The following is a 68,658-nucleotide window of genomic DNA, read 5'->3' on the forward strand; positions in this document are numbered from 1 at the left end:
CTAATGCCATGCTAGAAAATTCTCAAAAATAAGAGAATTAGGTTTTTGAAGGGAAAGTAGTATATATCAAACTAACAAAGTGGGGAACTGTATCGTGTATTAGGTCAAAATTTCAGGGTCTTTATTAGCTAGGTCCGTAAACAAACAAATTGGCTCAAACAAAAGCATATCTTCTCTCCAGTTTACCAAAGAAGTCCACCATTAATATTCTACTCATATCCAAGATTACACTAGATTAAAAAAAAAAAGTCATAGGGTTGATTTTAGGGTGCCCAATTGTATAAACATTTCTAGGGTTTCTAGCTTATTTATGGCAACAAAAGTGCATGTTTCAAGCTATGCATGCAGCAGCAATTCAGAATTGACAAATAGTCTTGATCACCCGTTGATCATCTCTTGTGCTAAGGCCCGTACTCTCTTCAGGAATATTGCTACATATAGCCAAACGCAACTGACTGATCAAGCTCATGATGATCAGCGTCTTGGAGAGTCCATTCTATGTTGTTCTTGTGCAAGTCAAGAGAAGACATGGAATGCGAAGCCTCTTCATAGCAAGCATTTGAGGCATTTTCTTCAGGGTTGACTGAACTTCCGTAGTTCCCAAAAGAGTTCTCCATGAACACATTCTCGTCGTATGGAATTGTTGAGGCATTATTGGAGATAATGTTTGTACTGAATTGTGGCATCATGTAATTGGTAATTTCTGACTGAAACCAACTTTGGACATCTTGTGGGTGAGAAGGTCTTCCGTAGCACTTTTCATTAGGGTTTGCATTGACAGAACCATCGAGGAAGTTTTGAGCTGCTTGTAATTCCTTAAGAGATGCTAGTTGAGTTTGTAGATTTACAACCTGCAGAAAACAAAGTAGAATGCCATTTATTAATTAGGAGTTAACCCAAATTAGGGTTTCAGTCATTATATATAAAAAGAGAAAGTCAAAGGGTGAAAACCTGCTGCTGAAGAGCAAAAATATGTGAAACACAGCCATAAATAGGATCTTGAAGCCTAGCCTGCGCTTCATACGAGATTGTGACAGCCGCTTCACAACGATTACTCACCGGGAGGTGAGCAAGTAGCTTCGATACATTACTTGCACCGAAAACCTTATGGATGGCGGAGAAATGGGTAGCTCCCTGTTCATGGCAGAAATAAGGAGCAAAAACACATCCCCTAACACATTTCCTTCTCAGGAATTTGCAAGCTCCACAAGGAGAACCTGAACCAGTCATCTTGATCTTTTACAGCGTTTTGGTGCTGGTTGGCTTTCTTGGCTTTGTGCAAAGCTGCATTATCACCATGTTTATAAACACCAGAGGAAGAGAGGGTGGATCATATTATAATGTATACTTAATTAGACTAGGTCCCCTTAATGGGCTGCAGCTTTCATTATTTTTTTCATTTTAAAACTCTAGATCACTCCTCCATACTAAATAAGATTCCATTTAACATCCTTATAAGACAAAAGAGCTAGCATAAACCAACCCCAATTCTCCATTTCTTTATGATTGGATATGGTATAGGCGCTCATTTTCTGAGTATGTTGGGTCCCTATGATAAGTACTACAACTACATTTAGAGATTATATATATGCTAGGATCTGAGAGAATGAGGATTAAAGAAGGAATTTAGGTAAAAAATGTTTGGTTAGATCCACATTGTAACAGCATTAATAGAACAATCATCACTGTCAGTTGTGTTTTAATTCTTCTTCATTAGTTTCAGGTTGAAGGTTATTCTATATACTATGCAAAACCAGGCTTCTCAATAAAAGGATTTAGGTCGTCCCCTCTTTCCACTGAGCAAAAGTTAAGATTCTTCACCATGTTACTTCTTCAAACTTCCTTTTGTCTCTTAACAATTAAATTTAAGCCATGAGTAGCATATTAGATACACTAAACTGAATTTATCATTGAAATACACACACACACTATGACGCACTCAATCCTGCTTATGTTTTAGCAGAATCCATGATGTTGGTGTAACGGACAAAGCAAATCATCCAAAATAATCTCCATGATTCTAGCACTTGTATCTTGTATGGAATGTAATTATACTCTAAAGATCAGCCAGCTTGTTGTATAGCGTAATTATCTCCTTCATTTCTGTCATTGTATAGCATATATATTGTACAAACATGTGATGAAAGTTAAGTGAATAATTCATCTTCCATTCTATGTGTAAACCCTTATATGGTATCAAGAGCCTCCCTCTCCAGCGAGACCAACTATGTTTTCTATGGCTTCCCCTGCAAACACTCCCACACAAACCCCAATCTCCATCAACACCGCAGGACAACTACCTCAGAAATTAACTGGTCCTAACTTTCCCTCATGGAGTGCAACCCTTTCCTCTTTACTTCTCGGCTATGATCTTATGGGATTCTTGGATGGCACTCATCCATGTCCCCTTAAGCTCACTTCTCCTACTGAAAATGCAGCCATTGTTGCCTACTCCAACTGGTTTCGGCAAGACCAACTCCTTCTCAATGGCATACTTGCCTCTGTTGCTGAATCTATCATGCCACTCATCGCTTCAGCCAAGACTTCCCGCGATGCCTGGATTCAACTCAACCGCTTATATGCCAACAAGTCTCGATACCGCGTGATGCAACTCAAGGAGCACCTCACCCTTCTTCAACAATTTGATCGTCCGATTGTTGCTTATCTTCAAGATGTCAATAGCACCATCGATGAACTAGCCACCATCGATACTCTCCTGTCCTCCGACGACATCACCCTTCATGTTCTTCGTGGACTTGGTCCCGACTATCGTGATCTGGTCGCCCCTATCCGCACACATGAGACTCCTCTCACATTTGAGGAATTGCATGATCTTCTAACATCCCATGAAGCCTATCTGCAGCGGCTCAACCAAGCAATTCAACAACTTGTTGCAATTGCAAATCCCACCAGTCGTCAAACCTGGAATAAAACCTCCACCAATGACGGTCATTCTGACCCATCTCGGCCCGCGCAACACAACAAACCCAATGGGTCAAGGTCCAAATACAAAGGCAAATGTCAATTATGTGGTGAAGTTGGTCACTCAGCTCGATTCTGCCCCAAACACTCTGTTCAACCCAAGACTGTTGTTGCCAATTGTGTTGGCACAAATCAAACTCAGTCCTCCAAATGGCTTGTTGACTCTAGAGCGTCTCATCACATCACCTCGGATTTTTCCAACTTAACCATCAACTCTGAGTATGATGGAACTAATGAAGTTGTTATTGGCGATGGTATAGGTTTACCGATTATGCACATCGGCTCGTTCACTTTTAAATCGCCTCATCGTATTTTTCAAATGCATGATACTTTATGTGTTCCTACCATACATAAAAATTTGGTTTCTGTGCATTATTTTACAAAATAAAATAATGTGTGCTTGAATTTCACCTAAATTTTTATCTTGTGAAGGATCAGACAACATGGGCGATACTTCTTCGAGGACGATGTGAAAACGGGGTCTATCCACTTCCTCCACCATCCGCCACCTCCCAATCCATTGTTGCCAATATTGGTGAGCATACAACTGGATCTATTTGGCACAGTCGACTTGGCCATCCTAGCAATAAAATTGTCTCTCATGTTATTTCCAAATTTCATTTACCTGTTTCTACTTTACAACCACTCTCAGTTTGTTCTTCTTGTCATTCTAATAAAAGCCACCAATTTCCTTTTGGTACTAGCACTATTAATAGCAAATCACCTCTTGAATATATTTTTTTCTGATGTTTGGGGTCCCACGCAAATTTCATCAATTGAAAGCCATTGATACAATGTCATTTTTATCGACCATTTCACAAGAAATTGTTGGTTCTTTCACATGCATAACAAATCTGATGTGTTGACTATTTTTCCCCAACTTCGCTCTCTTTTAGAAAAACAATTTAGTTGTCCCATAAAAAATATATACACGAACAATGGAGGTGAATATGTTAAACTTCGTTCATATCTCGCCTCCAATGGCATCGACCATCTTACCATTCCTCCTCACACTCCACAATTAAATGACATCTCCGAACGATGACACTGTCAAATAGAAGAAACAGGCATGACTTTACTCACTCAATCACATATGCCCACAAAATATTGGCATCTTGCATTTCAAATAGCCGTATACCTTATGAATCGGCTCCCCACTCCTATTTTATAAAATAAATCTCCCTTTGAGAGCTTACTTGGCACATCGCCAAATTATCTCAAATTACGCATTTTCGGTTGCTTGTATTTTCCCTGGCTAAAACCATACAATTCTCACAAACTTGAACCAAAATCTTCACCTTGTGTTTTTATTAGGTACTCCACATCTCAAAATGTGTATAAGTGCCTCAATATTAACACTAATAGAACCTATGTGTCTCGCCATGTCCAATTTGCTGAAAATCAATTTCCCTTTCACGCTCAACCTCCAGCTCCACACCTTCCCACCCAGCCCGATACACATACACAGCCCCTTTTACAATTACTCTACCCCACTAGTCCTCTAGACTCACATTCGGAACCTGCGCCTCCATCCGCAAACAATACTCTAAGCCCCATCTCACAAAGTCCTCCAGAAGTTGAACCTGCGCCTCCTCCTTCGGTCATTAGAAGTGAGCACACCATTATTTCTATTGCTCCACTCTCTAACAGGACTCACAGTATGACAACTAGAGCCATGAATGACATTCACAAGCCCAAGCAATTTTACATGGTAACCAAGCATCCACTTCCAGAATCTATTGGGTCTCAAAACATCACTCAGGCTCTCAAGGATCCTCAATGGAGACGGGCCATGAGTGAAGAATTCACAGCTTTGCTCCACCACGGCACATGGGAGTTAGTACCCCCTTCCACTCACATTAAACCTGTTGGATGCAAGTGGATCTTTTGAGTCAAGCGCAAGCCTGATGGTAGTATTGATCGCTACAAAGCCCGCTTGGTAGCTAAAAGTTTTCATCAACAATATGGGCTCGATTATAAAGAGACATTCTCTCTCATGGTCAAACCCGCCAAAATATGAGTAATTCTTTCACATGCTTTAACCAAGGGGTGGTCCCTACTGCAGCTTGATGTTAATAATGTCTTTCTTCACGGCACCCTCACTGAAAATGTTTACATGAAACAACTTGTTGGCTTTGTTGATCCTCAGTTTCCATCACACATTTGCAAGCTCCGTCAATCCTTATATGGGTTAAAACAAGCTCCTCGTGCATGGTACATGACACTCAGCACTTATCTCACTCAGATGGGCTTCTCTCAGTCTAAATTCGACCCCTCTTTATTTATCTACAACAAAGACTCGGTCAAGGCATACTTATTGGTCTATGTTGATGATTTCATATTAACAAGCAACTCTTCTGTGTTTGATCAGCAGGTTATTCATCAACTTGGTCAAAATTTTTCACTCAAGAATCTTGGTTCCCTTCATTATTTTATTGGTGTTGAAGTCATCCCCAATGCAAATGGCTTATTTCTTACTCAATAAAAATACATTTAGGATCTCTTAACCAAGCATCACCTTGATGGAGAAAAAGATGTCCAGACACCACTCTCCACCTCAGAAAATCTCAAACTCAACGTCGGCACTCCATCAGAGGACAACACCCTCTATCAACAAATCATTGGTGCTCTCCAATACCTCTCTCTCACCATATCTGATGTGGCCTATCCAGTGAACAAGTTAGCTCAGTTTATGCATAGACCCACTCAAACACACTGGACTGCCCTCAAACGTCTACTACGCTATTTGAAAGGGACCATCAACTTTGGGTTGCAGTTCCATCGCTCCCCCAACTAGCAAGTCTCTGCATACTCTGATGCCGACTGGGTAAAAAATGCTGATGATCGAACTTCAACTAGTGCCTATGTAGTCTTAGGCAGCAACCCGATCTCCTGGTGCACCAAAAAGCAACATGCAGTTGCCCGATCCTCAACTGAAGCAGAATACCGAGCTCTCGCCACTACCACTTCAGAGATTGCATGGCTTATGGGGTTATTCAAAGAACTGGGCCTTCAACAGACCACTCCTCCAAAGATTTTATGTGACAACATCAAAGCTACACAGCTAAGTGTAAATCCTGTGCACCACAGTCACATGAAACACATTGCTATTGATCTCCATTTTGTCCGAGATTATGTGAACAAAGGGCTTCTTACAATTAATCATGTGTCCACGCATGATCAATTAACAAACGCTCTCACAAAACCCCTCGCACGATCGCAGTTTCAGAATTTACCCTCCAAGATCAGCGTTACTGACAACACCGCCATCTTGCGGGGGCATGTAACAGACAAAGCAAATCATCCAGAATAATCTCCCTGATTCAGGCACTTGTATCTTGTATGGAATGTAATTATACTCTAGAGATCAGCTAGCTTGCTGTATAGCATAATTATCTCCTTCATTTCCGTCATTGTATAGCATATATACTGTACAGACATGTAATGAAAGTTAAGTGAATAATTCATCTTCCATTCTGTGTGTAAACCCTGTTGGCCACACGGATCATATACGTCTCACACAATGTGACAGTAAGTTTGCGCCCACATGCTCAATAATAAGTGTACTTCGAGATTGTTTAAAATTGAAATGATAAAATCTGAGGGAATGTACGTAATGTCGACTTGATCTGATCTATATCACGAGTAAAGTTCATAATTTGATATCACTTACATTTCAGATTGTACTACTCATACTTGCATATTTTTATATAGAGTTATTCAAAAACAAACAACCCTTGGAAGAGAGAGAGAGAGAGAGAGATATTGTATTTTCGAATCGTAAAACTTGGCATTGAATCTGGTAAGTGGTTATTATCATACATGTGCTTCACTTAACTCAACAATTGGTAACAACTAATGGAAGGCTCTGAGATGAAGGATATATATATATATATATATATATATGGTAGATTTTTTAAAATATTTACTAGGTATTAATTATGAGCTTAATACTGTTCATATTTGTCAAGATAATGTTTGTTTTAAAATTTCCTCTGTTCTAGTCAGAAATATGTCTGATAAAGTAATTTTGAAAATCCCTTTTCTTTCCTCTTTATATAATTTTTTGACTGAAAATGACGGTATCACTACTGATCATTTTGGACAAAAAGTTAAATTTAAATTTGCTTCACGATTTAAAATTGATACAGATAAAAGTCTGAAATCTTTGATTTCTGCAAAAACCAAACATTTGAATTTCATTCAACAAGAAATCAAATATAAAAAGGTTTCAGAACAATTATCTAGTTCTTTCCTTCAATCCAATATTGATGATTTTAACAAACGTTTAATCTCTGATATTTGTTCTGATTTACCAAATATTTTTTGGAATAGGAAGAAACATGTTATTATTCTTCATTATATTAAAGATTTTAATGAAAATTATATTCCAACTAAAACTCGACCTATTCAAATGAATAGTGAGACTTTAGAATTTTGAATCACTGATCTACTCAATAAAAATATAATTAGGCATAATAGGTCTCCTTGGTCCTGTGCAGCCTTTTATGTTCAAAAAAATACCGAGATTGAGAGAGGGACCCATCGCCTGGTTATTAATTACAAACTTTTGAACAAAGTCGTAGAGTAGATTAGGTACCCTATCTCCAACAAAAATGACTTGATTCATCGGTTAAGTGATGCTGTTGTCTTTTCCAAATTTGACCTAAAATCAGAATTTTGGTAAATCCAGATAGAAGAGTCAGACCGGTATAAGACTGCTTTTAATACTCCTTTTGGACATTACGAGTGGAATGTGATGCATTTTGGCCTAAAAAATGCCCCTAGTGAATTCTAAAACATCATGAATGACATTTTTAACTTCACCCATTTCACCATTATCTATATTGATGATGTACTTATATTCTCCAAATCTATTGATGAATACTAGAAACATTTAAATTCGTTTCTAGATATCATTAGACTAAATGGACCTGTTATTTCAGGCAAGAAAATCAAATTATTTCAGACCAAGATTCGATTCCTTGGTTATGACATCTCTGAAAGCAAAATTAGACCCATTAATCGGGCCATTGAATTTGCTGACAAAGTCCCAGATGTCATTCTTGACAAAAACCAGTTACAAAGGTTTATTGGTTCTCTTAATTATGTTACTGAATTCTACCAAGATATGAGAAAACAATGTCGTCCTTTATTTCAACGACTATAGAAAAATCCTCCTCCTTGGTCAGAAGTTCATACTAACATTGTTAAACAGATTAAGGCACACGTCAAAACTCTTTCGCTCCTTGGCATTCCTACTACTGATTCTTTTAAAATTGTTGAAACAAACGCCTCTAACATTGGTTATGGTGGCATTCTGAAACAAATTGTTTCGCCAGACTCTTCTGAACAAATAGTTCGCTTCCATTCTGGAGTCTGGAACCCTGCACAAAGTAATTATAGTACTATTAAAAAAGAAATGTTATCTATAGTACTATGTATCTCTAAATTTCAAAGTGATTTACTTAATAAGAAGTTCTTACTAAGAATTGATTGCAAAATTGCTAAGTATGTATTAGAAAAAGATGTTGAAAACATTGCATCAAAACATATTTTTGCACGATGGCAAGCTATTTTAAGTATTTTTTATTTTGATATTGAATATATCAAATGATCTAATAATTTTATCCCTGATTTTCTTACCCGTGAATTCTTGCAGACACCAAACTATGAGCAAGAAAAAAGGAAAAGAAAAACAAACAACTGCTCCACCCCCCCATCCCTGACAGGAAACTCATCAAGAATGAGCCTGCTTCACCTGTTGAAATTGCCAATAGGTTCAATACTGTTGGCAAAGTAATTCAACCTACTTCTTTTGCTTCAACTGTTTCTACCCCATATGATCCATACACCAAATTCATTGCTTCAGCACCTGTTACTTAATATTTACTTCCCAAGTCTAAAACTGAGTATATACGGAAAATGCATTTAACCAATCTATTTTATATTGAAAAAAATCGGTCTGTATATACAGACCCTTTTAAAATTACTTCATCTTACTTTCCCCTGGATTTCACTGGATCCCTGAAGATTTCACAAAAAATCTTCAATTTTATTCCAGCCTCTTAGTCCAAACTGATTCAATTGTCATAAAACTCATTTATGACAAAACTGATAAAACAAAATTGATCTACCAGAGTGCTTATATTCTTCATGTCATAACAGAAGAAGATTGAGGAACGAACCCCTTTACTTCTAAAAGACTTGCTAATACAGATATTTCCTATTACTATTATGATTACATCAATGCTTAGAACAGATTCATGTTTTTCCAAGTACCTGATATGAGTTATTCCTGGTTTTTCAATTTTGATAAAAAAGTTTAAAGAAAAACTAACCTTCTGGTTTCTCACATGGTGGAGCCAGTTTGGTCCTATTCCTGAAAACTTTCCTGATCAACTACTCAGAGCATTCAAATGTTTTTTCAATGCTGTTTGTTCTAAACTGGACAGAAATATGGCTAAGTTTCCTTACTGTCTCCATTTCTGCAAATGGTACAAGATTCCTTGGATTATGAAATGGAACTATGAGAGAAATGGTGATATCTTAGTCCGTTATGCTTTCACAAAATAGTAGGATAGGTTTCCTTATACCCAAAACATTATTGATTATGTGATCAGAGACTTCCCACAAATTGCACCAGATCTGTAGAATAAAGAAGAATTCTCTGCTATCACACATGGTTCTCTTGTTCTAACTAGATATCCTTAAATCCAGACACCTGCTTCACCAACTACTTCAAAACAAGGGAAAGCAACTAGCGCTTCCTCCACTAAGAAATCCTCAAAATTCAAAAAGAAGACCAATGTTCTTGAAGGATTAAGCAAAAAGGATTTAATTCAACTCTTTAAAAAATCCTTAGAAAATGACAATTCCAAAGAAGATAAAAAATCAGAGGCATCATCAGAAGCCTCCGTGGCAGATCCCTACTCAAATATTTTTGAACATGATTCCGAAGGAACCCCAAGATTATCTGACGATGAATGATCCATTGCTCCATTACCCACACTACCAGACGAAGGAAGATAGTCGTCTCTCAGACTGACTAGTACCTTCTAACAAAGATACCCATTGCTTTATGTCAAAACAGATGCTCCCGCAAGACACGCTGAGAAAGCAATCTAAAGACATCATGATTTTACTTTCACGTGAATGAACAGTCTCAATTACTATTCATTCACAGACTCTATTTTACTGTTTCAATTATTGTAAAAGGCGACCTCTTCATCTATAAAAGGGGCACCTCTGGTTCAAGGAAGGCAGGCTCAATTCTCGTTCTTCTTTGAGAATTCACCTTCCTTCTCTTCTTCCACATACCCTTCTCCACCTATTCTTTTGTAAGTTTAAAATTGTAATTTTAAACTTGTAATTTTACTAAGCTTATATTTCAATGCAAATTATTATTTTTGCATCTATTTATTTTTTGTATTTTTTCATACATGCATATGGTCGATTCTACCGCCTGCTCTTAATTGTGCATACTCTTATCTATTATTCCTTTCATTTTCTATTTTCTATTTTGTTATTTCCAGTTATCTGGTCCTGCGTCCAGTTATTTGGTCCTATTTACTTGATCTATCTCCTTTGTGCTTAATTCCACATCCTTTGTGGTAATATATATATGGCTTTCATGAAATTACGACTACTCTGAAAACAATTAAGTTTTGTTTTGTTAATTTGTGTTTTTTTTTTTTTTTCGGAAGAACGCTTGTTGATGTAGTGTACGTGGGTCGAATAGCGAGAAGCTGAGTTTGTAAATACAACAGTACTACTACTAGATATTAATACAAATTTCTGTAATTTTTTTTAAAAAAAACCAATCTTATATATATATATATATATATAATTCCCTTATAGAAATAAATAACTATATATATAAACTGTTGAAAGCAATTCCTCCTAATTTCTTAATAAATAGATATAATGCATAAATCAAGGGCAGGTTGAGAGAGATTCAGTTTAGCTAGCTTATTAAATAAATATTTGGACCTGAAAGGTAATTATAACTAATATCAAATTAATTAGACGTTCAAAGGTCATATATTGTTGGATTAAGGTTTCTATATAGAAGACATTAATTTTATCTCAGGAGTACCCTAGCTATATATTATATATCAGTAGCAATATCATTTCTACATGAACGCCTAATTATTAAAGACATGCCTAATAAAATTTTCAGCGTCTTAATTTATAATATCATGTAGTATTTGGTGATATATTATCAGATTAATGTCTGTGATTACACCAATTATATATTAGTGAATTTATAATGATATTCAAAATACAAAAGTTCAAAAAAATACAAAGGAAAAAGGAACATGATGATATTCCAAAATTGAATATTGGAACAAAAGATAATGACACTGCAATTAATAGATGATCAAGACTTGAGTAGGGGAAGCACGTGAAGTGGTAGGAGAACCAGACAGAAAGAAGGGGAAGAGGATTTCTATGTTTAGTCTTTGATATGTTTAAGCTTTGAAGGTACAGCTAGCAATTGTCTCTTAGAGTACTACTGTATTATTGTCTTTAATTATTAATCTTTTATGCATCAGTAGTATAATGATCATCAGTACTCACTTTCTTGTGTCACATATACACACCAACATGTAGACCCACACCCAACATCCATGCACTAAAGAAACTGATCAACCTCACCACTCCTAAAACAACTATATGTTAATTTCCTGCAAAATTATAAGTTTTTTGACTGAAATCACTTTCACTATTTAAATTGTATTTTAATTTTCGGTGCTGGGACGGATCATAAAACATTCATTTATATCATTCTTATCATCAAAACGAGAAGCAAAAAAAAAAAAAAAAAAATATGAATGTTAATTTACAGATAATAAAACAAAACCATGCACAATGAAATTAAATTTACTAATTCCCGATCGAGTAATTGCAGCAGTACTGCGAAAATTCAACATTAAGATTAGAATAGGATGATGACCTATGATCACCACTAAAGGACAATACACAGTTGGGCGTATGAAGAGGGGTTTTGCGCGCGCGCAGCATCGACCTCATTGGCAGCCTTTATCCACCACAAATGGAGAATGCCTTTCATGAGTCATGTGTACTTGTTGGCCACTTTAGCAGGAAAGGAAAGAATGATATAGGAGACAAGAAAGCAATGTTTTATATATATAATTAATATTGTGCCGGGGATTATTAAATATATATTAATCAGGAATAGTTAATAATTAAGGGTTCAACTAATCTTTAAAAGGAGGACGACATAAACTCATGTGTCTGAACTTTATTCTAGCAGCATATGACTAAAATAACACTCCTGAAGAGCGCTTTTCGCAATCCAAAGGTGCCTTTCTGTGTTGATCGATCTTTTGGAACCTGCAGAATAAATGCTTCATCTTGATCTATCTTCTTATTATAGCATCTCCCATCAACTACAGTACTACTACATGAATTAAAGGCTAAAGCGCACAACTAATTTGTAATTGATTTGGCCATATGACTGATCATATATATGTACGTATAAGTTCCTTCTAATTCATGTGATAAAACATGCCGTGTTATCACGGCACCCATAAAAATAAAAGGCATATATAAAAGACACAAAAACACAATTAGAGAACCACTTTACGCCTAATTAAACGGCTAAACTGTGTCAAGACTTTGAATCTAGAACGAATATGTTTTGATTTCCAAATTAATATTTAAGCACTAATTAGTTGGATGATTTGATGTCCACCTAATTACTGAAGATGCATGCATGAATTCAAATGATGTTTGATCAGCTACCCAAATTTTATGTGCCTGTTTACCTTAAATTTCTTTTTCCTATAAAACGTTAAAAAGTGAACTCACATGCATGAACCTGATCAGGTAGATAATACATGGCCACCATGTGTTAGAGATCAGTACCACAAATAGTATCATTGATCAAGACGGCCATGTCGTCTCACAGGCCAATTCAAACTTGGACAATCAAAGGTTTCTTCTGCATGACCTTTGGGGGGGGGGGGCTTTCTTGCCGTGGTCTAAAAATAAATGAATTTTGCTCTACCCATATATATTTATATATATATATATATATATATCATAAGATGGTGGCAACAGTAGTACTCACAGCAATATTCATGAAGGTTTTTGCATATATATTCTGCTGTAAACAGTATACCAATTATATTATGTATGAAGTATCATTCCCAAGAAGCAAGAAATGTGGGATATGTAACTTCGTGGACATAACAAAAGCTAGAAAAAATAACCATATTAAATTTTCAGTAGTACTGATAACAGAGTAGGAGGCAAGATCATGCTTGAGAATTTACACGTACAGCATATGCAAATTAAAAGGCCAGGTCTTCCATACTTTAAGCAGACATGAGTACTGAAATAAGTTGATATATATATCGCAAGCGGTTACAGAATATTAATTGTACTAGATATCGAGTTAACACTTAGAAAGGGCCAAAAAAAAAAAAAAGGGCCAAAAATCAACTGAACCAGCCTATTAATTAAGCTTCTTTTCAAGTTGTTATACATATAACCTAATTAATTGTACAGGTACGTACTGCTGCAGATGTGTGTATATATATATATTATATATGTGTAGTTGACACTAATTAATTGCATGCCCCACCTGGCCTCCAATTCGATCTCCAATATTTAATTAATCCGGCCATGATAATATGTAATTGTTCGAACAAATAATTAGTGCCTGGCCGCATGTAACCTTTAAGATCAACGTACGATCGAAGCTGGGATCATATATAGCATTCAAAAAACTAATGAGTTTTCCACAAATCATATACAAATGTTCAAATCTACCTCTTCAAATCAGTTTAAACTTTTAGGATAAGTAGTGATTTTACAAATTTAAATTCAAAAAAATAATCTATTTCTTTGTATTAGTCAAGAGCTAGCTAGCCTTAAATTTCTTTAAGAAAGAAACAAAAATAACTTGGAATTACAAACACTTCAACATCATTAATTAATTGTTGAGTTTTGCAGTTCGTGTGTGTTAGAACCAATGAGAAATCAAATGCTACGGAGGTGTTTGTAAGTATGCATAAGAGAGACCATATAATTGAACAAATGTATTCCTCGTCTATTTTATAATTCCTCAATACAGTAGCACTTCATGTATTTATAGAAGAAATGTAAAGTTTACAAGAGAATCATTTCTAAAAGGACCCACAATATTCTCTATAGAGCAGAGTTGGTTATAGCATGCTGTTGAGATTGAGCAGCAGACGATATGGAGGTGGCATTCTGTTGAGGACATACAGCAGATGCAGTGGACTCAGCTTGGGAGGTGTTATCCTCTAAGGCAGGTACACATGCTCTAATATTCTCCCGCGATTCAGGCGGCACCGATAGGATGGTGAGGCTTGAACGTAGAAGAGCAAATCGTGCCTAGGAGAGCGGGTTAGTGAAAATATATGCAATTTGTTCTTTACTTGAGACAAAGGAGACAGTGAGAGTTTTGTTAGCAACATGATCACGTACAAAATGATAGTCAAGATCCATATGTTTAGTCCGTGAGTGTAAAGCAGGATTAGCCAAAAGATAAGTTGCACCAATATTATCACATAACAAGTGTAGTGCTTCAGAAATAAAAATTCTCAATTCTTTTAACAATGCTTGTATCTACAGAAGTTCACAAGCAGTATTTGCTACTGATTTATATTCTACTTTAGTGAGACCCAAAGTAGACACAAAAACCACCTGTCGATTTTCGATCATCCGGGCAACCAGCCCAATCAGCATCTGAAAATGTTGTTGTTTTAAAGGGAGAGTTAGATGGGAAAAATAAACCAAGAGAGGTGGTGAGTTTGAGATAACGCAATATTTGTTCGACAGCTTGCCAATAAGAGCTACTGGGACAATGCATATACTGACAAACTTTATTGATTGCAAACGAGATATCTGGACGAGTGAAGGAAAGATACTGAAGACTACCAACGACACTTCGATAGAGATGAGGATCCTCAAAGGAGGACCCATCAAGACCTGAAAGTTTATCAGATGTAGACATAGGTGTTGACATAGTTTCTGATTCATGCATATTAGTCTTCTTCAATAGATCAGAGATATAACAAGACTGAGATTAAAAAAAAAGACCTTTAGTCGTGCGATAAATATGAATTCCCAAGAAAAAATGAAGTGAACATAGGTCCTTAACTAGGAAAGATTCAGACAAAGAGGATATAAAATAGTAATGAGAGAAGAATCTGAGGCAGTAACAACTATATCACCGACGTAAATTAGAATATACACAGAGGTAGTAGCAAATGTAAATATAAAAAGGGATGAATCAGAAATGGAAGCATGAAAATCGAGTGCTAATAATTTTGAACTAAGTTTTGCAAACCAAGCCCTAGGGGCTTGTTTCAAGCCATAGATAGATTTTTTTTTCTTAATTTACAAACAAAATGAGGGAAATCAGAATGAACAAATCCAATAGGTTACTGCATAAAGACATCTTCTTCCAAGTCCCTGTGCAAGAATGCGTTCTGTATATCCAACTGATGAAGAGACCATTTTCGAGACACTGCAATAGAGATCAAAAGCCGTATAGTAATAGGCTTAACTATCGAGCTAAAGGTCTCCGAGTAGTCGAGTCTGGCTTGTTGATGGAACCCTTTGGCAACGAGAAGAGCCTTGCGCCGCTCAATGGTTCCATCGACAAGTCACTTGGTCTTAAGGACCCATTTTTAACCAAGAAGATTTTGACAAGGATGGGAGGAATGAAAGTCCATGTCTCGTTTCGAATGAGAGTTTCAAATTCACTAGCCATGGCAGCACGCCAGACAAGAAACTTGGAGCTTCCATGTAGGATGTGGGCTCGTCGGGGATGGAAGAATATGTAGTGAGGAAGGCACTGTGTTTCGGTGGTGGCCATGGAATGGTGCCATCTTGTCGATGAAGGGGACGGGTGATGAGAGCTTTGGACCGAGTAGTCATACGATGATTGTTATGTAGAAGGGGATGGAGGACGAAGGAGCTGCGTGATATAGAGGGGAAGTAGAGTTTGAAGGAGACGGCGCAGGAGAAATGTTTTCGGGAGGATGAGAAGGTTCTGAAGATTGAGTAAGGTTTGTGTTGCTGGGCTCATGGGCTAGAATATTGGAATTGAGTGGGGATGGAGAGATGTGTTCGGCTAGGTTGGGTTGGGCGGAAGGTAGATTAAAGGAAGCCCGAATTGGTAAGGGGGCTCATGGGCTGGAATATCGGAATTGAAAGGAGATGGAGAGATGTGTTCAGCTGGGTGGCGTTGGGCGGAAGGTAGATTAAAGGAAGCCCGAATTGGTAAGGAGGGATAAAACGAATTTAATGGAGTGGGCAGGGCTAAAAAGGGGGCCTGAGTAGAGAAATGTTGAGTAGATACAAATGGAAAAAGATTTTCATCAAAATGAACATCACGTGAAATATAAATTCTACCAGATGAAATATGCAAGCAATTATACCCTTTATGGTCAAGGGTATATCCTAAAAAGATGCAAAGTTGAGATCGCATATCTAATTTGTGATGATTAAAAGGACGAAGAGTGGGCCAACAGGCCGAGCTAAAAACACGTAAAAAAAATTATAATCAGGTGGGGAGTTAAAGAGTGCATGAAAGGGAGAAAAATGATGAAGGATGGGTGTGGGCATTCTATTAATGAGAAAAATAGCTGTTTGGAAAACATGAACCTAATATTTGGTAGGAATTGAAGACTGGGCTAAAAGAGAGAGCCCAGTTTCAATAATATGACGATAACGCCATTCAATGCTACCATTTTGTGCATGAGAATATGGATAAGAGATTCTATAGGAAATGCAAAGATTTTGCAAGATTGCATGAAGGGATGGAACTCACTGCCCCAGTCAGATTGAACAGCTATAATATTTTTAAAAAAAGTATTATGAACAAATTTAACGAAGTTTAGAAAAATTTGAGAAACATCAAATTTTGCATGTAATGGAAAGAGCCAAACATACTTTGTAAAGTCATCAACAATAAAAAAATAAAATCTAAAACCACTGGAGGATAGCATAGGTGCAGGTCCCCAGATATCTAAAAATAACAATAGAAAAGGAAATTTTGATTGAGAAGATGAGAGTGGATGAGGGAGAGCGTGTGATTTGGCTTGAAGACATGCCGACTAGGGAGACGAAATAGATATGGAAGTGACTGGAAGATTGTGATGTCGTATGGTAAATGAGGTGATCAGATGAGAGGGGTGACCAAGACGAGCATGCCATGTTTTTGGTGAGGTCCTTTCTCCAATGTAACCATGACGTGAGGGAAGAGTGACATCCTTATCATTAGTTAGAAAGACGTACAAGTAATTCCTAACGGGACCCTGAAGAAGTACCGCCTGTGAATGTAAATCCTTCACAAAAAAAAACCAGATGAATTAAATTCAAAGAAAACTGAATTATCCAGATAAAATTGTCTAACAGATAATAAATTTCGAGAAATTAAAGGAACATCAAGTAATTGACAGAGAAGAAAATTGCCGGAATGTATCGATAGTAAGCCAGAACCAGAGTTTTGAATAGCAAAGGATGACCCATCTCCAATAGTTACTTGGTCTGGCCCCTGATATGCAGTGGACTCCAGATTAAGTTTAGAAAAATCAGAAGTGAAGTAAGTGTAAGCTGCAGTATCTAGAAACCAATTAGCAGATGAAGTGGATGTGACGCCCCGACTCCCACGTACAAAAGAACGGGAATCGTGATGTCGGGATGATGACAACACGGTCACGCATCCCAACGAAATGTGCTCAAGTGTGTGTGCAACATGCAAAGGTGCACAATAAAAGTCACAGCGGATAATATAAATAAGTCAACTAAGTACCAGAAATTTAAATACAGGTGTCCAAAATAATTTATCTTTAAAAAGTTATACAATCATCCCAAATATATTACAAAAGGTAAATACATAAAAGACTAGGATAATAAATATCGATGCACGAGAGCAATCCCAGATCGCTTTCCCAACGGAGCCAAAGCCTAAGACTCATCATCCTCATCTGCATCAAAATCTGCGATACCATAAAACGGTACCGCAGGTAAGTATAACCCAAATAACCACGTAATATAAATGCATTAAATGCGACTAACATGCATGCATAAAAAGAATATACATTTTTCTCAAAACATCATTTTTCCCGAAAACGATTAATTTCAACACACGCCAAAATCCAATTTTGGCCCAAAATATCCGTAAAATACTTTTCCAAAAAATGGTTTACACAGAACCCAACCATTTATCGGACACTGTAGGCGGGACTCACAGGCGGGACTCTACCACCATCCCTGCTTACCACCATCCCTACCGCGTGCACCGTAGGCGGGAATCATAGGCGGGACACAACCACCATCCCTGCTTACCACCATCCCTACCACGTGCACCGTAGACGGGAATCACAGGCGGGACTCTACCACCGTCCCTGCTTACCACCATCCCTACAGTTCCTTCCCCTTTTTTCTCAAATCAGTCAATCCAAACAAATCCAATTTCTCACACATGAAATCATAACTTTTCCAAATCACACATGCATATGAATGCAATACACGAAAACCCAGTTTTCTTTACAAACAAGATCATGCATGAAATATTGATATGTACATGCACCAACACTGATCCATAACAATCAACAACTAATAACCAATTCAATCAAGCAACCAAACAACTCCAATCACAATTCCATCCGACCCCCGAACTCTTCGGACTCAGTCCGGCATGTCAAACAATACAGTGTAATATGTTAGTGCAAAAATACATTTCAATTACAAAAGTTCGTTGGAGAAATACTTACAGTACAATATAACAATTTTCGAAGGATCACGAAGTTGAAAAAGGCGATGTTTGAGAAATACCACAGTGTAAAATACACTGTGGCCGTGGGTCACAAATACCAACTTTCAAACGGAGGCAAACGAAGACCCAACATTGATAGGGTAGGGCCTAGGGAGGTCGGTGAAGCCAATGGTGATGGTGGTTTGCCGTGGGTGGCGGCGGAATGGGCGGTAGAAGACCAAAATACCCAAATCAGAAATGTAGATGGTTGAGTTTCACCGGTGGCGGATCGGAGCTAGGGTTGGGTCCAATGGGTTGCCTAGAGGTTGGGGATGAAGTGGTGTGAAGATGGTGGCCGGAGGTGGCGCGACGGCGACGCTGGAGCGAAAGTGACACCGCGGCTTGAAAGGTTGGTGGTGGTTAACGGCGGCGTGAATGGAGGTGAGGTTGGTGGGGTAAGGTCGCCGGCGGCAGGGGAACACAATGGGGTGGGCGGTGAAGGCCACCGCTGGCTCACGGCGGCGCTGGCGTTGAAGGCGACGGACAGAAAAGAAGGGAGAGGGCTGGGTCGCGCGCACGGGGAGGGGGGAAAATAAGGAAGAAAAAAGAAAAGAAAGAAAAGAAAATGAGAGGAAAGAAAAATGGAGGGAAAAGAAATGAGGTCCAATCCTCATAACTTGAGTCACAAAAATGATCCAACGGAGATGATTTTAAAACCACAAGTTAAATAAAATAATTTAAACGTAATGATAAAGTCAAATTGAAATAATTAAATTCCACAGTAATTAATTAAATATGAAAAATAATTTAAATGCACAACAATAAATAAATATTAAGAAAGCATATAAAAATTAATTTTCATCAAATTAAAATCATAGAAATAAACTTACTAAAAATCCAACCAATTTTAAAATAAGAGGATAAATTTTTGAACAATCAAAAATAATCCTTCAGTAAAAAATACACTAAAATACAGGGTGTTACATCCTCCCCCCTTAAAATAAAATTTCGTCCTCGAAATTTGTTGGGCAAACATCACTCTAAAGCAGGATACCAAATACAACCAGAACACTCTTAAGAAAATCACACAACCTCTAACACCCAACGGGCATGGGTACAGCTTGCATAACTTTCCAAAACCCAAGAATAAACCACACATGGCATCCATTACGAAAGGTGAGATTAGACCCATACCTGCCATAACTCCAGCGTCCTGAGTCCCTGGAATCTTGTCGCCAGCACTACCAGGAGTCACCGCATACACCCGAGCCTGAACTAGTTGCCTCTGATTAGTCCTACCACCGCGATGACCACCCTGATTTCCTTGGGTCCAATTAGGGCACTCACGAGCAAAGTGCCCAGTCTGACCACACTCAAAGCACTGGTTCCAACCCTGACGACACTCGCCCTCGTGGGCTCTATTACATCTATCACAAACTGGAGCTCGACCCCCAATACGTATACCAGAAGCTGCATGCGCTCGGGCCCCGATCCTTTGCACAAACTTCTGTGGCGACCTGGAGCTACTCCCTTCACCATCAACGTTCAGTCGCTTCTTACCCGGAGGGGAGCCTACCACAGCACCTCACTCTCGCTCAGCAATTGAGGCCACATTGACCAACCTCTGAAAGTTCTGGATTTCCAGGCATGCGACCTGCCTACGGATTTGAGGGGGCAACCCTTCTTGGAAACGTTCAGCCCGCATCTCTTCAGTAGCAATGAGGTGAGGAGCGAACCGTCCAAGCTCCATAAATTTCCTTGCATACTGCTCGACAGTCATGTCCCCTTGAAGCAAATTATTGAAATCCCGAGCCATTTGCCGTCTCACCGAAACAGGAAAGAATCGATCATCAAATTCTTTCTTAAAACGCTGCCAAGACACAGCAGCCAAGGATCCCAACTCCATCTCTAAGAGTGACCGCTTGGTCTCCCCCCAATTTGCCGCTTCACCTTGCAGGATATAGCTCCCATATAATACCCTCTGGGCCTTAGTGCATCCACAGACTTCAAACGTTCTTTCCAGATCTTGAATCCACCTTCTAGCCCGTAATGGATCCTCTTCACCAGAAAAGGCAGGGGTCCTATGCGCTAAGAAGCGCTCATAGGTGCACCCGGCCTGCATCGCCCTGTACTGCTCTCCTTGCTGTGGACGAAAATTCTGCTGAAGAAACTCCGTCATCCTATTCAACGCCCTCGCCATGGCATAATTTCCATCACCCCTCAGTAATTCATCATCGGGCTCATTAGCTTGCCTTCTTGGTCGTACCATTTTCCTGCCATAGCGTAACCCTTAACCCCACTATCAGCTTAAAACAAACTAAAATATAATTATAGTAAAATAAATTAAAATACAACAATATCACATAAAATAAAATAAAATAAAACCAACAAAATAAAATATCATAAGACAAAAGGAATAAAACAAATGAAATAGTACACAAGAAAATAATTGAAACAAATAAAATTGCCTGCCATATAATAAAATAACTAAATAAACTAAAATAACAAAAATAAGATAAATAAACAAACAATTAACGTACAATAAAATAAATAAATAAAAATTAAAATAATATACTCACAACAAAATAATTTCAAATCACAATTTTAAAATTTTCTGGTACTACACCTATGGGACATGTGGTTTTACCCAGAGCCGAACTGCTCTGATACCACCTGTGACGCCCCGACTCCCACATACAAAAGAACGGGAATCGTGACGTCGGGATGATGACAACACGGTCACGCATCCCAACGAAATGTGCTCAAGTATGTGTGCAACATGCAAAGGTGCACAATAAAAGTCACAGCGGATAATATAAATAAGTCAACTAAGTACCAGAAATTTAAATACAGGTGTCCAAAATAATTTATCTTTAAAAAGTTATACAGTCATCCCAAATATATTACAAAAGGTAAATACATAAAAGACTAGGATAATAAATATCGATACACGAGAGCAATCCCAGATCGCTCTCCCAACGGAGCCAAAACCTAAGACTCATCATCCTCATTTGCATCAAAATCTGCGGTACCATAAAACGGTACCGCAAGTAAGTATAACCCAAATAACCACATAATATAAATGCATTAAATGCGACCAACATGCATGCATAAAAAGAATATACATTTCTCTCAAAACATCATTTTTCCCGAAAACGATTAATTTCAACACACGCCAAAATCCAATTTTGGCCCAAAATATCAGTAAAATACTTTTCCAGAAAATGGTTTATACATTATACAGAACCCAACCATTTATCGGACACTGTAGGCGGGACTCACAGGCGGGACTCTACCACCATCCCTGCTTACCACCATCCCTACCGCATGCACCGTAGACGGGAATCACAGGCGGGACTCTACCACTGTCCCTGCTTACCACCATCCCTACAGTTCCTTCCCCTTTTTTCTCAAATCAGTCAATCCAAACAAATCCAATTTCTCACACATGAAATCATAACTTTTTCCAAATCACACATGCACATGAATGCAATACATGAAAACCCAATTTTCTTTACAAACAAGATCATGCATGAAATATTGATATGTACATGCACCAACACTGATCCATAACAATCAACAACTAATAACCAATTCAATCAAGCAACCAAACAACTCCAATCACAATTCCATCCGACCCCCGAACTCCTCAGACTCAGTCCGGCATGTCAAACAATACAGTGTAATATGTTAGTGCAAAAATACATTTCAATTACGAAAGTTCGTTGGAGAAATACTTACAGTACAATATAACAATTTTCGAAGTATCACGAAGTTGAAAAAGGCGACGTTTGAGCAACACCACAGTGTAAAATACATTGTGGTCGTGGGTCACAAATACCAACTTTCAAACGGAGGCAAACGAAGACCCAACATTGATAGGGTAGGGCCTAGGGAGGTCGGTGAAGCCAATGGTGGTGGTGGTTTGCCGTGGGTGGCGGCGGAATGGGCAGTAGAAGACCAAAATTTCCAAATCAGAAATGTAGATGGTGGAGCTTCACCGGTGGCGGATCGGAGCTGGGGTTAGGTCCAATGGGTTGCCTGGAGGTTGGGGATGAAGTGGTGTGAAGATGGTAGCCGAAGGTGGCGCGACGGCGGCGCTGGAGCGAAAGTGACGCCGCGGCTTGAAAGGTTGGTGGTGGTTAACGGCGGCGAGAATGGAGGTGAGGTTGGTGGGGTAAGGTCGCCGGCGGCAGGGGAACACAATGGGGTGGGCGGTGAAGGTCACCGCTGGCTCACGGCGGCGCTGGCGTTGAAGGCGACGGACGGAAGAGAAAGGGAGAGGGCTGGATCGCGCGCACGGGGAGGGGGGAAAATAGGAAAGAAAAAAGAAAAGAAAGAAAAGAAAATGAGAGGAAAGAAAAATGGAGGGAAAAGAAATGAGATCCAATACTCATAACTTGGGTCACAAAAATGATCAAACGGAGATGATTTTAAAACCACAAGTTAAATAAAATAATTTAAACGTAATAATAAAGTCAAATTGAAATAATTAAATCTCACAGTAATTAATTAAATATGAAAAACAATTTAAATGCACAACAATAAATAAATATTAAGAAAGCACATAAAAATTAATTTTCACCAAATTAAAATCATAGAAATAAACTTACTAAAAATCCAACCAATTTTAAAATAAGAGGATAAATTTTTGAACAATAAAAAATAATCCTTCAGTAAAAAATACACTAAAATACGGGGTGTTACAGTGGACATATTTGAAAAATTGGTAAAATTAGTTGAGAGAGAAGGGGGAGGAGGAGACTGATATGCATGATCAAACCGATGATAACAGGAAATAACCATGTGACCAATGCGATTACAGAGCTAACAAGTAGGTCAATTGGTCTAAGAAGAGGAAAAGAAATTAGAAGGAGATGATGAGAAATTGTTGGCAGTGAAAGAATTGTTGGAGAGAAGAGATAGAGTTTGATGTGCAAGACGCGATTTGTGATTAACAAAAAAACTGTAGACCTGAGAAATGGAGAGAGGATAGGGACTCGTAGTGATGGAAGACACTACGGACTCGAAATCAGATCTTAAACCAGTCAAGAAATAAATGATGAACTCGGACTCAGGGAGAGGATGGCCTGCGACATTGAGAGATACAGTGAGTGCCTTGGCTTTGTGAAAATAGGTAGAGATTGAATCAGACCCTTTTTTAGAGTTGCAAGCTGAAATTTCGTAAGCAAGAGGTGGGCTGTGGTCTAGGCAGAGTAAAGGTTGTGAAGAGTTTTTCATATTTGCTGGGAAGTGGTGCAGTCAAGAACGTGGGAGAGAACCGTATCGGTGAGGGAGGAATAAATTGCCAACATTATGAGCTGATATTGAAGGAGCCAAGAGGTATAGTTTGGGTTGAGTGCATTGTTGATGGTGGTGGGAGGCATGGGAGTGGATCCATCGACATGGCCAAACAGTTGCTTGCCGCGGAGGAATGTGGAGATTTGGGCGTGCCAGAGTAGGTAATTTTCTATAGAGAGTTTGATGGTAATGAGATGTGCGGCTGAATTGGTGATGGATGGATTCGGGGAAGTGGGCTTGGGTGTTGCCATGATGATTGCAGAAGGATAGTATGGGCGTTGGCCCTATCAGGCTCTCAATACCATGTTCGAACCAATGAGAAATCAAGTGCTACGGAGGTGTCTGTAAATATGCATAAGAGAGACCATATAATTGAACAAATGTATTCCTCGTCTATTTTATAATTCCTCAATACAATAGCACTTGTATTTATAGAAGAAATGTAAAATTACAAGAGAATCATTTCTAGAAGGATCGACAATATTCTCTATGGAGTAGAGTTGGTAATAGCATGTTGTTGAGAATGAGCAGCAGACGATATGGAGGTGGCATTCTGTTGAGGACATGCAACGGATGCCGTGGACTCAGCTTGTGAGGTGTTATCCTCTAAGAGCACTAGCATTGGCTTGACCAAATGCATCTTTAAAATTTATCCAATATAACACTTTTTTACATTTGCCTATTCCATTTAAATTCAATCCCCACATTGGATTAGTCATTTACTCTCTATAAAATAATAAAATATTATTAAATTAATAATAAAATATTATTAAATTAATAATTTGTTTATTTAATTTATTTGTATCACATTTTATAATTCTATCAATTTAATATTAATAATAATTATATTCTAATTAAATTAATATTAAAAAAATCATATTTTCAATGGTCATTTAATACTAATAACTAAAAATTGAGATTAAACTTATCTAAATTTCTATCTAAATTTCTTATTCACTAACCAAATATCTAATATTCTATCTAAATATTCACTAACCATATTTTCAATGGAGTGAGAAATTATCAGTTTAACTTTTGGTGAATCAATTTGGTTCTTCAAATTTGGCCAATCACTGTAGCAGAAATCTAAATTGTTTTAGAGATGTCAAATCCAATGTGAGGTCTTTTTAGTACAACTTATCTAAATTTTGGCCAACCCTCAACTTTGCCCAAGCCAATGCTAGAGCTTTAAGGCAAGTACACATGCTCTAATAGTGTGTGTATATATATATATATATATATACATACACACACAATATATATATATATATATATATATATATATATATCATGGTCTTTGTTTTCATTCCCTCGCCCAAGTGATCATGATCTGTTCGTGGGCAAGACTCATTTGAAAACAAACTTACAATCAAACCTAAACCTAAACCTGAACAATTAGCTGCAGGTATTTAAGTCATTAGCAAAGTTCATGAATCCCTACAAACGTACATGATTTCCCCGGCCAACATATGGAAATATAGTATTTTTCAACAAACAATCAATTAGCATCCAATTGTTTATGAGGCTAATTTTCACCCTCCAACAAGCTTGATCTTCTGAACATTGCACCAGTACTAGATTAGAACAACTCTTTCTTCGTGCAGAAGAAACAAATTAAAGACAAAAAGAAAATGTTTTGAAGAGGGTTTTGAGCTTTCTGTGTTAGGATCGACAATGAATATATATTAATTAGGCAATCATAGAAACAATTAATACTATCATGTTTCTTAGATTTGCTTCAACCAATCACTGCCAAGCAGTGGTCTCAATGGATTCGCCATTCATGCACGCCTGTCTGCATTAAATTTGAAAATTAAGCACGAGTAGGAGACAGCATATATATATATATAGTGGATGAAACTCGAAGAAAAACAAATAATAAGGTTAATTATTAAAATTTCCAAACAAACCGAAGCTTGGGTCGGTGAAGGGTTTCTTTCTAGTTTCTAGTACTTGAGCTTCTTTCTATATAGGTTTTTCAATCATCAATTATATATATAGTTTTTGCTCATTTAAAAAAATAAAATAAGCATATATATATATATATATATACACATTATAAGCAAGTGTGATTCTTTGAGTATTAATTACATCAACAAGACAAAAACATATAACCTGATGGCATAACACTCAAACTTTCAAAATTGAGGTTTTGGATTACATCAACAAGGGACCTAAAATCTTTTGAATAAATCATTAATGGATAAAAATAAAAAGACAAAACCAACCAAGGCAATCGTCATGAGTTATTCCTCGAGATCTGGGCGCACGTGATTAGGAAATTATTTCGTCAGTAGTGTTTCATCGATTCTAACTTTGACCACCACACGTGTGGTACTATTTTTGTTTTATTGACACTTGCGGGTCCCAAGGAAAGCCACGTCCACGTCACCAGCAGCTTGGAATTCGGGTGTGTTTGGAATACGATAAAATAGGAGTCATACAGCTAAATATCAAACCTTGATTTCAAAAAAATATATCAAAACTTAATCGACTGTAGGTATTTTCATGGACCGACGGACAAATTAAGCCGGAAACGTCAGTAAGAAGTAAAGTAGTCATGAACTAAGAAACCTACAAAATCAATTAAAGAATTCAGTCAAATAATCTTGCGAATAGGTTAAAATAAACCAATAATCTTGCAACTATATATTTAATTTATACATAACAAATATTGCCATTCCATTTATTAATACGAAGAATAGAAAAACTACTGGATCTCGTGCTTAACATCGGTGGTATTAAATTTTACTTTCTACCAAACACAAAATAGATGATCGATCATATATACATACATACATACATATATACATACATATGTATTTATTTTTTACTATATATGGATATTGTTATTATACCTTATACTATATAGCTAGTTCCATTTGAATTAGATCATATTTTATGTGTATCACTACCATATATGCTAAATGATATGATCACTTTGGAATTAAATAAAAGTGCTCCTAATGGTCAGAATATCCAAGGAAAAGAAACACATAATAATTAAATACCAAAAATTAAGAATCTAGAAGTAGAAATCACGCATGCTTTGATAGCCCACTTAATTAAAATCTGAAGACAGGACACGTTTGGTTGTATATATGGACAAAGATGGTGCTGGAAAATGATGGTGACAACAAGTGTTCCACTAAGACCAGTCAAGCCGACATCCAGGTTGCACATGGGGGCCATTGCACGTACGTGTATGGATGATTGCCAGGGGTATCTAGGGTTTCTTTATTCCAGTTTTTGTTCTCAATCTAGAAGAAAGCCAAAGACCTCCATTGTCTACTCCCCAAGTTCCTTGTTATAATCAAACCCCAACAAGATAACACAAAAATTAATATATAAAGTTTGAATACTTAAAAGAATATGATCATGATTAAGTTAAAACATTATTAACTATGTTCGTTCAGAATTTAGATTAGACATCGATCGAGGTCTTGTGTGAAAGCTACATTTCTAATATAAAGCACCATCTTTCTGCAACTTATATAAGTAACCCTAGGTGTTCAACCACCAATTTTGATATCTCAAGGACAACTAACGTGATGAAAATGCTATAATATTGCATGACGATTGAGAAACATGAGCAAAAAACTTCGTTTTTACGAGTATAAATTGTTGGGATAAACCAGTTATCAAAAGCTAATTTGAAGTATAACAGCAGAAGCAAATAAAAGAAAATTCGATAATCATACAAAGAACACCAAGATATAAGTGGTTCGGCTCAATGTGAGCCTACGTCCACTGTCGGGGTCGGTCTCAATGAATTCACTATCAATAAAGGTGGAGTACAAGAGATCAAAATACAAAATCCTCAATCCCCAAGCTCCAATACACCTAATGAACTTTCAGGATTTTTCACAAAATGATTCTCTCTTTCTAGCTACAATGTTCGGCTACTGATAAGTTGAAAAATACATGAGAAAAGCATGTATTTATAGTTCACGGTGCAAGAATCCTCATTTTAGAACATTTGCTCGAGCAGAGTGTCGAGCGAACTGGGTTGGCTTCTCGCTCGAGTGGACTGTCAAGCAAAATGTCGAGCCAGGGTCGAGCTATAGTCAAGCAAAGTCGAGCAACAGCTAAGTTAAGCCAAGCCACTGAAATGACATTTTCAACTGGAAATCAAATCAAATTCAACATAAATAAATGTCTCCCTTTATATATATATATATATAGTTTACGTCATTTAATTAACTTCGTTACACAATTTATATCAACATTACGTACGTGTAGTTTGAATGGGGTGCATTTGTTCAAAGTCCAAACCTTAATATAGGGATTGATATAACGTATTTTTTTGTAAGAACAATAATGACAATGCAGGCTGTCATATCAATAGGGATTGAGAGAAGATTTACATGCAAGAGATAGAGATGGATTTTCTCTCTCTTTTTTTTTTTTTTTTTTTTTTTTTTTGTGAAGGTATTATTGGGGAAGAATTTTCCACAACTTGTAGACTGGATTTAAACTTCGTGTCTAAGAAAACTATCACAGGTGGAGACAAGTTAAGCTTGGAAAAGCTAGCGGATCGTCCAAGGAACAAGTTAACTTCATAATTTGGGGCATCATTTGACCAAGGATTAGCCGGTAGTGGTAATGTGGAAAATGTAGAAAGATACGGTCAAGGATCAGTCACCAGTGATCTAAAACCAGAAAAACATTGTACAATTGTTTTTTTCTATATATATAAGAACATTGTATAATGTAATTAAAAATGAAGTTTCCTCTTTGAACTTATAATTAGGATCCAGCTACTACTTTGTCTCAATGTTTAAAACTATACTTAATATTATATACTTACTGTATCAATCACCACCATTGATATGTGGTGTAAAGACTTTCAAATATAATTATTCATATATCATCTTATTTTTCTAGAATTGCAAAATGGAAAATTGGCCGAGCTCTTTTTTTTCACAATCACTTTCAAGTAATTAGTAAGGTCTTAAAAAAAAAAAAAAATTAGTAAGATCTTATATATTCCAATTAATGATACCCGCCCTTTTATGATATAAAAATTAAATTTAAAAAAATCAAAAAGAAAAACTTTACCTGGTGAAAAGAATCAACCCGGTCGAGATATTGATTAAATGCTTTAATTATTTTTCCAAGTTTGGGCTAGGCTAACCGGATGAACCCTGATTGAGCATATATGTATGTGTATAGGTGCTTTTACTCACTAGGCTCAGGGCCAGCCCAGCCAGGCTTTGTGCTGATTGCAGCCAGCAAGCCCCCAGTTAAACGGACAGAACTACTCGTACTACACTTTTCCCACAAGTTTTAAATTTCCTGTAGAATCAAGCACACCCAAGCAACAACTAATTTTGACGGTAACTTTTGGCTAAAAGTGGCCTTAGGCCTTAGCTCAGGTGGTAATGGGGTCAGTAGGATTGGAATAATTGCAACTTTTTTCTTATCTTATCAACTTGAAAATGATGAGGTTTCAAGTAATTTGTGTTACCCAAAGATACATAATCTACGTGTTTGAGTTTGTAAAGAGGTTCCAGTCTTGATATAAAGTCACAGAACTTCTTACATTCTATGGGAAGAAGAGAAATATATCCATATTCCGCAGAATCAAAAGAGAAATAAATAGTCCCAGGTGTTGATTGCCTTTTGAATTTTATTCTTACTTCACCTTGGATGCCATGCAAGCCTAGGGCTGCCCTAGATGTAGCAATGAGTGCAGCCAGTTCTTGATTAGACACAGCTTTTTTAAGGTAGGTAATGGTGGGAAAGCTCCATTATGAAGTTTAAACAAAAGGCTTATCTTTTACCACCCCTGTCTTCCATCCATCCAGATATAAAGTAACAAATTACCATTTAGAGCTTCATAGTGGGGCAATAACAGTGGTGAGCATAGCACATTGAGTGACTACAAGATCAGATAAGAATAAATACAAGGAACATTTGAGTGTTTGGTGAGTGCCATTCACCAAATGATTAGAGCATTAAGTTCTGTGTGGCTCACTTTTATATATCAAGTGTAACAACCTCTGCCGAATCAGAACTAAGAGCTACTGAAAACCCCAAGCAAGATAGCAGCAGTACATTTTCCACCAAGAGATACAGGGACCCGTGAATGGGATGCGAATTATTTTAATAGATTCAATAGTTTGGAAGACTTTCTTGAGGGTAAAATTGCAAAAATTATATAGGAAGTCTCTTCATTCAAAAACAGGACTGCATAACAGCAATAAGGGAGATTCAAAATGATTGGAGCTACTAATATAGCCTATTATTGAGTAAAATAATTGCTGATATTTCCCCTAAAGATTTTTCAAATCTGAGTCATAGTGACTAAAGAAAACTACAAACAACAGATGTTTAGATGGTTCTAATGGAATAATAAGAGAAAACTACTTAGGCTAGAAACAAAATTTTTGTACAAGTCTCTCACACGAATATAGAGACTTAAGTTTTCATGGACTATATGTGTTTTCAAAAACTAATTTGCTCGCTTGTACATCAAACAACATTCTGTTTGTATTCATCTGAAAATAGCTTCGTCATTAGGACATGGCAAACCTTTTAGAACATCTCTTAAAGCATAGTAATGGCTATCACACTTGTGGTCTGAAATTAAGTTGCTCGAGAGCACTATCCTCAGAAAATGTTCGGCTGGATGCCTCTTCCAGAGTGTGAAAAACTCCCTGCTGATACCAGCCCGGGTGTCCGCATTCCTCTTTAGATAGAAAACGGTCCCGGGTACAAATAACTCTTCAGGAACTGTAGAGGCAGCTACTTCCTTTTCAATGACAATATTCTCTTTTGCGGTGGACACTAAAGTGGATACAGGAGCAGCAGGCAATTCCTCTCTGAAAGAAACATCTGTTCAAGCACCACCACAACATTTGGTGAATGGGAGATCGCAAAATGTGGCAATCCAGTGAGAAGGTCATATTTAGACTTCGTGAAGTAAACTTATGTAAGTTAGCGCATAATTTCCTCTGTAAATGCCCAGAATTGGACACACACACACACATACAGGATCAAACTTGACATATGGAACTAGGGACTCCATACAAGTCCTAAACATTTAAAGCATAGAACTGATCACAGAACCACAAAGCCCAGCACCCACCAATAAGAATAATCACTATGTCATCAGATGGTATATTCTAAAGCTACAGTCGACCTTGGGGCCAATGCAGGCCGAGCTTACCAGAATAAGTTCTTTTGTTCCTAAAGTCTGCATAATCTGCAAGTTTCCGAGCTACATCTTGCACTGAAGACACAACCTGCTTTGCATTTGTAACCAAATTTATTACATTTTTCCAGTCTTCCTTCTCAACCACACTCATCCTGTCAAAATGGAAAGAATTAAAAGTTCGATAAATCATTTTCCATTACCACCCATATAAAAGTGATGCCTGAGACAGAAGCAGCTATCTTCTATATACAGAAGAACCTATAAAATCAATAGGCTACCATAAATAACTGGCCCTTTCGGTAGGGTGATTAATATCTTCTATTTTAAGTTCTTTGATGTAAGCAATCGCTTAAAGTTCTTACCAAATACCTCCCCCAAACATTACCAGATTATTTTAAGGTTAAACTGAGAGGGACATGTAAGGACACTTTCAAATGAATAACTATTTCCTAATAAACAAGTGGATGTTTACGCATTTTGATAATATCTACAGACTTTAGTATTATGATCAAACTTGTAGTTATGACTAACGTAAAATTACAATCAGATTCTTAGAATGCTTAATCCAGTTTGATGATAAGCTAACTATAAAGCTATACACAAGGGTCAGATCATGTAAGGAAATGGAAAGAAAAATATATCTGAAAATATAGTGTTTGTCCAAGGGGGGAAATCTGAAATCAACTTAGCACCTTTAATACCAAATTAGTTACTTTGCCTCCATGATGACAATGAAAACCACAAGGCAGGCCTTGCCCAGGTGGGGTGTATGCATACTTTCATTTCCATGTAAAAATTGAAAAACAAACTCCTGTAAATTTGAAAGAGCATCAATCTCTTGCAAGTTCAAACTCCTGAACATTTGAAATTCAGAAACAGTTTTGAGATTCCATCAGATTTGAGAGACTAGGAGAAAAAGAAATGTACTTAAAATTTACTTGCAACTTGCAAACATGAAGGGGCTCCTTGATATGAATGCTGCATTTGATTTCTAATTCTCTTTGGCATCCAGAATGCCTTTATATGCTTGCTGGATTTAGCATGTCATAAAAGAAAGGAAGCAATAGCTTCTGTATAGGTTAGGTTTTGCTTACCAATCAGTTTGAAGGATTTCATTCCTCAGCCTTGTTAGAGAAGCTATACTTAATCTAGGTATAATATCATCCTGAACAAATGGGTTGGGGGGCAAAACAGTATGAGAATATAAACACGAGAGAAACAAAAAACTTCCCAAAAACAAGAATTTTATAAGAACTCAAAAAGCGTTGCTGCTTCCAAATAACATAACTGATAGACTATCAAATGCATCCACCCACCTGCATAACAATGGTGTTAACGTAATCAGAGCAGCTTTCAGCAAGTTCTCTGGAGACGCAAGGTGGAGAGGCATATCCAACAGCAGAAACAATGTCCGGGCTAAATCCAAGCTCCTCAACTGACTTTCTACGAATCATTATTGCTAGTAAAGAAGCCGTAGCACCACCGAGAGAATGACCCACAAGTCTTAACCTATATCCCTGTTAATGAATTAGGCTCACTGTAATAACCCAGCCCAGCCCAAACCAAAGGCCCAGCCCCTTTCTTTCCTAAGTGTCCACAGAATCATACACCTAAGCTCTGATACCACCTTTGTGACGCCCCAACCTAAAACTATAAACGGACAAAGTTCCATCTATATTTTCAAAACTTTCTCCCTGTTTATAACATATATCATATACACAACCTCCAAAGTATTCACAACTATAATACAATGATCCTAAAAAACCCTTTCACAAGTTCGGTTAGAGCCATTAAATTCTAAATAATTACAAATACAGATACTCCCACAAAAATTGTAAAATAACTAAAATATGACCATAAGAAAACTCTATACAACCAAAACCATCTTCAGGCAACAAAATCATCAAGCCCCAAAACTTCCAACCTCAAGTGACTAAACCAAGTCCACTCTGGAATCTTTGACTCAAAAGCTATCACTTCAAAGGAATGAACTTTCTACAACTCTGAAAAATATATGAAATGAAGTGGTGAGCTGCCACATGCTTAGTAAGTAGCAATTTAATGGGGGTGTGGGAGTTGGCAATTTTCTTGACTATAAGAGAGTGAATAAATTCTCAATAAAATAATGTGAGCAATACAATTTTATCTCAACCAACATATTCATCCAAATATCGTATTCAAAGCCACATGATAATAGGAAAATCACCAATATACCACAAAGATATCATGCCACGAAGACATCATGCCACGAGGGCATCAATATATCACAAAGATATCATGCCATGAAGACATCACGCCGCGAGGGACGTCAAGCATGTCACAAAGACATTCAAATCATGGGCTCAAGAATAAATAGCATACTCACACTTATTTTATTGAGAATTTATTCACTCTCTTATAGTCAAGAAAATTGCCAACTCCCACACCCCCATTAAATTGCTACTTACTGAGCATGTGGTAGCTCACCACTTCATTTCACATATTTTTCAGAGTTGATAAAAGTTCATTCCTTTGAAGTGATAGCTTTTGAGCCAAAGATTCCAGAGTGGACTTCGTTTAGTCACTTGAGGTTGGAAGTTTTGGGGCTTGATATTTTGTTGCCTAAAGATGGTTTTAGTTGTATAGAGAGTTTTCTTATGGTCATATTTTAGTTATTTTATAGTTTTTGTGGTGGTATCTGTATTTGTAATTATTTAGAATTTAATGGCTCTAGCCGAACTTGTGAATGGGCTTTTTAGGATCATTGTATTATAGTTGTGAATACTTTGGAGGTTGTGTATATGATATATATTGTAAACAGGGAAAAAGTTTTGAAAATATAGACAAAACTCTATCTGTTTATAGTTTTGGGTTTGGGACGTTACACTCACTACAATGATATGAAACCCCTGATAATAATACATAACAAAGAAATGGAGGATAGAAAGAAAGAAAAGAAGAAAAAAAGATATCTGAAAACAGATAAAATAAAATCTTCACCACCTTGTATTTCTCCAAGCAGTTCCTAATAGTTCCCATCTCATGAGTAAGAAACCAACGAGCAGCTTCAGCTGTGCCAAAGTGGGTGGAATACCCTTCAAATGTCACTTCTCCATCGCTCGAAGAAACAATATCAGTGATAAGGTCATAGACAGTTTGAGTGCCACGGATTCCAAGGATCACAAGTTTCCTACGGGCATCAACCCCAATGTAATATCCAGGTCTCATCAGACTGGAATTTTTTACAAACTTCAAAACATTGCTTTCTCGAATCATACTGTTCCTTGAAAGACCAGCAGCATCACCCTTATAACAACCTTTCGCTAACTCCAGATGGTAGATGAGGTCTTGCACCTAATATAAGAAACCATAACCCCTTTAGAACTTTGGATTTCTGAAGCAAGATTACCAAAGAAGTATGCAAAATCACAGAACGAAAAAGGAGTGTTTATTGTGTTCATATGAATTTATTATAGAATTTACTATTGAGTCTGATGTGATCTGAACACCCTTAACATCTTCAAATGGATTTGTAGATGCTTGACGAAGATAAATAAGAAATAAGCCAATTGTGAGATCGCTCAGGCTCCAATCCTGGATTCCAATCTTACTCCGTTGAATGCTTGCAATAATTTCTGAAACTGACCGATTGACAGGTGGGGGTTCATTTCTCAATCCATCTCCTGCATATTTCGAATGGTAAATAAGTCTCCACAACCAACACAACCTAAAGATTTCAAATTTCTCACATACAGTTACCCAAATGTAACACCATCTCCACAAGCTATATCATAAGATGAAAAGCACGACAAAAACATAAACAGACCTGTTGGCAGGGCCCACCTACACAATTGCAGAGCTGGTTCAAGAGCTTTTGTGAGCCAAGCAAGCTCCAACCTCCCCTTCGTATCACTCAGATCTTCATCTTTGCAACTGTATTTGCTGAGCCTAGAACCACTGCACATCTTCTTCTCAACTTTAGACTCCACAGAAACTTCTTTCTGCATACCTGCTCCTACCTTATCTGCTTTTGACCGTGTTAGCTGAAACCGATTGAGAACACTATACACATAACTTTGATAACTTCCACATCTCTTCAGACAATTTGTAGTATAATCTGCCAAAAAAAACAGTATTAATCAAAACGTTTTTATATACTGAAACAAGAAAACCCACATTTGCTGTCCATATTCGAGATTACACTCATAGGGTAAATCTCTCCAATTTATATTGGAGTATAATCCTACTGTGAGTTGTTAAGTCCTTATCGAAATTAATCGCCTGAGTGAACACATACATGTGTGTTATTTTAGGTTCAAGAGTGAGTAAATGGTATATCATAGCAGGAATTTAAGCTTTTGCCCAACTAGGGCTGTGATCGACTCAAGTTCGAGCAGGTTATGCCTGGTCAAGCTTTGCTCAATTATACTGTTATTAAGCTCGAGCTTGACTCGAGCTTTTTGGGTTGCTTGGGCTCGACTTGAGTAGAATATTTACAGGTCTAAACTCATGTTGAGGCTCAACTATCATTATTACTTATTAACTATGCATATGCTTACATAAGACAATGGTATATTACTATATATAGTATATATTACTTAATGATTAATATATGTAAGCATAAATACATATATAAGAAATTAGTATATCTATAACATTTATACTTATAAAAGATATATGTATATTTTTTATCGGTACTTATACGAGATAGTTATATCTACAAGTAATATCATAAATTTAGACGAAGTGATGAGCAGTCTTATCCATATAAGGCCTAGTAACCTAGTCCCGACATGTTACGCGTATTTATCTGATGTCTCCCAACAAATTTTAGAGTTCCATCTCAAACCCCACTGATATTTGGACACCAAAATTGCTTAGTATTTCTAGACACATTATCGCCCCCATAACTTTTTTCAAGGCTACGGTTAAAATAAGTGTCAAGGTATTACTTTGACAACAAATGAGGGAAAAATACCCGGAAAGAAAGAACTAATACACAAACCTGGAAATTGTATCGCTCAGTTGTCACTAATATCTTTATAAAAACACATATTGCAGCGAAATAAGAAATCCAAGCCCAAGAATTTGAAACGTACAGCATTACTGCCCAAGAAAATAGCAAAAAATAGAAAATAAAAGAAAGGAGAGGTTTGAACAAGAAGCTGCACTTACGAATATGATGGAAGATACCCTTCACGGGTCGGTAAACCATTTCTTTGGTAGCGTAGTTATTCTTGTAATGGGGGCTCGGGATATATCGCGGTGCTGGTTCTCGGAATCGCTGACGTTGCGTTGGGCGGCGAAAGCTCCGAGCGAAGGAAGGAAGAAGAGTCGGATGCCGTGTTCTAGTTACCAAGCCTTATTGGAAGATTACGGTGAATTTAACATCGTGAGGGCGTTATCTAAGGAGTTGGGCTAAACGACAGTCGTTTATGAAGGCGCATTGTATTCCTAGTATCTACGGTCCTGCCGTTAGGTGCAAAGAGAACGAAAGTAGGACAGCTGGCGCTCTGTCTGGAGCTGGAGTTCTTATGGAGCATTAGACATCATTAACTATTAAGTAGATATGAATAAAGAGATAATCCAATTTTACTATGGGATACCTGTTACTAAAATTACTTGCACGAGTATTTGCAGTCAGAGTGCATAAATGTCTTGTACTTATTTTAAAAAAATAAATAAATATGATATTTAGATAAAAAAAAATTAATTTTTTAATAATAAATCTTAATTTTTTTAAAAAAAATAAGCAACGTTTGCATAACTAATAATTATATTTAACATTACTTTTTTTTTTAATAAAATATTATCTACTTTAAATTTATCTAATAATTAGTTATTTTTTTTAATATTTTTGCATTAATAATAATTTTATACTTTTAAACCTAATTTGAATCTTGTTAGGCTATTTTCATACACTTAAGTGCGCATATATTAGGATTATGCCTAAACATTATTTTCTTCAATCGAAATGTTGGGTGAAATCTTCCACTGCAATGTTAGGATTAGGAAATATTCTTCCAAAATTTTATTATCTTTAATTTTATTTGTTGTGAGTGATTATATATTTAAGTCATTTAAAATACATTACATTAACCAGTGTAATTAATTATACTAAAATTTAAGATAAAGAGCAACATTCCTCTTATAACTAAAGAATGAGAAAAATGTTTCAAATATTTTCTAATTTCATTTAAAATGTTAATATATGCTTTTAGATTCAATTGTAATTAAAATTAGATTCATTAGATGAAGTACATATATTCTTTTGTTGTGTTCTCATGACCCTATATAGGGCTAGCAATTGCAATTCAATTTGTTTGAATCGAACTCAAATTGTTGTGTCAAATTAAAATTAGGTTAATAATAAGCTGATCTTAACGTAATACGTTTAATTAAGCATGTCGAATCCCTTAATTCTAATCTCGCAATTATAGGTCGGATTCATGTGGGTCTTCAAGCTTTAGGAAATGTTTGTATTCGCAATCCATCTTAATTCATCTCACTACTATTTATTACTATTTATCAATTTTAGCTCATAAATCTCACTACTATTCACAATCTATCTTATTATTATTTACAATCCATCTCAACTCATATTTAAATCCAAACGACACTTTAAATAAAAGATGTCAACTTTAAATGTCAAAGGCCAGATTCCGATAGTTTCAAATCAAATTCAGGAATTATATGATTATATTTAATATTTATGGCCAAGAAAGTTTGTAAATTTCCTGAAGATGAAACTTTTAGGGCTTTTCCGAAATTACAGCAACAATCTCCTACAAATCTCCCTATATATACCCCCTTTAGGGTAACGATTTCCACCACAGCCGCTACTAGGGCATAGCCGTCAAATATGCCGTTGCTGTATCTCACCAGTCTCACCTCTCCAGTAGCCCTCCGATTGCCTACCAATCCCATTTTCCGTCCCTCGCCTTTATGGCTGATTGCCATTGGGCTTTCACTTCTCTTCCTACTTATCAAAACCCGTTGTGCTTGTCAAATATATGTATGCATTTATAGGGTCGCAGTTGTATATATGAATTTGTATTGTTTTTTAGAAAAATTGTAAATTTTGAAATAGTTGGGGGAGAATGAGATGATGATTATATTATGTTTCCCTATTGGTTTGATTGCCGATATGATGGCGTCAACGTTGTATTAGCTCTAGCTGATCGTTTTCCTCCCGTTGATACTATTCTTAATTTGCATATTTTTTAAATTTATTTGTCGAATCATTCACTCAAGAAAATTCATGCACATTGCACAGATACGTGTATTCACTTGTTGTTTCTGTAAATGAGTTTTATGTGTGTTTTTCGAATATTTTCGGTCTGCTGGTGTTGGAGAATGACATGATGAATAGAGGATGTTTCCCTATTGGTTTGATTGCCGTGATGATGGCATCTCTAAGTATTAGCTCTATCTGATCATTCTCGTAACGTTAATCAGTATGTTATCGGGAAAACAAAGTTCAAGTTTCCGGCATTGTTGTGCCGATTGTTTGCTAGAGTGATGTGGTCGTTCTGTTTTCTGATGAAATAGATCTTAACTTGTGGTATGACCCATTGGTATGTTATCAGGAAAAGCGGAAAACAATGTTTAATTTTCTAACACTAGTTATTTGCTAGTGTCATATATATGGTCATTTTGTTTTGAATGGAATAGATCTTAACTACAAGTATGCCACATTAAGCAGCTGAGTTTATCTTAATGTAAATTGGAGTTGGTAGAGGAGGGTTCTATCCTCCTTGAACAATAAACAGGGCCTCTAAAGCTCTTGATATCATGATTTAATTTGTTGTTTTCGGAATGGAAGCTAGTTGTATTTTTCCTGTCTTTTATTTGTCAATGACTGAATTTGTGAATTCACTTGGATACTGGAAAATATATTATTTTATTTGTTTAGTTTGGTTTGAGAAAGCATTTCATTACTGTATTTCTCCTGTTTTTGTGTTTGTGTTTTCAAGGAATTGATTTTCAGCGTCTTGTGTCTATTTTAGCATCTGTCTTGTAAACTTGTAATGCATGACCCACGTTTTTCTCTCAAATCTTTTTTGTCTATTAGCAAGCATATCAACTCGGTGTTCTAAATTTGTAATATTCTTGCTCCCTTCTGCCTTCTTATATTGATTGCTTTTGCACCGGAGGATTTGTCCAACTTTGATTGTTGCTCATTGGTTTTTATGAGCATTTGAAGCACTGGCTTTAAGTACAAAAAGATACATTTTGCAAGATTTTGGTTGATTTATACATCTCGCAGCTAAAATGTATATGAATCTTGTTCCGTTTTACTTGAGGCCTAGTGAAGAGATTATTAAAATTGTTATTCCTGCTATTCCAAGTTTTATGCTTTGCTTGTTTGCAAGCCTATAACTATCTAGAAAGTTCAAGGATGAAAGGTGCCTTTCTTCTAGATTCGTTTCCAGTTTCAGCATACGGAGTTAAGATATTGGTCTTGTTGTATTGGCCTCATATATGAGATTTCGACTATAGGGGCATGGTTCTTCTTGGTCAACCTGGAAAATCACTCTTCCAAGTCCCTTTCAGAGGCTCTGCTATGATTCGAGGCCAGAAGGCAGACGAGGTGTTAATTGAACACAAGATGAGGTTGCCAGCGTTCAAACGTCTATGGTGTCTTGACTCCTGCATATTGAACCCAGAAATCAATTAGCTCGTTCGGTTTCATGGTCTGATTTGGGTTTGGAGTTAATGAGTCAGGACTGATTCATGTACAATCTGAATCTGACATATGACTCAGCGTGAGACATATACTCTAAATTTATTTAAAATTTTATTTTAAAATAAATTTAACATTTCATACAAAATTACGTTAATTTATGAATTTATTTTTATTTAATGTTTTAGAAAAAGCCAGCTTGAGCCGCTAACCGGTCACTGCGTACATGTTTTGTTTTTAACCCTGTAAACGGTGCGGTTTATTGCTTTTTCTATTTTGTTGGATCCTTTCGTGGTACATGTTACGTTAGACAAAGTTACAAAGATCCCAAAAAGAATAAATTCCACAAACTGACTTTATATTTTTTCAGACTTTAAATAAAATGTAAAAAATAATAATATTTTTTTTAAAATTTAAAACGTAATATTAAACAATAATTTTATAATTTTTTATTTGACTTTTGTTTCCAAAATTAATAAAATACATAATTCAATTCAATTTACTATCATTCACATAAAACGAGATATTCTAATCCAAACGGGAGTTCAGCCTTACGGAGAGATTTCAAAATCTCCACTGCGACAGTGCCGTCCCAAGATCACGCTTTTGGACAAGAGTAATGATATATCTATAACATTTTGTTTAATGCATTATATAAAATATTATAATGTGTTAAATAATGGATATTTTTATAAAATTATATTATTTTTATAAGATGTTTTATAAAAATATCTCTTATTTAACACATTGTTATATAATATGTTGTATAAAATATTATGGATAAATTATTTTTCTTTGGACAATAATACCTTTAAATCTTGAAGGCCTCGTAAATGAGATAAGTTGAAGTTATAATTAAAAAAGTTTAATAAAATATTATTAAAATATAATTTTTTTAATATTATTATTTTAAAATTTAAAAAAATAGAATTATTTATTTTATTTTATAAAAAAATTTAAAAAAATAGTAAAAATAAGATGAAATGAGTTTAACTGTGAAACAAACGAGGATGTATTTCCTTTCAAATGCCACCTCCCTCTTTCCGGTGTCCTAAAAAACCGAGTGAGAGAGACAGACAGAGGGAGTTCAGTGCTTCACCTAGACGGGACTCCCTTCTGCCTTCTGGGATGGCTTTACGCTTCGTTTTTTGGGAGAGTTCTCTTTGCCTCTATCTTCATACTCTCTGCTTACCCAGAGTTAGTGCATGCAATCACTTTCAGTTTTCTCCCCCTAAAAAAAGATATTATATACTTCCAATGCTCATATTCTTTATCTATTTTATTAATTCTTCAGTGTATATATATTCTTTAGGCAAATGTAGATTCTGGGTTTTGAGTAATTTTCGTTTTACATTTGAAAATCTCTGTTGGATCTGTTGTAAAAGGTTGCAACTCGTTGTTTGACCATTTAAGACGTTATATAGAATATAGATCTGCATTTTCTGTTTTAGCATATGTTTTTGGTAGAAAATTGAATGATGGGTTTGAGTAATTGAGTGTCATTTACCAACCTAGTTTAATTAACCTCACCAATCACTTTGAGTTCTGCTTGTTATGGGTGAGTGATTATTAAGGACAACGTACTGATGAGTCTGCTCTTCAATGGATATCCCTCTGCCCATAGATAGTTCATAGAGTGATATTTTTTATTTTCTCGAGTGGATGAAGTGGACTGCCCTCTGTTCTCCGCTAGTTTCTTCGAAGTTTGTGTTCTTATCTGTTTTGAAATCTTTGGAGATGCCGCCATATTAGATGGATTTTTACTAGGCTGTTAGTGTGATCCGCTGCTAAGTTCCTGATCACTTTTATCACTTTCGTATTAATCTGGTAATTCGTACTGTGAAATTATAATAAGTTTCCTTTCTTTTTCCGAAGCGCCTCTATGGGGGAGGTTCTCATCATAAAAGCAAAAGATCATTTCTTTGGAAAAATATAGCAAGGGAATTTATTTTGCTGAGTCTATCTTTTTCACCCCGAGCGTTAATATTTTTATCTTGTTTATTTTAACAACAAATCTCGTCTTATCTCATGGTTACAATTTGGAGTATAAGATGTTGGCCCGTCTTCCACTTGACAGGTTAAATGAATACGGGGTTGGTGGGGGGATGGCAGCAAAGGCTCTTGGACCAAAGTTTGATGTCTTTTTAAAACATGTTCAGTCCCAGGTTGCCGTGCAACTGCCAGATATCCAAGTGAGAATCTCTATCTCTCTGTTTGCAACTTGTTTTTTTTCTTAGTAAAAATTTAAAATCAAAAAAATTAAAAAATAATAAGATGAAAAAATGAAGAATCTCTCTCTCCAACAACCAAACACAGCTAAAACACTTTTCGTAAGCTGCACTCGGCAGTGCAATACTGCTATTTTCCCTTTTGCTTAACCTACTCACAAATGGGTTTATCACTAGAAATAGATTGTGCTGATACTATGATATACATGGTGAAAACATTAATAGAAGGCTAGATGTAAGAAGCCCATGATAAAAATAACTAAATTAATGTTTTAAATGGTATGTGGCTTTTCTCTTTCATATGATCTGTTCCATCAATTCATGGGGTTGGGCTTGTGAGAAGAAACGGTGATTCAGTGAAGAGAAAGTTTTGGGTTTGTAATAGGAAGGAATTTTTTTTAAGAATTTCTTGTGTACATTAAGAAGAAGATATAAGGAGTGTATCTGTACATTAAGAGTTTTGATTAGATTGATATTAAATATATCTCGCGGTGTATGCTCTTCTCATCAGTAACATCACTTTTGTTGCTATATATTATTGATGTTTTGAGTCTTGACATAGGTGAAACATTTAGTAGCTGCAGCTATAGCACTGAAGGGCATGGGAGGAATCCTCTTTATATTTGGCAGTTCTTTTGGGGCCTATCTTCTGGTTGGCATTTCTACCATGTAGCATGGTTTACTTCCAATCTTTTATTTCTACCTTGGTTTGAGGATGCTTGACTCAGCTGCCACTGCCCAGGCTGCGTCTTGGTGCTGTCTTTTTGGGTTATTCACTAGTGTTGATTTCCTTTGTTTAGCTTTTGCATCAACTGATTACCATTCCCATTTTATATGATTTCTACAACTATGACAAAGAGGCGAAAGAATTTGGTCAACTTTTCATCAAATTTACACAGGTTGCTATGTTGCTTATTCCCTTTCTTTTGCCTGTATGTTTGAAATGTGGCCACTATTATATTAGGTTCAAGATTGTTTGATAAAGTCTCAAGTGTTATGCTTATATCTTTTTATTGCAGAATGTGGCTCTTTTTGGGGCATTGCTGTTTTTCATCGGGATGAAGAACTCGATTCCTAGGAGACAATCCAAGAAGAAGGCTCCTAAAATGAAAACTGTCTAGAAAGGAAGTGTAGCCGGAAGAGACATCGCCATCATGAAGCAACCTATTTGTTCGTTTCCTGTCTTTTCTTTTGAAACTCATAATCTGAATCTTCTAGGATGCATCTTTTAGCGGTTATGTTTTAGGACCAACATTTATTTAAAGTATTTTATTACACCTTTCCCCTTTTATTTCACGAGGTATATTATTTATAATGGACTATGAACCTTTGCTCTTGTGCTCAGGAGCAACTTTCTGACAATGAGCCATGCAAAAGAGGACCATTTTAAGGAAGGTTTTATGTATAAACCTTTTGCATATGAGGTGAAAGGAGAACCATATTATCCGGTCCTAGCCAATTGTGAGAGGTCTATGCAAAAAGAGGAATACTACTCTTCATCTTCCATTTGATCATCCTCACTCACATATGTTGACTTGATACATTTCAAGTGGTTGCCTTTATGAATTATTTAAATGAAAATCACTAAAAATGTGCTACATAGTAGGCATGATAGAGGATGAAAAAAATCTAGAATGAAGAAAAGTATTACTCATGCAAAAACAAACAGTTTTTTTTTTTTTTTTGTCCGGAACTATTCAAAGTGCATAGAGCAGGTGTTGTCTTCCAAGTGCTGTTTTGCTATCAAGCGGTGGACCTTGAGGTAACAGTACCTTATCTAAAGGAGGATAAAGAACAAACTAGAGAATTTTGATGATCTTTGTTACCTGGTGCTTCCCAAAGTAAACATAAAGCTCCTTTTTACCCTCCAAAAAATTTAGATTCCAAGAAGCAAAATTAGCAAATGATAATGCTATTCTATGACCATATATATCAGGTGTTTGGTTCCATTATTTTCCATTGTTATCCATTCTGACCATTTTAGATTTGATTCTTTTCAAAGAAAACTATTTTATTCGCAGAGGAAGGGATATTTTAAAAAAAATTGCCTCACAACTGGAGATAAACCAAGCAAAGAACAAATGAATCACATTTTGAAGGAACTACAACGACTAAAATGTGATTTGATACTGCTATGAACATGCTTTTTTTACTTAAGTAGAACCATCACACGTGGATTGGGAATGAGACTAGAATTAAGGGAACTTTGGATTCTAGTGTCCAGAAGATAAGACTCTAATATCATGGTGGTAACTGTTCATAATAGATGGGTAACCACCATGATATTAGAGTCTTAACTTTTGGACACTAAACTTTTGGGATTAATAATGTTCCACCAACATCATAATTGAACCACAACTATAAAATTATATGTGCTTTTATTTTGTAAAGAAAAATTATATTCTTCATTCAGAATTTTATCATGCTCAATCATACTAGTTGATATGTGGCATTTTAAGTTATTTAAAATATGCTACATCAATCAGTGCAATTGGGAGAATTCGGTATTAAAAGTTTGCATGTTAAATGAAGCAAATAGGGTCAACCTAAATGTATTCATCTGGTGCCACAACCCGTCTTTTGTTTTTTGAGTAGCTCATCACCAAAGATATACAACTTGAGAGAAGTATTGGAGTACGATGATTGCGGAACCTGTACACATCGACCACGACCTCTACTACTAGCCATGCAAACTGACGATAAGTCACCCTAGGAAAACGCTACAACTCTTATGTCAACTGGCGTCGGAACAAAATAAAAAATTATTCTGACAGCTAGTTAAACAACGAAAATTAGAGATTGAGATTGAGAAAATCACAAACAGTTATAAACCCTAAGATGAACTCTGAGATTAAGGTTTTATCATAAGAAAAAAATCCATCACTTCTGAAACCCACAAGCTGGCTTAAATAGCTAACGAAGAATGGTAAAACTGTAATTAAGGCCAAACAATAGAATAAAGAATAAGATAACTATGACTAAAATGTAGTCTAAGAATTCGTAATAAAATTGTTACTAAAGATAAATGTTACCATAAAAGAAAATTAACCAAAAATGAAAGAGTTAACTAAAGTTGACGTTTCGGAGGTAAAAAGACTGATTTTGGGGTCGAAAAAAGGCCCACAGGCACAACATGGTGACCACGATGTGCGCGCCGAAAAGAGCTTTCCGGATTGAGGTCATATGCGCTATTCTGACACCTGTAGTCCAAGTTATAGTTAAAATACGGATGCGCCACTTCTTCTCGCCCAACCAATTAAGAGATAAGTTTCGACGTCTAATTGAGGGATAAGTCTCCTCCTCCAAGTCTTTAACTCTTCCCACTTACTTAAGTCTCATTGCCGAACTCGGACCCCCTGCATCACATTACCCTCCCCTAGTATGTCTATTACTCTCTTAACCTAGGTGTTCTATTACAAGGTCCAGAACGTTGTCGACAGTTGCCAGTACCCCACACCATGCCACCATAACCGTCGTTCGTTGTACACGTTGGGTAAGTGCCAACTAGAAGTTTGAGTTGTTTGCGTTTGTAAATTAGGAAATTGTAGATTAAGTGATTTCATGGTTGGTTGATATTTGAAGGGTTTTTATTTGTATTGTCGTGGACGGAGAGGAGGATGGACGTAAAAACACAGGTTGATGATCTGATATCGCACCCATCTCAACTCATCTCACTACTATTCATCAACTTTAACTCATAAATCTCACTACTATTCATAATACATCTTACTACTATTCACAGTTCATCTCAACTCATCTTTGAATCTAAACGAAGAATGTAATGTTTGTCGAATGAAATTTAAGTGAATCCAAAGAGGTTGGGCTAATATATTGATGGAATAGGGAAGTTTGGATGTTGTGCTTGGGCTATTAAAAAACCGCCACAGTTCGGATTCAAGGTTTAGATGGTACTCTCTAAAAGTCCGGTAGCTCTTCAATGGATATCTCTCTACCCATAGGTAATTTTTAGTGTATGATATTTTTAATTTTCTCTAATGGATCAAGTGGACTATCCTCTGTTAATTTCTTTGAAGTTTGTGTTCAATCCATTTAGAAATCTTTAGAGATGTCGCCAGTGACGGAACCAAAAATGTTTCTAAGGGGTGCCAACTTTTTCAATATATAACACGTTTATGTAAAATAAAAAGAGACAATCTTAATCTTAATTTCAAGAAAAATCATAAAAATCTAACTATATATAAAAGTCAGGTCTCGTTAATTTGCTATATACATACAAAAATAAAATTCTAAAAATACAACTTAACATCTATTTTATATTTCTCATGTTTCATGGAATTATATTCATCCATTATTAATTTTGCAATGAAATATTTAGAATTTTTTTCTTCATAAAAACTATCAAGTGATCTTTTATAAACTTATCTTTTAATATAGTATGTAAGCTAGTTTATCAACTTTAATATAAAATCTAGATATTTTGGTATCACATTAGACATATAATGCTACAATTGAGATCTTAAATAATGTTTTTCTTACTTGATGAAGTCTAGGGTATAAAACTTATCAATATTTTTCATATATATCATCAAACTTAAATAATTTTCTTCAATTTATTTTACTTTGGATCCCATATTAAGAAGCCTAATATTGTATAATAAAAGACTATGATACAAATTAATAAGTTTATTATTTCTTATAAACTTAACTAATTTAATTTTGGAGGAGCCACATCATAGAAAATAGATAATATATAGCAATTATACAAAAAATTGGGGCTATAGGAAAAAAGTTGAAGAGGCATTTATATGTATATAGAAGTTTTAGAAAATTTTGGAGAACATATTAGAATTATAAATTTTTAGGGGCTATAATCTATATATCTTCTATAAATATAGAATTCTGAAAAAAAAAAGATATAATTTGAATTTAAAAAAAAAAATAGGGAGAGGGGGGTCATGGCCGCCACGTTATAAGAAATTTTATTAGAGTTTTGCTACGTATAAACTGTTGTATTAAGACACCACTTATAGTAGCACCCATGTCGCACAAGGGAATTTATTTTGCTGAATCTATCCTCTTTTTTTTTTTTTTTTTTTTTCCTTTTCCCGACCGTTAACATTTTTAATCCTTAAACCTTCTTATAATTTCTTTTGAGTATAAGATGTTAGTTCGTATTCCACTTTTCAGGTTAAATAAATAAAAAATATTATATATATAAAAATTATATAAATTAATTTATAAATTAATGTAATTTCATAAAATTTATTATATTTATTTTAAAATAAAAATAATTTTATAATATAAGATATCAAATTAAATCATATTAATTTATAAATTTAATTCTATCTAATTTAATTATGATTAAAGTATTTGCTTAAATGAATGCGGTGTTGATGGGGAGCGGCAGCAAAGACTGTCGGACTAAAGTTGGATGTCTTTTCAAAACGTGTTCAGTCCCAGGTTGCCCTGCAACTGCCCAATGTCCAACTGAGAATCTCTCTTTACAACATTTTTTTTTTCTTTTTCGGCAAGATAAGAACTATTAATTAAAAAGCAAATAGATATTTTAGGTTTAGTTGGGGTATTCAGATATTTTTAAAATATTTTATTATTATTTAATATTTTATTATTTTTTTTTATTATATTTTTATTACTATTCATAGAACACCTTAGAATACCTTATTACTTAAATGTAACATTCAAATAATTTTTGTACCTCATTTTTCTTATAAAATCTTATATAAATATCTTCAATAAAAACTTAAAAATCGGAAAAAAAAAACTAATAACATGATTTTTTTTTAAAAAAAAAAAGGAAAAAGTGAAAAAAATAACAATTGAAAATTACTTTTTAAAATATTAAAAATAAAAAATAGAATACTTTTCTGACAGAATATGAAAAAAATAGAAAATGGATTTGTCCTTTTGGGTTATTCACAAGTGTTGATTTTCTAGACAAGAAGTCTGTAATATCATTGGAAAGAGATTTATACGTAACTTCGACAAAAACTAACGCGTGTTGCTTGCATGCATTTCACCAAAGAATATGCAGTCTGTATATTCATGTCCACATACTATGTTGTTGTCCTCGTGTGTTGCTAGTGGAGGTTAGAACTCACATTTGTTTTGTCTGTGTATATACTTTTTGCATGTTATAACCACGCAACATGTCAATATGTTGCCAACAGAAGTACCATTACTTCATCTTCATGTGTGCAACGTGTCCGGACAGCAATTATCAAAGATATGTTATAGAAAAACAATCACAATTCGCTTGAAAAACATTTAAAAAGCTGGATGTGAGCAAAAGAGCCAACGTTTTCACATTTTGGCAAGTAGTCACTACATGCCAGCCTAACTAAGCAAGCAAAGACTTTCTTTTTTTGGGTTATTGGGGATCGATCTAAAAGGGACCTGAAAATCTAAGGAAATTAAGATATTTCCTGTTTAATTTACATTTTGTAACGTCTGAAGATCACTATATATACATCATGTCGAGCAAGGTCAGAAGTGGGTGTATCTCGTTATCTTGGCCTCTTCTGCATGCATTTATTAATGTTGCTCACACAACTTTAAAACCACAGGCATCTATTCTACCTGATCTTTCATTCAACATAATTAGCATCTAGTACCCTTTTTTTTTCTTGAATATATATAACCACTTCCAACGCTAGCTCTATAATTTGAGACAGAAATTCCATCTCGATAATTCAGAATCCACCACCTCAGGTATGGAGCTTTCTATTAACGCCGGAATACCCGTTCTTGGATATGGGTTGGGGTATGAGAGAGCCAAGGAAGTGATGGAATTTGATGAAACAAAAGCTGGAGTGAAGGGACTTGTTGACTCTGGTGTGGCCAAGGTTCCAAGGTTCCTCATCCATCCACCAGAGAGCCTACCAAGCTCATCTCCAGCCACTATGCAGTACTTCAAAGTTCCGGTGATTGATCTCCGAGGCTTTGAAAGTTGCCCCCGGACTGAGATTATCGATGAAATACGAGAAGCATCAGAAACATGGGGCTTCTTTCAAATTGTTAATCATGGAGTTCCGGCTCCTATCATAGAAAACATGTTGGACGTTGTGCGAAGATTTCATGAGCAACCAAAGGAAGAGAAGATGGAGTGGTACTCGCGAGATTACAAGCAACGAGTTAGGTACTACTGCAACGGTGACCTCCTCGTGTCAAAAGCAGCAAATTGGAGGGATTCAATTGTATTCGATTTCCAAGATGGACCCCTAAACCCTGAAGCTTTTCCTCCGGTATGCAGGTACTTATAAATCTACAACCGAAAATGAATAATTCAAAGCCACACACATACACACACGTATGTATAGTACTGTCTTTGCAAATTTAACCAAAACACCTGAGAGTGTTGGTTTGTCTTCAGGGAGTCTGTGAGAGAGTATATGAAACACATCATCGAACTAAGCAAAGGGCTGTCAGAATTACTGTCAGAGGCTTTGGAGCTTAGGAGTGACTACCTGGCTAGTATAGAATGCATGAAAAGTGAATCACTGGTTTGTCACTACTACCCAGCTTGTCCGGAGCCACACTTGACCCTTGGCACAACAAAGCATTCAGATCCATCCTGTCTAACTCTACTTTTGCAAGACAGTATTGGAGGCCTCCAAGTCCTCCATCAAAACCACTGGGTCAACGTTCCACCGGTGCAAGGAGCACTAGTTGCCAACATCGGTGACTTTATGCAGGTAGCCTAGTTTCTGTTCACATAAATCTCATGTTTATGGTATTATCCATATCCATTCACAAACTGGTTTTTGTAGCTTATCACAAATGACAAGTTCAGAAGCGTGGAGCACAGGGTGCTGGCTGGACGTGCTGGGCCCAGGGTCTCAATTGCATGCTTTTTCTATCCAAGTCCTACTCACAAATTTAAACCCTATGGGCCAATAAAGGAGTTTCTATCTGACAAGGATCCACCCATATACAGGGAGACTCATATTAGTGAATATCTTGCTTATTACAGATCGAAGGGGCTGGATGGCAACTCAGCCCTTCCCCACTTCAAAGTCTAACCCATGCCATATAGCAGTAGATGAAGGTTGCCATTTATATCAGAGGAAGCCACTAAAAGTCATTTATATTATAGTTTATTTATAACTGTATTTTTATCTGTTTTTGCAACTTGTTTCATTATAATCTAGGGATTCTGGCGGGAAGTAATTTTTTATTGATGTGCCGATTATAGATAAATGAAAGAACCAAAAGAATTGGGTCAAAAAAGGAGTAATGCTACTAGGCCATAAATTTCAGAATATAAAAAAATAAACATTCAATATAAAAGCGCTCTGAAAAACTAAAAACCATAGATTTATTCTATCCTTTTTTTTGTTTAGAGTAGTGGTAGGCACAAGCTCCAAATAGACACGTCCCGCACAAGCCCATTGTTAAAAAGTTGATCCCACTAAAAAAGATGTTTTTTTTATACTTATTCATGGTAGGATCTATTTTTTTTTTTTTTTTTTTTTTTTTAACAAAGGAACTGTGCATGACTCCTCTATTTGAAGCTTGTACAAATCATTATTCTTGTGTTTGTGGTTTTTTTTAATAATCCATGTGCTTGTACCATGTCAAGAGGGTCATTGAATGCTTATAAGCTTCAGATGGCCTAGTAGTATTATTCTTTAAAATACTGGTTCAGGACTTCTCTCTTCTCAATATTAATCCAACTTCCAAACAAATAACAAAAAAACTTTCAAGCAGTAAATAGAGAGAAACAACAAATGCCATCTTTACATGTACACACTGCAAAGTAGAGAGAGAAAAATGCTCTCAAGATAATTGTTGGTTTTGATCTTTCTTTCCATCTTCCTTGGTCTTTCATTTTACCCTTTTTCCTTCTTTTTTTCATGTGTTGGGTTGGGGGGGCGATCTGTTGTTCAAACGAAAGCCTATAAATATCAAATACGACTCACGATATTTTACAGAGAAGCCTACATGAAAATCTCCAAGAGCCGACAAGCCATCATGGTTGCATTGCTGTTTTGGGTTGCAATATTTGGACAAGGGACCACAATATATCCATTCTGTGTATGCTTCTGTTGTTCTGGCCCTGAATAATTAGAACTTCCAAATAGTCAAACACGTCAACACAGTCAATAAGAACCAAATATTCATCATCCATATTTCTGAACCCACCTCAACCACAAAACATATCCAAGTCTTCTCGCCCTCAGCTTCTGTTGCACCTTTTAAGATTGTCAGACCCAAACTTCTGATGGTCTCAGCTATCTCAAGAAAATGGCTGCAATCCTCACACAACATCTGCACATATCAGCTAGTCTAGTGGTAATGGTGGAAATTAGAATTAAAAAATAAATAATGATATGAAGGATAAAATAGAGGAGCATTTTCTTTGGAGAAGTAAATTGGACTGTCATGCATAATCTATTTAGTGGCTTCTCCTTGTCTTCTTTATTCTGCTTCGTTTGGATCCTTAATTCCTCTCAACTCATCTCAATTCATCATTACAACTTTTTCAAATTCCAACACAAAATATAATAAACAATTTAACTTTTTCAAATCCCAAAATAATAATAATATTAAAAAATAATATTCTAACAATATTTTATCATCTCAACTCAACTCAACTCAACTCACTTCAACATCCAAACGCAACTAATCTTACTTCCAGAAACAAAATTAAACCTGTGCAAAGTGCTACCCCTATTAGTTATACATACCTCTACAAGCATCTGGCCACTCTTGTTAAGGTTCTCTACTATTATAGAACAAACTTTCAAATGGCCTCCCACCTCCACTGCCCAGCTTGAACCGTGTTCAGCACCAGAGGATCCTATAATGCCCGCAGTTCCTTTGTCATGCAACTGCCAATTTAGTAGTAATATATAAGAGAGGAGTGGCTTAGTATAAAACAGATATGGCCATGCTGATAGGCCGTAAGACATTAAAATCTCAGTTAGTTCATATCAACTTGGTCTAGCAGTTTATTGCCTGATGGACATGAAGAAGGTATGATTAATGCTTAATTTCTGCTATTAAAAACAGATAGTTTACTAGAGATGGACAATACTACCACCAGATTGACTTGGAGGAGTCCACTCCAAAGGAATTATAAGTAATTATTATCTACAGGCACTGCCACATATAATCGAAATTAAATAGTGCTCAATATTATGCATACTTGATAAAAAAAAACTGATCGTGTAATCAAAATCCACTTTTATGCTTACAAACTTAGGAAGGAGGTCGGTTTTAAGTTCTTTATCCATCAAGCCTGTGCAAGAAGATAGTTGATGGTTGAATGCCTAAGCTTTTACCTTTGAATTGGTACATTTGTTTAGCTTGTCAGCATGCTTAGTTACACTTTGCAGAAAGAGCATGTGTTTGATTGTGCGTTCCAGCAGTGAATCAATACTGCACTGCAAATGATCAGAAAAATTTCAGCAGATATTACATCAATAATGACTGGAACTATGGCTAGACCAAAACTCAGCAGGCAGGACGGATTGCAAGAAAGTTACCTTTGATCCATTGGGCACCAGCTCCCGCAGCTCCTTAATACGGTCTTGGATCAATTGTCTGTCCCTAGGCCTAGGTCTAGAATTTTCACCAGGCCTGGATCTCTTTTTGTTGTTCTTAGCTGGTTCGGAAGATCTCTCCAGATGCTTACTACATGTACTTGTACAATTTGATGAAAAACTTGTTGGGGATATCACACCACATACCCCTGATGAGCTCAAGCAGTGCTGTTTGTCCTCCTCTAAATGAGAGGGCTGTTCAAACGGATAATGTACAGAAGTAATTGCATCCATGGTATGACCAGAAGACTCTGGATTAACCTCGGTTGTGGACAGAGACCGCACCGGTTTACTCAACAGTTTATCACTTTTAACATCACTATCACTTTGGCAAACATTGGACACTACTGCTTCTAGAAGATGATCAGGGTAATAATTGGATGTCAATTGGCTACTGCTCATCCCCTCCAGCATCTCAATAATTACTCCATCTTCAGTCTTTGCTGATTCCCAATTTAAATAATTACCTGTTTTCAGGAAAGCCGGTCCAAGTGCTTCATGAAGCTCATAGCCAGCAGGGAAATGCAAAGATGGGTTCAATATGTCCATGTGACTTGACTCAGCTTGAAATTGCAACTTTTCTGAATCTTCGTCGAATTTCATGTCTGAAGGTTCAGGTATCTGTAACAAACCATTTTTGTAAAAATCTTTACCATCCAGCTTAATTCTGTCACAAACAGCAGATTCAAGGAGGTTCTGGTCAGCTGGAGGTATAACATCACTTAAGTTGACACTAACTGCAGCAGAACTGTGCGACAATGAATGGAAATTGGGTTCTGAACCCCCCTCTGTATCTTTGCAGCCATTAATGTCGCCACCACATGTCCTGCCACCAACTAGTTTCTGGTGCTCCAAATAGATAATGTTACAGTTTGACGAATGCAACTGGGCACTTTCATCACCTACTGAGTTGCATAATTCAAGCCGCTCATGATCATAGACCACTTCCACTGCCTTTCTCTGATAAAAACCATGCGGTAGAAACGCACAAGAATTGCCTCTATCTTTCCCAAAACATGGAAACATGGACAACCAAACATCTGCTCCTTCTTTGTCTATGGCTTTATCAGAATTTCGTAAACAATCAGTAATCATCACTGAAGCCGAACTATTTGCCGGCACATCTTGCTGAGAAAACAGACAGTTGAATATTACTGTGTCACACAATGATAAATTCGCGTTGCTTCATATATGTGCATGAGAGAGTTACCAGATGTAATAAATTCTTCATACTACTTAGTATTGGACTAGGTATATGCTCTATTGAGGAACCTTGGAGATCAAAAAAGACATCTCTAATATGATTCACCAGCTTTACGTCTTCACCGACCTGCTTTTCTCAAAGAAAAAATAAATAGAAAAGTAAATCCAGCATCAAATCACCTCTACGTTGAGTTCAGAAACTTCAGAATTGGAACATTTTGCATAGGAGAATAAAAGTGGGACGAGAGTGTGGTTTGTAGCATTACTATTGCATAAATCCATGCAGAAAAACAACAAGAAATATTGGGGGCATAGTATGGAGCATCCAAGCATGTGAATCATTAATGAGTAGGGACAAACAAATGGGATAAACAAGTGCAAGACAGTAGCAATTCCTACGACACTTGTCAAAAAGGGGAGAATTTTTTTGAAATAAAACAGACACAAGAATACCACTGGCCCAGTTGTCTAGGAGTACACCAATTCCCCTCCTTGGTGATCACCGATCCATTTTACAGATCTCTTTTACGTACTGTAAGGATCTGCACTTAAGGCAGTCATCACATGGGAGTGTGTATCTTACCATTTATATTGAAGACTAAAAGAAACAGGTTCAATTCCACAGTATAAGGAAACTAATTACTCTATTGACATTTTCAAGACATCCCTTAGACCACTCCACTTCATCTCCATTATGGGAAGAACAACTTAAAAACAGATGTCCCAGTTGTTTTTACACAATTACTACCATTCTAATCCTGCAAAGCAAAGTCCTGAGAGAGGAGATTAGGTGAAAGCCCCATCCTTTCACCATTAAAACTGCCCTCATTATTTAGTGTAAAAGCACCAACTGATCATAAACAAAAATGTGCAGTACAAGGAAAAGTTGAACAGTTCATGAATCGCTATTCACTGCAAAGTAAGTTCAGAGACAGAGAAATATATCGTTGTCTGAATTGCTATAATACCAAATTAACAACACAAAACGAAACAAACTGCACAAAAATTAGCTTTTTGAATCGTACTTTATTCAAAGAGCCAAGCTGCACAACTCCATGTGGAGCAACAGGAACAACAGCAATAGTCTACAAGACAAAACAAGAATAATTTTGTTAACATGATATACAAGGGAACTTTAGTAGAAAACGCAAGAGTAAAGCCAAAAAAGATAAGAGTTAATGAGAGTGTTGGACAACGTAGAAACAGTTCTCCAGTGTAGTCATCAATCCATTATCATTACAAAACAAGACCAAGTTAATGACATAATTTGTCTCTTTAGTCATATCCTTATGCATTGCAATTCAGATGATGACAATTCAGCAACACATAAAACGAAAGTGACTGAATTATTCTTGTTTTTTTTTAATAAGGAAAGTGACTGAATTAATATTCACAGTAATGTCCCCAAAGAATTGAAGATAATATAATAAACAAAACCACTGGCAAGTGCATTGCAGAAACAAAAACCTCGCCATCCCAAGCATTCATCAGTTCTTACAACCTTGAAACATAATAATGAAAGTAGGCATACCCTGATCCCTGCCGAAAATTGAGTTTGCCACCCATCACAGTACTGAACACAACAATAGGGGAGAAAAAAAATTAATAACTTTAAGAATGAGTGGCAAGTCAATTAGACATGTGATGAGCTATTCTGGAATCAATATGAATTGTTGTACAATAATTTAAGTTCTATGTAATTTAGTTTCATTGAGTACCAAGGAAGTTCATCACCTCAAATGACAATCGGGAACTTGTAATTTGCTTATCTGCAAAGATCCACTGATGCTTTCCTGTAACTGCCACCTGTCCAACAATCCTGTGAACACGAAGGATTAAGATGAGAAGTGATGATGCAAACCAGAAAGATTGACCACAAGCATAAGCCTATTTAAATGAGATAATTTTAAAGTTTCTAGATTAAACAAAAACGTAAGGGGATCCGAAAAGAAGCAATACGCGGGCAATGTTCACAAAACATCCATCTATATATATATATATATATATATATATATATATATATTGACGAGCAATCTCAGAAAGCAAGTCAAAAGGCCAATCAGTGAGGAGAGTCCTACCCTTCTCCTAGAGAATATACATGATACGACATCTTTGCCACGGCTAAACCTAGGGGATCATGCGAATAATGGCCATCATGCAACTTGTCCGCTGTCTTGCTGCAGCAATTATTCCCCGGAGAATCATGTCGCTCATGGAAGTCATAGTAAGCATCTTCCCATGTCAACACCCTGCAAATGAAACCATAACCAGAATGAAAATCACCAAGGCATCATGCTTTTCTGCATAAATTTTAAACAGACAATGTTCAGCCCAAATTTCCCTCAATACTAAATAAATATTCAGACCTCGAAACTTGAAGAAAAAACAGAGAAAAACTAAAAAAGAAATTATAAACTATTGAAACAAAAAATTTAAGATGCATAGCACGTTCCTTTATGCGCTCAAATCCCGAACTAGCTGATTAAATCGACCATGAAATACCCCTCCTGTCAACTTGAAGAGAGAGAGAGAGAGAACTAAAAGAGCAAAAAAAAAAAAAACATAAAACAAAATATATGGACACAACTAATGAACTAAAGCATCACTATATATCTTAAGTGCCACGAAACTCGCATCTTCTTTGAGCCAAAAGTTCCATACACTTCGTTACCCAGAAAACTACCAGTCCCTTTTCCTGGTAGTTTCCTCAGCTTTCTCAGCATCCAAAAACAACTGTACACACATGATCTAAGAGTGAAAAGCATCCAAAAACTCACATCCGAGAGCGGTGCTTGAGCTTCCAAAACACTGCGTACATCCAGTCCCTATTCAAACAGAGGCTCCTTAGCGCCTGCCGTAACTCAGTGTTACCAATAGCACCAACGCCACCTCCCATCTTTCTCTCACTCTCTCTATCTATCTCACCGTCCTCTAACATACACACTATTCCCCCAAAAACACCAAAAAGCTTAAGTCTTAACTCCCTCTATACGAGCCTCTTCCAGCCTGCTTTCTCCGCAACCCAGCTCGCCGCTTTATCGGCGGTCCCACCGTCGGCAAAAGCAGACGATCCGTACCCATCTCCCTCCCGAACAACCCAACAACCCTTAATCCTCAATTCCTTTCCCAAATCGTTTTAACACCTCACAGACGCTACAAATAAATCGGTCACTCCGTTTCCACAGTTCGCACAATTATCCATACGGAATTCAAATCAAGGTACGATCAGTCGTTCTGACAATTGTGTGCGAAAAATTTCGTTTAGCTTATATCGGACGACATGGGTGGGCTTGCTCTGGAAGATGAAGAATGGAGCTATGCAAAAGGCTTCGTTTTTCGAATTGGATTTGAAGCTCAGAGCTTGGGGTTTGAGTGGGAATTGGAGTGAGATTTCAAAGGTTCGAGCAACGTGTTTGGTGTTGCAGCTATTTTTGGTGACCAAAAAAAAAGCTTAGGACTTTTCAGACCGGTTTAGAGAAGGCAAAAAGATAAAGCGTTGATGGCTTTTCTTTTGAGAGAGTTTTGGTGCAAAAATGGTGGACCGGGGAGTTTTTGTATTGGAGCTATGAGCGCACTGGGTTCACATTAGGCTCACTCACAAACCATTCTCATATGGTACGCATGATGCACAGTGCGCACCACCTATTATCCTATGCATAAGGCGCACTTTAGCACTGTTCTCTTTAGCAGTTTGGTTCTTGAAAGTGTGAATTGTGGAGAAGAAAAAAGGTCAGAGGATGAGGGGACACAGAACCAGGACTAGGAGGAAGACCTATATTTAAGGAATTTTTGAGGTATCCGTATCCAAATCCAAGAATTGGGTTATTGAGTACACTTTCTAGCTAGTGTCCTTTGATGGCCAACAACATGATGCTCAAGTGAGGAAAATGCCCCTTATCCTCCCCTACATTTTTCAATCCCTTTATTGAGACCTTCATGAAAACTTATCTTCCCCCATCTCTCTCTCCCTCCCTCGCCCTCTCCTCTCTAACTCTAAGGTCCTTTTCAACAATCATTTTATTGCCCAAAAGTTATGACACCCTTTATATTGCTTTGTCACCTTCCATTCTCTCATCCTCTTTTCTTACTCTTTCAGTTTGTTTTCGAACTTGTAATACATTAAAATTGATTATAATTACAAATTTCCAACCCACCTCGGTCGACGGTTGCACATCGGTGGACGCGCGGTCACATTCAAGCACGACCATCATGAATTGTTTATCTAGATAGACACATTTTAGTTTTTGGTTTATCTTTTATGATATGTTTATATGGTTTTGTGTGTGGTCGTGTGACATGTTTATCAAGTAATGTTTCATGCATGCACCTCACCTACTCAACATTGTTTTTCGGATCCCATGATTTATGTTTTAACAGTGGGATCTTGAGTGATTATTGGCATTGATTTCTAATCATTTTTATTACTTTTTCTTAATTCAAATTTGCAACAATTAATTGCGTAGTTGGGGGGAATTTACTAGTCATGAAGGACAAAATTACAGGTTGACATCGAAATTATGATCACATTTCTCATCATCAAAAATAATTACCTACCCAACTTTGCTTTTGTTTTAAAGATTCAATTTGTCGGAAGTAATTAGTTGAGAGAGTTCTACATAATTTTGTTCACTGGTAATATATAGGCATAATCATCATATATTCTTCCTTGGATTATATTTAATTTATGGGAAGCTATCTTAATCATTTATGTTTGAGAATTAATGGAATTAAAAAAACACCGGCTATAAATTTAATTATACAAAAAAATATATAATATTACAATTCTTTTATAATCATTAATTATTGCTATCTTAATCACTGATGTTTGAGCATGGAATTAAAAACAAAAACACAGACACACCAGATAGATCTCCTATATATGTTTTTGTTTTCCTTTTCCTCGTCATTAATTGTTAACACAAAATGAAAAAAATAGATAGAATAGGATTCAAGCCAAGAAGAAAATGAGAAGAAACTTTTGTTCTCGTGTATTGAATTGAATGAATCAAATCTATACATATTGAGGAAATTAAATATAGCTTGCTACCTCTACCATAACTGTAAAAATTGAAATAACTAACTATACAGCTCACTAATAAAGACAAAATAGCAAACAGAAAAGAAGAAAAAGAATATTGTAGAATCTTCTGGCATCTCAGCCTTTCTCTCGTGTGTATGATGTAGTGGATGCACAACTTGTAGCTTGAGTTGTAGGCTGCAATACCCTCCAACAAGATGGAAAATGGAGGTTGACAATTCCCATCTTGAGCAAATGAGAATGAAGAAGTGATGATGACAGAGCTTTAGTAAGCAAATCAACTCATTGGAGGTGGCTAGGAACATGAGCTGTGGAAATGGAGCCTTCAAGGATTTTGTCTCTAATCACATGGCAGTCCAATTCAATGTGTTTGGTGCGTTAGTGGAAGACAGGGTTTGCTGCAATATGGAGCAGCTTAGTTATCACAGTAGAGTGTGGCTGCTTGAGGATGTGACACATGCAGATCAGCAAGAATGAATCGAATCCAGGTGAGTTCAGAAGATGTGACAGACATTGCTCTATACTTAGCTTCAGCTGAGAAACAAGACACAACAGTCTGCTTTTTGGACTTCCAAGAGATTAAAGAGTGACCCAAAAACACACAATATCTAGTAACTGACTTGCGGGTGTCAGGCATGATGCCCAATCAGAATCACAATATGCAATCAATTGTAATTCAAAGGAAACAAATAAAAAAAGGCATTAACCAGGTGCAACCTTGATGTATTTTAAGACTTTATGGGCAGCAGTTAAATGAATTGTAGTAGGCTTATCCATAAATTGACTAAGAGTTTGAATTGGATAACTAATGTCTGGGCGAGTGATGGTCAAGTATAATAACCTGCCAATGAGTCTTTGATACATAGAGGGATCAGTGAGAGGCATACCATCATCCTTGCTGAATTTTAAATTTTATTCCATGGGAATCTTGGTAGGTTTTGATCCAAAATTAGCAAGAATATCTAGTGCATATTTTCGTTGGCAGATGTGAATCCCTTTTGGTGATCGAGCCACTTCAATTCCAAGGAAGTATCTCAAAGTCCCGAGATCATTGATTTTAAATTTTTCATGCAAACAATTCTTGATGGCAGTTATAGAATCCATTGAATCACTAGCAACTAAAATGTCATCAACATAAACAAGTAAAAATGTGAAACAAGTGCCACTAGTCATGGTAAAAATGACTATAATCAACATTTGATTGAGTGAAACCAAAATCTAGAAGCCATGAAGTAAGTTTGGCATACCACTGTCGTGAAGCTTGTTTCAAATCATATAAACTTTTGAGAAGTTTGCAAACCTGTTGAGGACCTCATTTTGTGTAGCTTGGTGGCTTGTGCATATATATATATATATATATATATATATATATATATATATATATATCCTCTTCTAAGTCACTATGGAGGAAGGAATTATTTACATCAAATTGATGCAAATGCCAACCTTGAACAACAGTAATGGAAATGAGACATCTCACAATAACCATCTTGGCTACTGGTGAGAATGCCTCATGATAATCAACTCTCTCTTGTTGGGTATATCCTTTTGCAACTAGTCTGGTTTTCAGCCTTTCTATACTCCCATATGAATTTCTCTTAATTTTGTAAACATACATACAACTTATGGCTTCCTTCTCAGGAGGTAGGTCAGTAAGAATCCAAGTCTCATTCTCTTCCAAGGCTGGCAGTTCAGCATCCATGGCCTTGCACCAACTAGGATTTTTAGCTGCTTAAGAATATGAGGTTGGTTAAAAATCGGTAGAAAGGCTAATGGAAAAGGCTTGTAAAGTGGGTGAGAATAAATTATAAGAAAGATAATTTTGCAAAGGAAAGGAGGAATTAGTGTGAGAGGGAGATACCTGGACCAGTTCTTAAGAGTCTGAAGTGATGGCAGCCTGTTGACAATGGAAATCTTAAAGGTAACTAGGGGTTGTTCTAATCCTAGATGACCTATGGAGAGGTGGTTGAGCAGCAGGTGGTGGACTATTATCATTAAGTGAGTTAAGAAATGAGGTAATTTCAGGTTCAAAATTGGTAGGAAAAGGATCAGTATATATAGACTCAGAAGATGATGGTGAACTGTCATGAGCAGATTCTAAAAATGAAGATGGATGGGTCACTGGTTCTGGTGAGGTGAAAAGAAAATCATGTTAAGTGTATTTAGCATATTCAATAGAGGAATGTGATTAAAAAGGAAAAATGGTTTCATAGAAGATGACATCTCTAAAAATGAAGGTAGTGTGAGTGTCAAGGTCCAACAACTTATAACTCTTTACCCCAAAGGGGTAACCCAGGAAAGCACACTTATTGCCCCAAACATCAAATCTATTTCTCCCATGTGAGAGTGTTGATGCAAAACAAAAGTACCCAAAGACTTTAAGATATTCGGTTTGGTGGCAAAGAGGATTTCATAAGGAGTTTGATTCTTTAGTAAGGGAGTAGGTGTTCTATTTATGAGATAAACTACAGTTAAAATGCAGTTATTCCAAAAAGGTCTGACAAGATTGAACAAATAAGGCACAGGCCACATTTAACAGATGTTGATATTTTCTCTCAATAATGTCATTTTGTTGAGGTGTCTCTACACAAGACCTTTGGTGGATAATCCTTTTTTGATTAAAGAAATCAATCATTTTAAACTCCATCCCATTATCACTACGAAGAATTTTAACTTTGGTGTCAAACTGAGTTTCCACCATGTTACAAAATGATTCAATGCACTTTCTTGTTTCTGACTTGGTTTGGAGCAGATAAATCCAACTATGGTTAAAAAAATATCTTGAACCATCATAAGCAGCAGTAGAGCAAAGTCCCCATATGTCACAGTGAATCAACTCAAAAACAACAGAGGATTTATGAGAACTGACAAGAAAGGGAAGCTTATGCTGTTTAGCAAGAGGACAAATGTAACAAGGAGCATCTTTATTAAAAATGTAGCTATCATTTACAGCAAGATCTTTGATTAAACTGAGCTTAGAATCAGAAATGTGACCTAGGCGATAATGTCAAAGGTTACTAACATCAACACTATTTTTAAAAGACATAGAAGCAAAAGAAGAAATACAAGATGACAACTGAGACAAAGTGTCAGCCAAGGCAGTGGGAGAAACAGCAGTAGACAGGAGTTAATACAGGCTGCATTTCACTTTACCCATCTCAATCGTGGTCCAAGTGGAAAAGCCCAATATAAAACATGTATTAGACAGAAAAATCAAGCAACAAGTCAGGTTTTCAGTAAGTCTTTTGACTGAAACTAGATTAAAAGAGAAAGAAGGCACACACAAAACATTGGTAAAGGTAATACTGTCAGTAAGCTTAACAATGTCCGAGTGAGTGACTAGCATACAAGTGTCATTAGGCAATTTGACAGTATATGAAACTTTTGTAGCAACAGAAGTGAAAAATGAGGGACAACAGATCATGTGATCTATAGCTCCAAAATTAATAATCCAAGGAACACTATTTGAATTAAAAGAATTGTAAGCAAAAGAACTGCAGCAAATGGGATTTATACCAGACATTTTAGAAGCTTTTGGTGCTGTGGGATTTGGTTTGAGAAGAATTTGTGCCTGGTGAGGGAAGATTATTAGAAAAATCCTTATGCTAGAGTATACTCATGAGTTGTTGATAGTTCCTTGGTGAAACTGAGCTTGTCCTCATGCACCTTCTCTTGAGACAAATTTGTGGATAAGCTGGTCTGATTTGCAAAAGGGCCTGCTCCCTTATCCTTGTACAGCTTGTGTCCCAAGGGATATCCATGAAGTTTGTAACATTTTTCAATAACATTGTCTGTCATGTTACAGTGAGTACACACATGGACTTGAGCATTACCCACTTTAAAACAATTTTCTAGAGTGTGTCCTTGAACACAACAATGTTTACAATAGGGTTTGTCCCTTTTTTCTAAGCAGTGGAGGTTTTAGGATTGTTTTTTAAAGATGGTTGAAAAGTTTTGGTAGCTAGTGTCATGGTATCGGGAGATGGGAAAAAATTAGTAAGTTGATGGTGTTGTTCTTGCTACTGTATTAGAGAAAAAAACTTTGTTGAGAGTATGGAGTGATTCAATAAGCATGATTTGGTCCCGAACATTAGAATACTAGTCATTCAATCCCATAAGAAATTGTATAACACGGCCTCTTTGGTATCTATCATTTAAAGTGTTCAACTGACCACAGGTGCAGATAGGAATAGGATATTAGATTGCTATTTCATCCTAAAGAGTTTTAAGATTACCAAAATAAGTACTCACAGATCTCCTTCCTATCGAAGACTAGCTAGATTTCTCTTGAGTTGGAAGATACGAGGGCCATTTTGTTGTGTGAAATGGTCTTTGAGTTCTATCCATACCATTTGTACATCATCTACAAAGGCCACGCTAGCTAGATCTGATATCCATGTTGATGGAATTTTGTATCCAAAATACTACCATATCATTACATTTCTCTCATGCATCAAACAGAGGATCATCTTCATTAGTAGGTTTTGAAATGCTTCCATTAATAAACATCGACTTGTTCTTTGCTCTAAGTGCTCGATATATTGCCCGAGACCAAGTAGCATAGTTATCAGTGATGAGGAGGTCAGTAACAAGAACAAGTGCTGTATTGTCACCATTCTCAACTCGATAAGGGTTGTTTGGATTTGTGAAATTGAAGTAAGGAGAGATCTGGTTTGGTTCTTCCATGACTAGATGAAAGAAAAAGGAATCAACAGCAAAAGTTTAGCAGAAAACCTTCTGCTCTGATATCATAACATAAAATGAAAAAAAAAATAGAGAGAATAGGATTCAAGCTAAGAAGGAAATGACAAGAAACTTTTGTTCTTATGTATTGAATTGAATGAATCAAATTTGTACATATTGAGGAAATTAAATATAGCCTGCTACCTCTACCTTAACTGTAAAAACTGAAATAACTAACTATACAGCTCACTGATAAAGACAAAATAGTAAAATAGAAAGAGAAGAAAAAGAAAATTGTAGAATCTTTTGGTATCTCAGCCTTTCTCTCGTGTGCATGTTGTAGTAGATGCACGACTTGTAGCTTGAGTTGTATGCTGCAATACTTGTGGATCAAGAGATTTATGAGAAGTTTTAGACAATTATAATTAATTATTAAAATTAAAAATTAAAAAAAATAAATGGCTTTTAAGCTTTCTTGATTTTCATTGGATAAAGTCATTAATCAAATTATGCACAAGCCAAGTTAGTGAAGCAAATCCTAAGTTGCTTTCCCATGTACAGAGAATGGGTGAGAGAAATGAGTAGGATCATGAATGCAAGGAGACAAAAGGGCAATGAATATCTCTCTTTCTTTTTTGTTTACTACTGTTGTTCCTAACAAAATAATTTGGAATAAATCCACTACATCATGAGCTCATTCTTAGGTAAATATTAGACATGGTATTTTTCATTTTTTTTAATTTGTCTTCTTTATTCACATGATCAGAATAATAATTTTTGTGCTATCTAAACCGAAAAATTACTTAAAATGTACCATATCAATCAATATATACGTAATCATTAAATATTATATTAAAATTCAAGATGAAAATAAAACATTATTTTTTTATTAGATGCTACTAGTATAAATCAAATATATATAAAGAAAGAGGATAGTGTGAAAATCTTATTGACTTTTTCGATTTTGCATTTAGATTCCAAAGGTCCACCTAGTCTTATCATTTCTATCATCTCCTACAACTTTTTATTGCTTTCTCCTTAATTTTCTCTCCTAAATAGAGAGTACTTGGGCATATCGTATTAACCCAAGTACTAGATCTTGTAGCTTATTTGTTTTTCACTAACATGTGATCTTGAGGGGTGCATGCATGGTGACTCCTTAGTCTCCTTAGTCATGAGTAAATGTTTGATCTCTCTCTCTCTCTCTCTCTCTCTCTCTCTCTCTCTCTCTAAGTCAAAATTGACGGGCTTGAAAATGGAAGACCCATTTGAAATCCAGTGTTACACATGATATGTAGTACTACAAGTGATATTAGTGGCCATTACCCTGATAAATTATTCATATTTAGTGATTAATTTGAGATTGATTTTTATTGCTCGATCGTGGCAATATTATTTGTAACAAAAAATGTAGTATAGTATAGTACTCCGTTCTTATTATTTTATTCTGTTGATGCGATCCATACTACTATTCATAGCCACCCTTTATGATCAAGTTCTTTTAATTAAAAAAAAAAAATCGATTTGATGTATATATAAATAATTTCACATCAATATAGTGAGATAAATAGAATAGAATATATAGAATAAATCTAAAAGAAAGATATATTGTGACTCCTCCTTACCATGTTGATTAATAGTGTTACCTAATAATTGTCAAAAAAAAAAAAATAGTGCATGTTACCTAATACAATGTCGGGATGTTTCGAGTATATATATTTTTCTTCAAGTATAAAATAAAAGCACAAGCAATTCTTCGATGAAGACGTACACCAATTACTCATCATTAGCAAATCTACTGATAGGAAATCCAATGGAGATCATTATATATGCTTTATAAAGATATTCAGTGATAAGATAACTCTTCATGTTAATATGATATATAAATATTATAAGATGGACTTATTATTAATTAGATTGATTAAATTCAACTTCTCAAGCAAAGTACTCACGTACGTAGTAATCAACAGACTAAGAAAATAAATATAGCACCAAGTTGATCACAGCCTGATATGGTAGTCATGAGTCAAATGCTGGCCTTGCAATTTAACTGAACCCTCTGAGCTTATAATTGAAATTAATTCATTATTCCAGAACTGTCATTATAATCAATAGAGAAATGTTTTAACCACATGAAAGATATTTCACAAAAGTAAACCTACAAACTGACGTAGATTGATGTGATTATATGTTAAATTGTAAAACTACTTAGTTTTTGTTATAAAATGATTATAAATATATTATATGAAATCATGTCAGTTTATTATGTATTTATTTTTGTGAAATTTCTTTGTGGCTATAGTTACTTCTCTAATCAATATTACATGCAAGTGGTCATTCATAAAGAATATTTAACCCTATATATAGTGATAGTAAACTGTTGAACTTCAAAAAAAAAAAAAAACCTGATGAACTTTACTAATTTGAGGAAGAAAAAGTGGGTACGTAATTTAGGCATATGATTTTTATAATAAAAACGCATACAAATCTAGCTAGCTTGTTACTGATCTATTCATTGACCATTAATCATTTTGTAACATTATTACAAGGTTGATAGCTGTCCAAAACCCAAGATGTTTTTCTGATCAGAAGTTGCTTTAATTAGGAGATTGCAACGGAATTAGCTGCGTATATATCAGTTTTAACAAGATTCATTAGAAAAGGCATTGTTCGTGTAATCCTAAACGAGACACATGCATGAGTTTAATTAAATTCATATGTAGGAAAAGCAGTCAAGCTGCATGATGCATTTAATTAAGAAACAAATTAAATTTGTACAGAGAAAGCGACATCCATCCATTCCCACCCACCATGCACAAGGTGGAAGGTACAGAATGCTTTCTAGACATGTTTATTTATTTATTAATTAATCATGTAAGATTAGCCATCTAGGTGCTTATTCTAATATCATGAGCACTTGGAATATATATCATAAGGTGAGTTTTAGTGCCATTTGGCCAATTTCTTTGTCCGTACGTACTAGGCTACTCAAAGTTGAAGAACCACCATATATATATATATATATATATATATATATATATATAACCCTATATATAATATACGTTCCTTTGTCCATAGATTAGGCCAAAGAAAGTCAAATACAACATTAATAATTTTGATTGGAATTCAACATCACTAAGCTGCTAGAAGAATATATATAGTCATGTTCGATCGTTTGATTTTTCCCTAGCTAGTACTTATAAATTAGAGGGGGTTTTTTTTTATTTTTTACTTATTTATTTATTTATTTTGCCCAATTTTAAGAGCTTTTGATATCTTAATTTAGTTTTCGTCATTAATTGCAATATGCATTAGATGAAATTAATTAAATCGATCGATGTCCAGCTTTTCTTATCGAGTATCGAGATTCAGCATGAATGATGACATGATTTTCTTTTTCTCCCCACCGGCCTGACCTTAAACAGATAAGATTTCTTAATTTCCCTATCAACTCATGTTATCTTTCGAAAGTGGCTGTCACCATTGATTACAAAACCAAAGTGATCATGCCATGAGGGAGTGCATGCATGCACTAGAGAACAGTACTACTACTACTACTTGAAGTTGATGATGCAGAAATTAATGGATCCGATCGAGCTGTTGATAAAAGGGATAGGATCAGGATCAGATTCATCTGCACTGAATTGTGAAGAGTACAAAAGTCGATCGATCAAAATCTGAAAATTTAGCTTTTGCCAAGCACTGAGCCGCAAAATTACCCTATATATGATAACGATGATGATTATCCATTGATTTTTCGTAACCGGCAATTTAAGTATTGACAGTGAAACTTGAAGTATATGTCAACAGGCCGATACAAAGCTGTGCATATATAGTCTCGGCTCAACTTGATCAATAGCTAGCATATATATCATGTAGATCGTGGTAGCATGCATGCATGCAGTAGCTTCCATTTGTAGTGAGTTTTTATAGTCAACCAAGTATTAATTACCCTAAATTCCACTGGCCGCCAGATTTTTAAACAATTCCTAGCTCCTATATTATATACCCTTAATTTATAATACCAATTTGGTAAGATTAATGGATTGGACCAGCTTGTGAAATGACTCCAATTACAAGTTAATTAATTACTCATGAATAAGGAAGTTCAATATTATTAATTTAGTAAGAATATAATGAATATATAGGCCGATCGAGATCGAGAGTGCACATGAAGGGGTACTTAGTACGTGTGATCTAGACATTCAATAACATGAAAAAGTGCGTATGCATCGAAGCACACGGCCTAGTTATAATTACATTAATTCATGATCAAAATGAACGCTAGTTCATGATGTATATGCATCGAACCACGTCAACTTACAAGATAGATAATTTTTTGTAATTATGTTTGCGCGCAGACTAAGCAATAATTATTGCTTAATTAAGATCAGATCATTAATTATGATAATAACAAGTAGTACTACTGGCAGTATATATAAATCCTCTTCCTTAATTAATACTCATCTTCAATGAATGGGCAAATATTGTTGACCTTTGCTAGTAGCTCTCTCTACTTTACACGTCAAGCGATCAACTTACAGCAAAAACTTCCATATTAATTCACACATCTTTTATAATTGGTGAAGGATATATATACACACACACACACTTTTTAAAGGCATTAAGAAGCCCAAAATAAAATATTAAAACCCTATGATGAAGATGTGATAATCTCCAAGCTATAAGCGTGACTGCCTAAAGCTAAACAAAATCAACGGGCCAGTTTTGCGTACGTACGTCAATCTGCAATTAATTTAGTATATATAGGTTCGACCCACATATTTCGTGAGTAATCCGGCCCATTGATAAATGTGGCATGGCAATTAAGTTAGTTCGTGTGTAGGAAGAGCATTAAGATTGGACCAATATTTGAATAAGAATAAATAAGGAAAATCTGATAAAAATGTTTCGTGATATATAGATTGTACGTACTCGGGTAGAAATAAAATAAAATAAAATAAAATAAAAAACACTTATTTAATCATGAAGTACAAAAAAATAAAATAAAAAATTACCAGCAGTGCCCCAACGGTAAGCATAGCTTTTTCCTATGCATGCGCAGGGTCCAGCTTATGATATTGTGCTCCTGATATCCTTTCAA

The 68,658-nt window shown here is 36.0% G+C and overlaps 5 protein-coding genes, 1 long non-coding RNA gene and 2 other non-coding genes across 14 annotated transcripts; 5 read left to right on the forward strand and 3 right to left on the reverse strand.

Moving 5' to 3' along the window:
- Positions 1 to 262: 262 nt before the first annotated feature.
- LOC121250863 (LOB domain-containing protein 29-like) lies at positions 263 to 1,230 on the reverse strand. The gene is made up of 2 exons (XM_041150093.1): positions 952 to 1,230; positions 263 to 851 (listed from the first exon to the last, which is right to left on the reverse strand). Exons 1-2 carry the CDS (start codon positions 1,228 to 1,230, stop codon positions 432 to 434), a joined length of 699 nt encoding a protein of 232 aa, XP_041006027.1. The 3' UTR covers positions 263 to 431.
- A 17,810-nt stretch (positions 1,231 to 19,040) lies between these two features.
- On the forward strand, positions 19,041 to 22,644 carry LOC121250339. The gene is made up of 3 exons (XR_005937766.1): positions 19,041 to 19,179; positions 19,997 to 19,998; positions 22,631 to 22,644. It is a non-coding gene; the product is annotated as an uncharacterized LOC121250339 (long non-coding RNA).
- Positions 22,645 to 30,277: 7,633 nt separating this feature from the next.
- LOC121250531 lies at positions 30,278 to 36,548 on the reverse strand. The gene is made up of 8 exons (XM_041149658.1): positions 36,366 to 36,548; positions 35,017 to 35,307; positions 34,674 to 34,873; positions 34,194 to 34,544; positions 32,528 to 32,728; positions 32,306 to 32,376; positions 31,224 to 31,363; positions 30,278 to 30,889 (listed from the first exon to the last, which is right to left on the reverse strand). Exons 1-8 carry the CDS (start codon positions 36,403 to 36,405, stop codon positions 30,549 to 30,551), a joined length of 1,635 nt encoding a protein of 544 aa, XP_041005592.1. The 5' UTR covers positions 36,406 to 36,548; the 3' UTR covers positions 30,278 to 30,548.
- Positions 36,549 to 38,288: 1,740 nt separating this feature from the next.
- Positions 38,289 to 38,377, forward strand: LOC121251270. Its single transcript, XR_005937940.1, has one exon. It is a non-coding gene; the product is annotated as a small nucleolar RNA Z102/R77 (small nucleolar RNA).
- A 167-nt stretch (positions 38,378 to 38,544) lies between these two features.
- On the forward strand, positions 38,545 to 38,632 carry LOC121251269. The gene has a single exon (XR_005937939.1). It is a non-coding gene; the product is annotated as a small nucleolar RNA Z102/R77 (small nucleolar RNA).
- A 1,064-nt stretch (positions 38,633 to 39,696) lies between these two features.
- On the forward strand, positions 39,697 to 43,400 carry LOC121249520. The gene is made up of 6 exons (XM_041148222.1): positions 39,697 to 39,783; positions 40,886 to 41,073; positions 41,954 to 42,068; positions 42,667 to 42,756; positions 42,905 to 43,003; positions 43,124 to 43,400. Exons 1-6 carry the CDS (start codon positions 39,697 to 39,699, stop codon positions 43,223 to 43,225), a joined length of 681 nt encoding a protein of 226 aa, XP_041004156.1. The 3' UTR covers positions 43,226 to 43,400.
- A 5,344-nt stretch (positions 43,401 to 48,744) lies between these two features.
- On the forward strand, positions 48,745 to 50,258 carry LOC121251221 (1-aminocyclopropane-1-carboxylate oxidase homolog 1-like). The gene is made up of 3 exons (XM_041150585.1): positions 48,745 to 49,335; positions 49,456 to 49,777; positions 49,853 to 50,258. The coding sequence occupies exons 1-3, from the start codon at positions 48,797 to 48,799 to the stop codon at positions 50,102 to 50,104; spliced, it is 1,113 nt and encodes a 370-aa protein (XP_041006519.1). The 5' UTR covers positions 48,745 to 48,796; the 3' UTR covers positions 50,105 to 50,258.
- A 512-nt stretch (positions 50,259 to 50,770) lies between these two features.
- LOC121249170 (transcription factor bHLH155-like) lies at positions 50,771 to 57,779 on the reverse strand. 7 transcript variants are annotated; one of them, XR_005937608.1, is made up of 11 exons: positions 56,611 to 57,777; positions 55,912 to 56,082; positions 55,568 to 55,652; positions 55,365 to 55,406; positions 54,859 to 54,918; positions 53,841 to 53,963; positions 52,574 to 53,758; positions 52,370 to 52,471; positions 51,773 to 51,916; positions 51,228 to 51,333; positions 50,771 to 51,141 (listed from the first exon to the last, which is right to left on the reverse strand). XR_005937608.1 is itself a non-coding variant. In XM_041147874.1 (11 exons), the coding sequence occupies exons 1-11, from the start codon at positions 56,769 to 56,771 to the stop codon at positions 51,150 to 51,152; spliced, it is 2,205 nt and encodes a 734-aa protein (XP_041003808.1). In that variant the 5' UTR covers positions 56,772 to 57,776; the 3' UTR covers positions 50,771 to 51,149. The 7 variants fall into 7 exon arrangements, 4 of the variants coding, with proteins under 4 accessions (XP_041003808.1, XP_041003807.1, XP_041003806.1 ...); XR_005937609.1 differs by having other exon boundaries at positions 50,771 to 51,155; XM_041147874.1 differs by having other exon boundaries at positions 50,771 to 51,155; positions 51,228 to 51,353; positions 56,611 to 57,776.
- Between the last annotated feature and the right edge of the window lie 10,879 nt (positions 57,780 to 68,658).

This window comes from Juglans microcarpa x Juglans regia, chromosome 2D (genome assembly GCF_004785595.1).
Source record: "Juglans microcarpa x Juglans regia isolate MS1-56 chromosome 2D, Jm3101_v1.0, whole genome shotgun sequence".
NCBI classification, from domain to species: domain Eukaryota; kingdom Viridiplantae; phylum Streptophyta; class Magnoliopsida; order Fagales; family Juglandaceae; genus Juglans; species Juglans microcarpa x Juglans regia.

Excerpts from the sequence above, each read along its gene's own strand:
- LOC121250863 (XM_041150093.1), bottom strand. The coding sequence starts at position 1,230 with ATGACTGGTTCAGGTTCTCCTTGTGGAGCTTGCAAATTCCTGAGAAGG. Across the intron at positions 852-951 it reads TTTTTGCTCTTCAGCAGCAG|GTTGTAAATCTACAAACTCA; the intron begins GTTTTCACCCTT and ends TGTTTTCTGCAG.
- LOC121251221 (XM_041150585.1), top strand. The coding sequence starts at position 48,797 with ATGGAGCTTTCTATTAACGCCGGAATACCCGTTCTTGGATATGGGTTG. Across the intron at positions 49,336-49,455 it reads GCTTTTCCTCCGGTATGCAG|GGAGTCTGTGAGAGAGTATA; the intron begins GTACTTATAAAT and ends GTTTGTCTTCAG. Across the intron at positions 49,778-49,852 it reads ACATCGGTGACTTTATGCAG|CTTATCACAAATGACAAGTT; the intron begins GTAGCCTAGTTT and ends TGGTTTTTGTAG.
- LOC121249170 (XM_041147872.1), bottom strand. The coding sequence starts at position 56,771 with ATGTTAGAGGACGGTGAGATAGATAGAGAGAGTGAGAGAAAGATGGGA. Across the intron at positions 51,917-52,369 it reads ACAAATGTACCAATTCAAAG|TTGCATGACAAAGGAACTGC; the intron begins GTAAAAGCTTAG and ends CTAAATTGGCAG. Across the intron at positions 51,354-51,772 it reads GTGGCCAGATGCTTGTAGAG|ATGTTGTGTGAGGATTGCAG; the intron begins GTATGTATAACT and ends TGATATGTGCAG.
- LOC121249520 (XM_041148222.1), top strand. The coding sequence starts at position 39,697 with ATGGTTCTTCTTGGTCAACCTGGAAAATCACTCTTCCAAGTCCCTTTC. Across the intron at positions 39,784-40,885 it reads GAGGCCAGAAGGCAGACGAG|GATGTATTTCCTTTCAAATG; the intron begins GTGTTAATTGAA and ends GAAACAAACGAG. Across the intron at positions 41,074-41,953 it reads ATACTCTCTGCTTACCCAGA|GTTAAATGAATACGGGGTTG; the intron begins GTTAGTGCATGC and ends TCCACTTGACAG.
- LOC121250531 (XM_041149658.1), bottom strand. The coding sequence starts at position 36,405 with ATGGTTTACCGACCCGTGAAGGGTATCTTCCATCATATTC. Across the intron at positions 34,545-34,673 it reads AGATCACATCAGACTCAATA|GTGCAAGACCTCATCTACCA; the intron begins GTAAATTCTATA and ends TTCTTATATTAG. Across the intron at positions 32,377-32,527 it reads TTAACACCATTGTTATGCAG|GATGATATTATACCTAGATT; the intron begins GTGGGTGGATGC and ends CCATTTGTTCAG.